General features: G+C 43.4%; 1 protein-coding gene across 1 annotated transcript; it reads right to left on the bottom strand.

Moving 5' to 3' along the window:
* Positions 1 to 24,195: 24,195 nt before the first annotated feature.
* Positions 24,196 to 70,628, bottom strand: metrn (meteorin, glial cell differentiation regulator). Its single transcript, XM_072559479.1, has 4 exons — positions 70,303 to 70,628; positions 66,812 to 67,260; positions 41,719 to 41,778; positions 24,196 to 26,883 (listed from the first exon to the last, which is right to left on the bottom strand). The coding sequence occupies exons 1-4, from the start codon at positions 70,401 to 70,403 to the stop codon at positions 26,567 to 26,569; spliced, it is 927 nt and encodes a 308-aa protein (XP_072415580.1). The 5' UTR covers positions 70,404 to 70,628; the 3' UTR covers positions 24,196 to 26,566.
* Positions 70,629 to 72,089: the final 1,461 nt, after the last annotated feature.

Raw genomic sequence — 72,089 nt, 5'->3', positions numbered from 1 at the left:
CATGCTAAATTGCCCGTAGTGTTAGGTGTATTAGTCAGAGGGAAGTGGGTCTAGGTGGGTTTCTCTTCGGAGGGTCAATGTGGACTGGTTGAGTCGAAGGGCCTGTTTCCACTCTGTAGGGAATCTAATAAAAGTCAGCTATTTGGCATCTCAGAGTTAGGCTGCAATATGTCTCTACATAAACCACCATATCTAATCATTTTCCATACCCTTTAACATTCCTTTACCCAACAACTGGCTAATTCCCTTTAAGAAGGATGCTTCAAGGGAAGGTTTTTGAATCTTCCCTTTCATTTATTTCCCCATCTTAGCACCAACAAGAAAAAGCACCAACACTGCTGACTTGATTGTTGTCTTAAAAACTTCCAGCATCGCCCAATTTTCTCAGTTTTAGCTTCTCTTGTCACCCTTCAGAAATGTAACCCTCCTAATCAATCTACACCTTTTCCATTTGCTTCATAAATTGTATAGTACTCTAACTGCACTTGGACTTGTACAAGTTCAATACTTCTTCCTCATTCTACTGCAGCCTCCGATCTACCTTCATTCATTCTCTCCTATCCTGTAAATCAGATAAAATTGCCTCTGAGCAAAATTGTAGGATCTAAAACAGAACAGGCTTTTAGTGAGTTGCTGACATATCAAAATTAGAGGCACTGAGAATAACACCTTGCACTGATTTAATCCATGGTCAATACTTTTATTCAAATTACATGGAAATTCTCTTGTCACGGTGTCAAAGGTCTAAGTTAAGTTCAAATGAGTGTATTTTTTTATTTCAAAAATATACTTTATTCATAAAATATTTTGATGATCTGTACAATTGGTCATGCCATACATACGTAAACATTCCATTTCTTTGCATACAGAGACAGAGTAATCATTCATATATACAGGTCTGTACGATTACCATCCACATATTTAGCTGGGGGGGTCAGCAGAGCCCCCTTACTGCGTTGGCCCCCTGTGCTTAGGCAGGCAGACGTTACACGGTGGTCTTTCCCCACCGCGCCTTGGCAGCAGCTGCCCCAAGCTTCAGCACGTCCCTCAACACGTAGCCCTGGACCTTGGAATGTGCCAGTCTGCAACACTCAGTCGGGGTCAGCTCCTTCAGCTGGAAGATCAACAGGTTTCAGACCGCCCAGAGAGTGTCCTTCACCGAGCTGATGATCCTCTAGGCACAGTTGATGTTGCAGTGGGGAACAGACCTTAGAGCATGGAGTCCCGTGTCACGGCGCTGCTCGGGACGAACCTCGACAAATACCACTGCATTCCTCTCCAGACTTCCTCTGCAAAGGCACATTCCAGAAGGAGGTGTGTGACAGTCTCCTCCCCACCGCAGCCGCTTCAAATAAGTGTATTTCTGATGAGAAAATGTTAGAATACTGAGCTTGAGTAAAAAAATTCCAGGCAGACACTCTAGTGCAGTAATGAGGGACTATGTCATGGTCAGACATGCTGTCTTTCAGATGAGGCATTAAACTGAGTACCCCCCCCCTCCCCACCCTCCCCCCCCCCCCTCTCTGTCCAGGTGGATGCTATTTCAGAAAAGCGTTGGGGAGCTAACCTGTTCAATATTCTTCCTTTAAACAACATTCCTAAAAAAGATTATCTGATCATTATCACATTGCTGTTTGCATGAATTTGCTATTGGCGAATTGGCTGCCAGGCTTTCTATGTGATAACACTGCTCTGGTGCTTCACTGGTGGAAGTAGAGTGTTTTATCCATTCTTAAGTTGTCTCTTTGTTTTTATTTCTCCCCAGGGTAATAGGGTCTTTATTTTTCATTTAACACAGTCAAGGAAGCTTTATTTTCTATTTTGAAAGAATAGAGTGGGCTCTACACTATATTTCACCCAGTGCTGTCTCTATCCCAGCAGTGTTTGATGGGGGCAGTATCAGGGATCTTGACTTTACTGTTTACACCTTTTGTTTAAAAGAGTAGCGTATCACCCCCTTCCAACTCCATTTTGAATTTGTTCCCTCCCTCTCTCCCTCCCCTTTGATGGTCTGCATTGCCATTAAAGATTAAATAAACCAAGTGACAGATTTACTGGTGGTGGTTAATAGATTTTAAAAATAACACAGGTGATTTAGTGATGGGAAAAAGAATGATTCAGTTTTGTGTAAGAGCACTTCTCAATATTAAAAAAAACAAACGAGAAAGTGCTTTGCTGGCTGTTTCTTTCTCTGTTTCTCTCACTCACTCGTTTGCTTTGGCTTGGTTTTCAGTCTCTCTTGCCTCTGAGGCCACAATTTCCACCTTTTCAGACTGATTATTGGCGAGCATGATGCCCCCACCACTCACTGGACTGTTTGCCTGTTCACAGGTGACCTTTTGTGAACTTCTCGGCGAATTGTAGACTTCAGCAGCGAAGTCCCAACTGAGCCATCGGTTTCGGGGCCCCATCACCGAGGCCACCTCTTCAAGGAATCCAGCAGCAAGAATGTAGGTTTGTCTTCCTTTTGCCTCTTGCCTGTGTAGAGGCAGCTGGCCAGAAGCAGTGGAGGTGCAGCCTGTCGAAGGATCCCACCTTGCCCACTCTCCCAGTGCCTCCGATTCTACCCCTGATCAGCACAGATGGATGCTCCCCCCCACATCTGGTATGTAGGTTGCCTTGGATACCCAGGCAGGTAACCCAACCACATTTCGGATTCTCCTGCTCCTCGGATGCTGCCTGAACTGCTGCGCTTTTCCAGCACCACACTTTTCAACTCTGATCCCCAGCATCTGCAGTCCTCACTTTCTCCTCAAAACCTCCAACCCTGGCAATATCTTTGTAAATCTTTTCTGAACTCTTCCAAGTTTCAAAACATCCTTCCAATAGTGGGAAGACTGGAATCGCACACAACATTCCAAAAGCAGCCTTGGAGACCAAAGACTAATTAAATTTAAATCTGATGGTGTTGACAACCTGAAACCAAGAATTTGATGTGTCATAGGGTGATATATAACAGAGGGGCAACTGGACAAAAAGGGAAGAGCCAACTGTCATCTGAAGAAAGAGCAAACCCACCGTCTGAGAAATAAATACCAGGCTCTCACAAGAAACCTCCATGCTCTCTAAAAAGCACTGTCTACCTATAAAGGTACACGCCACGTGTAATGAATATTCTTGACTCCAGAAAACAACTGAGAAGGCATTTCAGACAGAGGAAGATGATGGAAGAATATACAAAAAGTTCAGGAGGTTCCATTCTGTGTGAACTCAGAGAAACTAAGTTTTAATTTATTGTTTTCTTATTATTTGGATTTATATGAGTGAGTTGAAAAGTGTGGTGCTGGAAAAGCGCAGCAAGCCAGGCATCATCTGAGGAGCAGGAGAATTGACGTTTCAGGCATAAGCCCTTTTTCAACTCTTCAAGCACTTTTCAGTTCTGGTCTGCAGCATCTGCAGTCCTCACTTTCTCCTCCTTTATATGAGTAAGACCTGTGTTATTGAAACAGCTACAAATAGAATTTGATTCAGTTAGAGTGTAATTGTTCAGTTGGTTAGGAGTTCTGTTAATTTGTTCACTGTTGGAGTTAGATAAATACAGTTACTTATTAATTGTAGAGCTAGTGAAAGGATTTCATTTTGTTTAGCACTCCTTTATAACAGGTTGTGAGGGTGAGCGGTAGATTTTATTCTTTGTCACCCTTGTTTATCAGATTACAAGGCAAGAAGCTCCTCTCTGGGTGTTTGGTTTTAATTATCAGAGAGATATAGACCTTTGTGTCGTAACATAGGTAGCCAGGGAGGTAGTGAGTTGAGAACCTTAAGTAACCTTTAATTGATCACTTAATGAGCTTAGGGTAAGTAAAACAAAAAGTCCCCAAATAGTGTCTCACGTAGCACTTAATTTGTGAGGCATTGAGATTGTTTCCACTTCCCCAGCCTGATGAAAGATTCCGACCTGAAATGTTGACTCCCCTGCTCCTCTGATGCTGCTTGACCTGCTGTGCTTTTTCCAGCTCCACACTTAATCGACTTGGACATAAAAATCCAGGCCGACACTATGGAGCAGCACCAAAGTAATACTACTTTGTCAGTAGTGCTGATTTTTTTTCTGATGTTACATCCAACTAGAGACCTAACTTCTCCTCTGAGGACTGTAGGAAAATCACAGGCATGTTTCCCCCAGTGCCCTTGTCATAAATTATCTGCTGTGTTTCCTACATTTCAACAATGACTACATTTTGAAAAGGGCTTAACTGGCTGTAAAGAGCTTTGGGACATCTTGAGTTTATTTCAGGACCTTATGTTGTCGTCACTTTCAAAGTGCTTCCTACAATGGATTGATTTACTGGTGTCCAGTGACTGTCGCTATATAAGTTCCAGTAATTTTAATACGGTTACTTCAAACATGGTATTCTCCAACCTAACAATCGTTAAGCAAAAATAAATGATAAAACCCTATTGATTAAATCTAGTTATGTGACATCCTGATAAAATAAATGCAGAAGGAAGAACTGCTCCAGTAACTTCTGAAGTGTATTTGGAAATGTCCCTTGCCTATGCCTGATTGCTCAACATTAACAAAAGCCATTCATTTCAAATCCTAATTGGTTCAGAGCTTCACATTTGTATCTATGGGAATCTGGCAGCTCCAATTCAAATCCTCGTGAAAAAAGGCATGCAGGGACAATGTTGTCACAGTCTAATTTATTTTTGTTTGCCTGATTTCAAACTAGAAAAACCTTTTCTGTTTGTAATTGGCTTATCTGATTGGGAGAGCCAAACTCGTCCACTGCACACAGCTGGGGCTCAAAGTTGAGAACTGGGATTGCCAAGTGCCAATATTGTAAACAAATGTCTGGCACGCCAAACTTTACCTGGCAGGGGCAACATTAAAGTAAAAAAAAAACAGTTTGAATCAATTGACGATTAATTTATGTGCATTGGAAGAGATGCTAGAGGTTGGCATCATGCCATCTTGAATAGAAATTCTCAATTACTGCAGACTTTCCATAAGCTAAAAGTTTGAATAGTAGAATTGTTTCCAAATCTAAAAAATTTTAGATTTTTTTTTCACCCCAACAAAGTCCGCCAAGGCAGGGGAGAAGCTGGTAAAAAGCAATGGCTGCCCTGTGCCCTCTATGCCCCACACCGCCTCTCCCTTCCACAACCGGCCCTACCCCACCATGTTATAATGGCTAGGTAAGGTGTCAGGCAACTGTTATGCCTTTGGGCCTGTTGTTTGGCCAATTTAAGGTTTCATTTCACCTCTGCCACTATCATACAGTTGATATGGGTAGAAGGAGACATGGCTGGCAGATTGGCAACTTCCAGCACATCAGCAGCTGAACAGTTGCAAGAGGAGCTACCTCCTTTGGGGGCTGACCTTTCTGCCCATTGGAGCCAATCCCTGACACTAGGTTACATCCTTACTTTCAATCTCCCATCTCAAAAACTCCCTCTCACTCACTCGCTGGGCCATCTGAGACCTGACCTCCATAAAAATCTCTGGACTTATCTGACGTCCAGGTTTCTTCAGGGAATGCCTGCAGTGCCAGCAGTGGCTATTCCTCTGACTTGGTGCCACAGAGGCTACAGATGTGCCAACTAAACAGATTGGCCAATGCCCTCGAAGGCAGGAAATTGTTTGCAGGATAGGTGTCCAGGTTACCCATTTCATTCAAGTGTATTGTCTCAGTGGGAAGGCAGATATCTTGTCAATGTGATGTTGATAGACTTTTCTTTCCAGGTTGGAATGAGAACCCTGCTATCTATAAAATCCACCTCCTAGATCAACGATTCCTCAAATGTCCCACCAAAGCAAGAGCTGGGCAATATCCAGGCTTGTACCAAGAAGCAACATTCATGCCACACAAATGCCAGGCAATTACCATCTCAAAAATCACAGGATCCACATAGCTCCTTGACATTGAATGGCATGATCACTGCTGAATCCTCCACTCTCAACATCCTAGGGGTTGGGAATGACATCAAGTCCTTCCTGACAAGGTAGCCTAATTGATTGACATCACATCCACAAACCTCCACTCATAGCTTCATAGAACCATGGAATCTCTACAGTGCAGAAAGATGCCATTTGGCCTTTTGAGTCTGCACTGGCCCTCTGAAGAGCATCCCATCCAGACCCAGCACGCCACACCCCAAAGCCTCCACGGCTAACATTAGCAGCAGTGAGTACAATCTACAGGATGCAGAAATTCAGCAAGGCTCCTTAGGTGGCAAAATGATTAAATACTTTGAAGGCAAAAGGAGATAGATTCTTGATTACCAAGGGGATGGAAGCTTATCAGGCGCATGCAAGAATGTAGAGTTGGCATGAAAATCAGATCAGCCTTGATTGCACTGAAAGTCAGATGCAGTGGCTGTAACAAGGTCAGCTAGGTAGACCTAGCTGATAGAATACTCATAGAATATGTGTTCCCTGACTGGGGCTGTAAACCTGGTCCAGTCAGGGAGCCCTGGCTGACAGATATAACCAGGAGCCTCAGAGAGTCTGGTCACTCTGACAGCTGGCTCTGAGGAAGCTGGAGCAGAGTCAAATACATTGCATATGGTAACTTGGTGCTGGCTTACCAGCCTCTATGGTGTTATTTCAGCAGAGGCCCACCCTTGTTCCTTATATGTTTTTTCATAAGGAAAGCATTTACCATGGCAAGAAAAGTGTTATAGAGTAGTGTCATGCTGCATGGGGAAGCTCAATGATTTTCCTTCAACATTCTCCGAATCACACTCACCCTGACATTCGAGAGGTTGCCCAGTGGGACCAGCCAGCTCATTGTCTGGGAATTCCCAACGGACAGAAGGCACAAATGTGTACATCGCACATTACTGTAAAACGTGATGGAATTGTGAGTTTGTCACATCTCAAAAATCTCAAATTGCGTCTGCTTTCATTTTGCTAGAGGATCCATCAAATATAATTCTTTTCTTTGTTACAGCAAGTTCACCAGTTTCAGGAACTAACTCCAGAAAGGGAAGATTTCTTTAAATCAGCAGCTGAGCTGACATTTTTTATTCTGCAACAGATTTGGACATTAGTGCTGCATAACCGGAATTTCACAGCCAGCCCATGCAGAGTCATATTCGAGAAGAGTCAAAACATACAACAATTTTTTCTGATGCAGTACACTTTTCAATTAAATCACTGCATTCGCTATGGTTCTCATGCTGTGTTACCAGGTGTTATATTTCAGCAACAGTAAGGCTTTCTAAAACTTATTACCATGCTGGCACATTAGTTATGCTCCCTTTTGCTCTCTCACACACATGCACACACTCACACAAACACAGACACGCACGCACACATAAACACACAGAAACGCACACATGCATACATGCAAGACACACAACGCACACACACACATATGCATGCAGACATACATCCACACAGAGTTGCATGTGCACACTCACACTGACGCACACCGATGCACACACACAAAGATACACGCACACGCATACACGTCAGAGACGTACATGCACACACACGCAGAGTCGTGTGCGAACACACACTCAGACACACATACCAGAGACACACAAAAGAGATATGTACACATATACACAAGCACCCACACACAAGCACCCACACGCACATATATACACACACACATGCATAAACAGACATGCATGTACATACACAAACACACACAAATGTACATGCATACCTAGAGAGCTCCAGTACCTTGAATTGAAAAGGACTGCAAACAGTAGATGGGGAAAACAGAGGAGAAGAATAGCCAGAAGAGAATCAGGGGAGGAGGAGGTGTAGGGAATAAAATTGAAGAAGATGGCTGGAGCAAAGACTGGAATGGGAAGATCGAAAAGAGGGAAGGCGAGAGGAAAGGGTAAGCAAATCTATTGACGAGGGAAGAGGATTGGTAGCACTGCGCCAGGTGATTTTCTTTGCAGTCAATGAGGGTCAGAAAATGAGGATCAAAGCAAAATACTCCCACTGAAAGGGAGCTTGATTACTTTGCATTTAATAAAGGGGGCCAATTCTCTCTCAATCATGCTTTAATTTACATTCATTTTACATCTTATTTTTCTTCACCATTTAACAATCCCTTTGTTTTTCGCACTGGGCCTCCTCCTTTCAAAAGAATGAAGAAACAATTTTCCAACTCCTTCCAGTTCTGGAGAAGAGTCATACTGGACCCAAGGTATCAGTTCTATTTCTGTCTCCACAGATGCTGCCAGACTTGCTGAGTTTCTCCAGCACTTTCCGTGTTTGTATCAGAGAGTTAGGGAGTTGAGGGTTGACCTCTTGGTCTCAGTAAGGAAGGAGAAGAAGATTGAGGTGTTGTTCAACTAGGGCAAGCTGCAGAAAGTACCAGAACAGCCCCTTTGACAAGGCAAGTTCAGAAGCAGAAATACTTGCAATTTCGAATAGCATCTCTGCAATGTGGCTACTTGGCCCATCAAGTCCATACCAATCCTCCAAAGACCATCCCACCCAAACCCCTCACCTATAACCCTGCATTTCCAATGCCTAATTCACCTAGCCCGCACGCCCCTGGGCAATTTAGCATGGCCATTCCACTAATCCTGCCCATCTTTGAACTGTGGGAGGAAACCGGAGCAACCCGGCACAGACAGGGGGAGAATGTGCAAACTTCACACAGACAGTCACCTAAGGCTGGAAACAGACCCATTTCCCTGGTGCTGTGAGGCAATGGTGCTAACCACCTGAGTCACCATGCTGCTCATCTGCAGAGGGGTTAAAATCATGTCACACAAGGGGGTAGGAATGTGCCATAGAGAGGTAAAATTTAACATAGATACGTGTGTGGGGGCGCACAAATGGGCAAACATGAATTATTTCTGTGTTACATTTGATTGGATGGTGCCCATCATCCCATGAGAAGGGGCATTGATTGATGTTTGCCTTAACTTCATGGTTCAGGTCAGGGGGATCTTCCTCTACCAGTTCCACCATGAGTATAGACATCAAACCATTCCGGTTTTAAATCACTTTACAGCGATCCCATTCCTCTCAGTAAGTTTGTGATTCATCGGCCCTGACTCTCAGTCATTCCAGCAGTAATTCCGAATTTTAACTTGCAGCCAGAGGTGAGTCATGCCCCAAAGCCATCAAAAACCAATTGGAACAATGTACAAAAACAGGTGCGTGTCAAATTCAAACCCTTTCCGTGTTTGAACTCAAATTATTTTAAAACTGGAAAGTCTGCTTGGCAGGATTCAGACTCCAGCCTTTGACTGGAGTATTTTTACTTCACATAAAAGGCATTTTTGAGAGAGGTGGAAAATTGAAAGCCCCACTTTTGAAGTACAAAGTACTTTAGAATAAAATGCCGCAACTTTAAGGCTGAGGTAAGAAGCATTTTTTCTCTCTCTCTCAGTGAGCTGTGAGTCTTTGGAACTCCTTGCTTCAGACATCTGTGGGGGCAGGGTGTACATTTAAGACTGAGAAAGAGAGATTCTTGATCAGTGAATAAATCATGGAAGATAGGGAAAAAGGCAGGGATGTGGACGTGAGGAATGTTGGATCAGTCATGATCCTATTCCATCCTCGGCTCAAGGGGCTTAATGATCTACTCATGTTCCTATCTCTGATGATCTTACAATGCAACATGGTCACACTGTAGCTCAGCGGATTTATCCAGTGGTAGACTATCCCTTCAACCTGTGCTGTGTTAGCTGCTCTAAGACAGAGGGCCATTGGAGCATTCCGAACGGTGTCATCACCTGTCGCAACAGACAGGAGAATACCAACATGACCTACTGCTTCCAAGGGTGAACTAATTAATCCCTAATCCCTGTTGAATAAAGGGCACTATGGAGCTATGAGGGAGGAGCTGGCCAACGTTCAATGGTGCAATACCTTAGCAGGGATGACAGTGGAGGAACAATGGCAGATATTTCTGGGTATAATGCAGAAGATGCAGGATCAGTTCATTCCAAAAAGAAAGAAAGATCCCAGGAGGAGGAATGGGTGGCCGTGGCTGACGAGGGAAGCTAAGAAACATATAAAGTTAAAAGAGAAAAAGTATAACATAGCAAAGATAAGTAGGAAAACGGAGGACTGGGAAGCTTTTAAAGAACAACAGAGGATTCCTAAGAAGGAAATACGCAGAGAAAAAATGAGATGTGACGGTAAACTGGCCAATAATATAAAGGAGGATAGTAAAAGTTTTTTTAGGAATGTGAAAGGCAAAAAATGGTTAAGACTAAAATTGGGCCCTTGAAGACAGAAACAGGGGAATATATTATGGGGAACAAAGAAATGGCAGAAGAATTGAATTGGTACTTCAGATCTGTGTTCACTGGGGAAGACACAAGCAATCTCCCTGAGGTAACAGTGGCTGAAGGACCTAAACTTAAGGTAATTTATATTTGCCAGGATTTGGTGTTGGAGAGACTGTTAGGTCTGAAGGTTGATAAGTCCCCAGGGCCTGATGGTCTACATCCCAGGGTAGTGAAGGAAGTGGCTCGAGAAATCATGGATGCGTTGGTGATTATTTTCCAGAGTTTGATAGATTCGGGATCAGTTCCTGCAGATTGGAGGGTGGCTAATGTTGTACCACTTTTTAAGAAAGGTGGGAGAGAGAAAGCAGGAAATTATAGACCAGTTAGTCTGACCTCAGTGGTGGGAAAGATGCTGGAGTCTATTATAAAGGATGAAATTACGACATATCTGGATAGTAGTAACAGGATTGGTCAGAGTCAGCATAGATTTATGAAGGGGAAATCATGCTTGACTAATCTTCTGGAATTTTTTGAGGATGTAACTCTGAAGATGGACAAGGGAGATCCAGTAGGTGTAGTGTACCTGGACTTTCAGAAAGCTTTTGATAAAGTCCCACACAGGAGGTTAGTGAGCAAAATTAGGGTGCATGGTATTGGGGGCAAAGTACTAACTTGGATTGCAAGTTGGTTGGCTGATAGGAAACAAAGAGTAGTGATAAACGGCTCCATTTCAGAATGGCAGGCAGTGACCACTGGGGTACCGCAGGGATCAGTACTGGGACCGCAGCTTTTTACAATGTATATTAATGATATAGAAGATGGTATTAGTAATAACATTAGCAAATTTGCTGATGATACTAAGCTCGGTGGCAGGGTGAAATGTGATGAGGATGTTAGGAGATTACAGGGTGACCTGGACAAGTAAGGTGAGTGGTCAGATGCATGGCAGATGCAGTTTAATGTGCATAAATGTACGGTTATCCACTTTGGTGGCAAGAACAGGAAGGCAGATTACTATCTAAATGGAATCAATTTAGGTAAAGGGGCAGTACAGAGAGATCTGGATGTTCTTGTACACCACTCAATGAAGGTAAGCATGCAGGTACAGCAGGTAGTGAAGAAGGCCAATAGCATGCTGGCCTTCATAACAAGAGGGATTGAGTATAGAAGCAAAGAGGTTCTTCTGCAGCTGTACAGGGCCCTGCTGAGACCACACCTGGAGTACTGTGTGCAGTTCTGGTCTCCAAATTTGAGGAAAGACATTCTGGCTATTGAGGGAGTGCAGTGTAGGTTCATGAGGTCAATTCCTGGAATGGCGGGATTACCTTACACTGAAAGACTGGAGCGACTGGGCTTGTATACCCTTGAGTTTAGAAGACTGAGAGGGGACCTGATTGAGACATATAAGATTATTAAAGGATTGGACACTCTGGAGGCAGGAAACATGTTTCCGCTGATGGGTGAGTGCCGAACCAGAGGACACAGCTTAAAAATATGGGGTAGACCATTTAGGACAGAGATGAGGAGAAACTTCTTCACTCAGAGAGTGGTGGCTGTGTGGAATGCTCTGCCCCAGAGGGCATTGGAGGCCCAGTCTCTGGATTCATTTAAGAAAGAGTTGGATAGAGCTCTCAAGGATTGTGGAATCAAGGATTATGGAGATAAGGCAGGACCAGGATACTGATTAAGGATGATCAGCCATGATCATATTGAATGGTGGTGCAGGCTCGAAGGGCAGAATGGCCTACTCCTGCACCTATTGTCTATTGTCTATTGTCTATCTGTCCAAAAAGAGAGAGATGATGGGACAAAATTGGACAATCTCACATCACCAACTCTGTGGTGCCCTATCATGTCAATAGTAACCTTGGTGGTAGCTGGGTGCATTTATCAGCAGAAGATCTGAAATTGCTTTGTATCTCAGGCTGTAGGCAAAGTGAATATTCTGTCCCTTCTGGTATGATTAGCTGAGATCCTAAACAATGAAATATAGCTCGTGGTGACACAAAATCGCTGTGAGAGAGGGGCCAGATATTTCACATTGCCTCTCAATCTTGTCTATGATGTGATGCTAGTATTCTCTTTCCTCTCCTATGTCCTTTTCCTTTTTCCCTTCATTTAATCTTTCCTTCTCTCTTCTTTATCCTCATCCACTTGCCCCATCAATTCCATCCATTGTTGCTACCATTGTCCACCATGTATCTCTGACCTGACTCTGGTTGTTGATGGATTGAGCAAAACCCTGTCACTTGATTAGCAGGAGCTCCGGTTTTCAGAAGAGGTCGCTCTTATGTAGAGAGTGTCAGGATCCTCCAACCATAGCAGGGTCTCCCATTGAGGAGAGAGGGACAATAAACTGGTCCCTTGGCAGTCAGATGTGGGGAGTCTCTGGGGAGTCTTGTGTGTGGTAATATTTGTGTTAAAAGTTGATAAGGGATTGTATGGGGACAGGTTGCATTGAAGCACTACTATTTATTGAGCAACTGTCTCAAGGAAAGGCTTTCTTTGTACAAGACACCTTGATAGAAACAGCTCCTTGTAGTCATGTGATCTTACATCGCTGATGATCTAAACTAATCTATTTGTATATTTAACATTAACCCTTTACAGTCAGGGAGAAGGAGATTGAAAAGGGCACAAAACAAAGGAGGGGTAGTGGCAATTCAAGTAACTCTAACAATTGGTTTGCGAGTAAATATACAAATACAGAAACAATGCCTTTTAATGAAAAGCAGAATTTTATAATATGCTAATTAATTAGCTGTATATTCGAGCAGTTAATTTAGAATTACCAAATAAATTAGACATCTGGAAATGTACACTTCCAGAAATATATTTATCAATGTGGGTAGATATATGCGAGATATCCTATAAGTTTGCTCAGCTCAAGTTGGTGACTGTTTTTATAGTCTGTGTTTACCGATGTGGCAGGGTCATGGATGATGTTGCTCTCTTGATAAACAGACATAAACTAATGATATACTAGACTGATTTGGGCAAGAAGGCACTCAGTTGAGGGTTAATCGTAAAACGTCGCCCCCACCCCGAGCTGATCAACATCCATTCTGCATGGCTGGATTTTGAATGTTTGGGCTACTAGCTGCCAAAGTTCCAAAATACTTTTGCTTGAATTTGCAACGTGGAAGAAGCCCAGGAGAAAGTGAGCACTGCAGATGCTGGAGATCAGAGTCAAAGAGTGTGGTGCTGGAAAAGCACAGCTGGTCAGGCAGCATCTGAGGAGCAGGAGAGTCGAGCTTTCAGGCATGAGCTCTTCATCAGGAACAAGGGGGTGCCCAGGGGGGCTGTGAGAGAAATGGGAGGGGAGTGGTGCTGGGGGGGAAGGTAGCTTGGAATGTGATAGGTAGGTGGAGGTGGGGAGAAGATGATAGGTCGGAGAGGAGGGTGAAGGAGATAGATGGGAAGGAAGATAGACCGGTAGGGCAGTTCGAGAGGGCGGTGCCAAGTTGGAAGGTTGGATCTGGGATAAGGTGGGGGGAGGGGAAATGAGGAAACTGGTGAAATCCACATTGATCCCGTGTGGTTGGAGGATCCCAAGGTGGAAGATGAGGTGTTCTTCCTCCAGACATCAGGTGGCTAGAGTTTGATGGTGGAAGAGGCCCAGGACTGGCATGTCCTTGGCAAGTGGGAGGGGGAGTTAAAGTGTTTGGCCACAGGTCGGTGGGGTTGTTTAGTGCATGTGTCCCAGAGATGTTCTCTGAAATGTTCTGCAAGTTGGAGTCCTGTCTCGCCAATGTATAGGAGACCACATCAAGAACAACGGACACAGTAGATGACATGTGTGGAAGTACAGATTTGGACAAGATTGAATTTCATCATCACTGGCAGGAGGCTCCCAAGGTACAAGATTTGATCCACATTGTCCAGTGACTCCCCATGGGTCAATATTGCAGGATGGGATTGGATTGGTAGAGGACCATTACCTTCAGGATGTTTTGGTCTAAACTCTGTTCTTTCATAAATCCCTCCCCCTCATGCGAATTCATCAACAATAATTAAGAACCCAGCCTCCATGTATGAGCACATCAATGTATCTTCCACTTACTACAGCTTGATGACAGAGGTTAGGGTGATCTTGGTTCTGGACTGGAGGAGATGGAGATTGAACAGTTCTCCACTCATCCCATCCTCTTCAGCAGGAAGCTCCATGGAGATGAAGTGGAGTGTCGTGGCCTCTGCTATGGAGAAGTGCATGTATGCGGTGATTCGACCTCGTTCAGCAGCTGACAGAAATCGCCAGGGAAACTCAGCAGGTCTGGCAGCATCTATGGAGAGAAAGCACTCTGCTTTCAAGTGTTGTCAGACCGGTTAAGCTTCTCCAGCAATTCCTGCGTTTGTATCAGATCTCCAGCATCCATGGTTCTGTTTTATTACATCTCTGTCTGACCCCAGTTTGTACATTGAGTCTTGGTGATGATTACATGTCATTGTACAATGGCATTTCTACAGGCAGCCACATTTGAGAAAGACACTCCTCACAAATAAACCATGACAAAGTAATGTTGAGTTAAAAACAAACATGGATATTGCAACTTAAGAAGCACATGTTTTTGTCGATCAACAAATTAATGGTTAAGAGTAAACCTGTACCAAAGTGTCTGAATTAACCAAGTAAAAGAGAACAATGAAATTCATGGCTTTTGGAGCAGGATAAGAAAGCATTGATTTATCTGAGTGTGATTGGAATATGTGTGAATTTTAACACCTCAACTTGAGGGGGCATTCTCCCTAATCAAAGTGAGATGCAAAACTCGTTCCTCTCCCAATGATAGGTACACGTGCTAAAAAAGAAACAGGAGCGGTTTATAATGGGCACCACTGTGATCCAACAGTTTGTACATTTCCCCTCACGTCCCTTCTTCTGCTTCACAGTGTTGGGTCCTGGAAAGAACTGCAAATGTCAAACTTGAGAGAATGCCTCAGCGAAGACATCTGGGATTGGATGGGGAGACGGAGTTCAGGGGAAAGAGGTAAAATTAACGGTGACGATCCATTGTGTCAATGTCGATGTTTGCTCAGTGTCTGAACAAACAGTGCTGTCAGTGCCATGACATTTACCAAGTCACAGCCGTTCTTTTTTAACAGAACAATATGGTAAATGTTACAAATGATACAAAACAGATACTTTGACAGAGTGAAAGTTTGGGCCAGCAATTCTGGAAAGCATTCCCCCTCTCTGTCTACTGTGATTGAGAAGCTGCATTAATCAAGCAGCTACTGAAGAACAAATGCCAGCAGGCTCAATGGACTTCTGGCTGCTGCAACATTGTTTTTGTAAATGTTACAATGAGGTAATACTGTGCCTGCATTTCCATTGGGATCAAACATAAAGGGCTGATTTATGGTGGATTCATGAAAACCCTGTACCTTATCCAAAATGGCAGTGGGACCCTGACTGGCAGCCCAAATCCCATTTCCAATAGACCCCATTATCACCATTTGGAGAAAGAGAGTGGAATATGACTTACACATGGGGAAATCTCAAATCTAGCAGAGCCACTTGAACCGAGTAATTCTTACTGGAGAAATCACTATTCCCCACATTATGCTTTTTAAAGATAGATGTGAATGTGTGTAGTAGGCAAGGCTTTGTGTTGAGAAAATATGGTGCTTACCATTTCAACAGCTGTTTGTTGACATACCCCTAAGTTGGTAGTATTATTACTGCTTTAGCAGATAACATTAATAGTCAGTGCTTACCATTTCAATAGCTGTTTGTTGATGTGACCCGAAGCATTATTACTGCTTTCACAGTCTGTGATTACAACAGTGGGTGGAGATGAGAAGAGGGAGGGGAAAGAGGTGAGGGTGAGACAGCTGTTAGTTCAGTTTTATTAAAGGTTATTAAAGGATTAGTTGTCTTTAATGTAAGCTTGCTAATAACTGTTTTTGATGAACCAGCAACCCTGTGCCTCTTGCAAATCAATCTGATAAAGTCTGACTGAGTAACTGTGTTCTGGTCAAACAAGAATCATCTTAACTGATCCCGTGAAGAGAGAACTGCTTTCTCGGCTTTCCCTCCATTCATTCTTACTTTTCCTCATGTGTACATGAGTGTGTGTGAGAAGGGATAGTTCATAACAGATTAAAATTTTAATAAATGGAGTTATAGGCCAAAGTTTCATAATTTTTTACCTGCAGCTACAGTCCAATTAATTATTATTTAAGTAATCTGATCCATGCCCTTTATCAGCTTGAAATTAAGAAGACAAGCAAGTTGAGGAATCCTGCATACTTTTAAAAATCTTTAACTTTTACAATGACTCCGGGAATAATGGGGTTTTAATTCTGGTGAGCTACCCCAGTGAGGTCACAGAGTCCTACAGCACGGAGACAGGCCCTTCAGCCCAAACTGGTCTATGCTGACCCAAATGTCCGTCCACACTAATCCCATTTCCCTACACTTGGCCCATATCCTTCTAAACCTTTCCTATCCATGTATTTGTCCAAATGCCTTTTAAATGTTAATGTACCCACCTCAACCACTTCTGCTGGCAGCTCATTCTATATGTATACCACCCTCTGTGTAAAAAAGTTGCCCTTCAGGTTCCCTTTTACTCTTTCACTTAAAACCCTAAACTGATGCCCTCTAGTCCTTGATTCCCAACCCTGGGAAAAAGACTGAGTGCATTCACCCTATCCTTGCCTCTCACGACTTATAAGATTCCCCCTCAGTTTTCTACGCCCTAAAGAAAAAAGTCCTTGCTTGTCCAGCCCCCTGTTATAACTCAGAACCTTGAGCCCTGGCAACATCCTTATAAATTCCTACTGCACTCTTTCCAGTTTAATAACATCCTTCTTATAGCAAGATGACCTAAACTGAACACAATACTCCAAGTGTTGCCTCACCAACATCCTGTACAACTGCAACATAACTTCTCAACTTCTACACTTAATGCCCTGACTGATGAAGGCCAGTGTGCCAAAAGCCTTCTTCATTGCCCTGTATGACAAAGTTTGGGGGCTCTTGGCCAGGAGTGACAGATTGAAAGAGGCAACAAGGGTTTGAGTAGAGTAGAGAGTAAATTTTTATTTGTCATTTCTACCATGTACAAGTGATACGGTTAAAAAACGAGACAGTGTACTCCAGGACCAAGGTGCTACATGGACAGCACAAACTACACAATCATGCAAAGGGTGGCATAAAGTGTATAAGAAGTGCAAAACATGTAAATTACAGTGGAATAAAACAATGATCATTAATAGACATTATTCTAGCAGCAATTCAAAGTCGTGTAAAGAATATCAGATGGAAAGAGTCTGATCAGACAGTGTCAAGGAGCCTGATGGCTTGGGGGAAGAAGCTGTTGCATGGTCTGGCTGTGAGAGACCGAACGCTCCATTATCTTCTGCCGGATGGCAGGAGGGAGAAGAGTTTGAGTGAGGGGTGTGTGGGGTCTTCCACAATGCTCTTAACCTTTTGGATGCAGCGTGTGGTGTAAATATCTGAAACGGAGGGAAAAGAGACCCCGATGATCCTCTCAGCTGTCCTCACTATCTATTGTACAGTCTTACGATCCAAGACGGTGCAATTCCCGAACCAGGCAGTGATACAGCAGCTCAGGGTACTCTCAATGAACCTCTGTAGGATGTGGTGAGGATGGGGTGGTGGCAGATGGGCTTTCCTCAGTCTGCACAGAAAGTAGTGATGCTGCTGGGCTTTCTTGGCTATGGAGTAAGTGTTGAGAGTCCAGGTGAGATCCTCCACCAGGGGGTCGACACCAGGAAATTTGGTGCTTTTCACGATCTCCACGGGGGGAGCCGTCAATATCCAGCAGAGAGTGGTTGCTCAATGACCACTTCTTTCATTTTGTCCACATTTAGAGACTTTTTTATTTCAAAAATATACTTTATTCATAAAATATTTTGATGATCTGTATAATTGGTCATGCCATACATACGTAAACATTCCACTTCTTTGCATACAGTGACCGAGTACTCATTCAAATATACAGGTCTGGACGTTTACCACCCATATGTTTAGCTGAGGCATCAGTGGAGCCCACTTACTGCATCGGTCCCCTGTTCTTAGGCAGGCAGACGTTACACGGTGGTCTTTCCCCACCGCGCCTTGGCAGCAGCTGCCCCAAGCTTCAACGTGTCCCTCAGCACGTAGTCCTGGACCTTGGAATGCGCCAGTCCGCAACACTCAGTCAGGATCAGCTCCTTCAGCTGGAAGATCAACAGGTTTCGGACCGCCCAGAGAGTGTCCTTCACCGAGCTGATGATCCTCCAGGCACAGTTGATGTTAATCTCGGTGTGCGGCCCGGGGAACAGACCATAGAGCATGGAGTCATTCAGAGACAGATTGTTGGCTCTGCACCAGCCCATTAGCCGCTGCACCTCCTCTCTGTAGGCTGACTCATTGTTCCTGCTGATGAGACCTATTACTGTCGTATCATTAGCGAACTTGATGATGTGATTCAACCTGTGCATCACTGCACAGTCATGCGTCAGCAGGATGAACAGCAGTGGACTGGGCGCACAGCTCCTTGGGGAGCCTCCGTGCTCAGTGTGATATTGTTGGAGATGCTGTTCCCAATCCTGACTGACTGAGGTGTCCCAGTCAGGAAGTCCAGGATCCAGTTACAGAGGGAGGTGTTTATGCCCAGCAGGCTCAGCTTTCCAATCAGGTGCTGAGGAATGATAGTGTTAAATGCAGAACTGAAGTCTATGAATAGTAATCTGACATAGTAAGTTCAGGTGGGTGAGGGCTGGATGGAGGGTGGTGGAAGTGTAATATTAATAATAAAACAGATGAAGGAGAAGCACCAGGCCTTCTGCTGAGTTTTAGGGCATGACATGGAAAATGGTGAAGTATTTTCTTTGAGTGGTGGTCTTGTCCCTCGCAGTCTTAAGAGAAACTTCAAAGGCTGTGTTGATTGACTTGGCAGGTAAACTTTAAGTTATTTTAAGGACTCACGTTGAGAGCCAAAGGATTGCAACTGTTGGACAGACAACAATTAACAGCTGATGATAATGAGGTAATCCATAAATTTAGATTTTAAGATTAAAATTCCATCATCCTGAAAAATTCAAAAGGGATAGAAATTGGGAGAGTGAAGGAAAGCAAGTAGTCAGGATAAGGAATGGAGAGCTGGGAATGCCCCAAGGTTACCTCCACAGATCAGGAGGGAATGTACTGAGGGTGGAGGTGAGAATTAGAAGCCGAAAGGTCTCCTTCACAATAAAGTGGGACACATTCATTCCGTATAAATACATAACGGGGTACTCCAACAATGGAGGAAGTAAGGACTGGAAATCAGAGTCGGGAGTGTGGTACTGGAAAAGAACAGCAGTCAGGCAGCACTCGAGGAGCAAGAGAGTCGACATTTTGGACATTCCCAATGAAGGGCTTCTGCCTGAAACGTCAATTCCTGTGGTCCTTGGATGCTGCCTGTCCCACTGTGCTTTTCCAGTGCTACACTTTTCAACTCCAACAATGGTCCACTGAAAATATTTGCTAAAGTGGATCATCTCCATTGTGGGCCAACTTTGTTAATACAAAGTATAAGACTTTGGTACAAAGGCTGTTTTGGTACAAACCCACCCAAAATAATCCATTGGAACAACAACACACTGGAACCAGTATTTCAAAGGAGGTTCCTTGAGCATCTTAGCACAAGAAATACAAACTGCTATCTCCTTTTTTGTTTCTCTGGAGAAGTTGGTCCTCAGTTTCCACAGAAAATGCAAGAATCTGAGAATCAAAATCTCAGCAGTGTTTACTACAGCTGACTGCACCTAAGAAACCAGCTAATCAACATTGGTGTCAGGTTAAAACCTTAAATGCCTAAAAGGCAAATATATATATTCTGTTAAAATTCCTTTGCATTGGAGGCTTCTCCCCCTGAGTGTGCGTATGTTCATGCGGGGGCTCCAGTGACTGTCGAAGGGATATATACTTGATACTGCATTTTCAAATTCACACTCTCTGCTGTGAGCAGTCAGGATCCAATGGAGAAGGTTTTCTTGAGTTACAAGCAGTTAACTGCATTCGTAATGGAGAGAGGGATAGCCTTGCATAAAAAGCAACTTCAAACTTTGATGTACCCAGCTGAGAAGCTTGAACAGATGGGATCTAGCTCACCCCTTCTCAATGTTTGTAATGAGTTACATGAACTATTTCATAATTATTACTTCCTTGTCTTATATCACAATGTCCAGACCATCAAACCATTAGCTAAGATGGCAGCAGTGGAGTAGGCAGCATCCAGGCTCTTGTCCATTCTGTGCTTTCCTTTATTTCTCTCTCCTTTTCTTGTTTTTCTTCTCTCTTTTAGTTTTTTACTTACCTCCTGGAGAGGGCTGGGTCACAAATGTAGCAGCAGCAACAGAGTGTATCTGTGGTGTTCAGTGGAACCGACAGAACAAGAAAGGGTTAAATCGGACTTAATCGGATCAGGGAAAACATAATAGGACTTGATGAGTCAGGGATGGATTCTTAGCAGATACTTAGAGCGCAAAGGGTAGCAGTTTTGCATTGCTAAAACAAAGTGGGACTTGATTAGGTCAGGACTGTAGATGCTGGAGATCAGAATTGAAGAGAGTGGTGCTGGAAAAGCACAGCTGGTCAGGCAGCATCTGAGGAGCAGGAGAGTCAACGGTTTGAGCTAAGCATCAGGAAGAGCTTATCTCAAAATGTCGACTCTCCTGCTCCTCGGATGCTGTCTGACCGGCGTCGATTAAAGCATGAACAGTGGTTTTGTAATGCTAAATGGGGAACTGGTTACAGAAGAAATGCATGACTGTCAAAGTGGTTGAAGCACTTAGGCAAACAGCAGAGGGTAACCGCAGTAATAAGGCACAAGTGCCATTGTTATAGAAATTAACAAATACAGTTACACCAAACTAGAAAACATAAGGGCATAAGAATGTGAGCTGTGATCGGAGAGGGAGAACTGCCTTATAACATTTGTGCAGCTAACACCTAAAAACAAAGGTGGCCTTTGTGTGGAGCCACAGAAAATGGGGGAGATACTAAATGAATATTTTGCATCAGTATTTACTATGGAAAAGGATATGGAAGATATAAGCTGTAGGGAAATAGATGGTGACATTTGCAAAATGTCCAGATTACAGAGGAGGAAGTGCTGGATGTCTTGAAACAGTTAAAGATGGATAAATCCCCAGGACCTGATCAGGTGTACCTGAGAACTCTGTGGGAAGCTAGAGAAGTGATGCTGGGCCTCTTGCTGAGATATTTGTATCATCGATAGTCACAGGTGAGGTGCCAGAAGACTGGACGTTGGCAAACGTGGTGCCACTGTTTAAGAAGGGTGGTAAAGACAAGCCAAGGAACTATAGACGGTGAGCCTGACCTCGGTGGTGGGCAAGTTGTTGGAGAGAATCCTGAGGGACAGGATGTACATGTATTTGGAAAGGCAAGGACTGACTCGGGATAGTCAACATGGCTTTGTGCATGGGAAATCATGTCTCACAAGCTTGATTGAGTTTTCTGAAGAAGTAACAAAGAGGATTGATGAGGGCAGAGCAGTAGATGTGATCTATATGGACTTCAGTAAGGTGTTCGACAAGGTTCCCCATGGGAGACTGATTAGCAAGCTTCAATATCATGGAATACAGGGAGAACTAGCCATTTGGATACAGAACTGGCTCAAAAGTAGAAGACAGAGGGTGGTGGTGGAGGGTTGTTTTTCAGACCGGAGGCCTGTGACCAGTGGAGTGTCACAAGGATCGGTGCTGGGCCCTCTACTTTTTGTAATTTACATAAATGATTTGGATGCGAGCATAAGAGGTACAGTTAGTAAGTTTGCAGATGACACCAAAATTGGAGGTGTAGTGGACAGCGAAGAGGGTTACCTGAGATTACAGCAGGATCTAGATCAGATGGGCCAATGGGCTGAGAAGTGGCAGATGGAGTTTAATTCAGATAAATGCGAGGTGCTGCATTTTGGGAAAGCAAATCTTAGCAGGACTTATACACTTAATGGTAAGGTCCTAGGGAGTGTTGCTGAAAAAGAGACCTTGGAGTGCAGGTTCATAGCTCCTTGAAAGTGGAGTCGCAGGTAGATAGGATAGCGTTTGGTATGCTTTCCTTTATTGGTCAGAGTATTGAGTACAGGAGTTGGGAGGTCATGTTGCGGCTGTACAGGACATTGGTCAGGCCACTGTTGGAACATTGCGTGCAATTCTGGTCTCCTTCCTATCAGAAAGATGTTGTGAAACTTGAAAGGGTTCAGAAAAGATTTACAAGGATGTTGCCAGGGTTGGAGGATTTCAGCTATAGGGAGAGGCTGAACAGGTTGGGGCTGTTTTCCCTGGAGCATCGGAGGCTGAGGGGTGACCTTATAGAGGTTTACAAAATTATGAGGGGCATGGATAGGATAAATAGACAAGGTTTTTTCCCTGGGGTCGGGGAGTCCAGAACTAGAGGGCATAGGTTTAGGGTGAAAGGGGAAAGATATAAAAGAGACCGAAGGGGCAACATTTTCACGCAGAGAGGGTGGTACGTGTATGGAATGAGCTGCCAGAGGATGGGGTGAAGGCTCGTACAATTGCAACATTTAAGAGGCATTTGGATGGGTATATGAATAGGAAGGGTTTAGAGGGATATGGGCTGGGTGCCGGCAGGTGGGATTAGATTAGGTTGGGATATCTGGTCGGCATGGACAGGTTGGACTGAAGGGTCTGTTTCCATGCTGTATATCTGTATGGCTACCTTCTACCATCTATGAAGCTTTCATATCGTTGCAGAAGTTGTACCATCTATGTGCCTGCCACACTTATGCAATAAAGACGTGGGCGGGACCCAGCCAGTGTAGGGGGAGCGCGAGCCCTGGTGGGGAAAGCCCAGTATGGAGCGACTGCAGGCCTAAGGCTTAAGAAAGGAGTGTCAAGAGCACACCAACCACCCCCTCCGTGCCCCCCCAAAATATATTAAGGGGATAGTCCTGACCTCAACTTGTTATTTCATTTAAAGGCAAATGTAAGTTAGTCCAGCTATGATTCGATTGGCCCACACTAGATTTTAAGCAAAACACACTGAGAGTCAGAGATGTAGGCGGCATGGTGGCACAGTGGTTAGCACTGTTGCCTCACAGCACCAGAGACCCGGGTTCAATTCCCGCCTCAGGCGACTGACTGTGTGGAGTTTGCACATTCTCCCCGTGTCTGCGTGGGTTTCCTCCAGGTTCTCCGGTTTCCTCCCACAGTCCAAAGATGTGCAGGTCAGGTGAATTGGCCATGCTAAATTGCCCATAGTGTTAGGTAAGGGGTAGATGTAGGGGTATGGGTGGGTTGCGCTTCGGCGGGGCGGTGTGGACTTGTTGGGCCGAAGGGCCTGTTTCTACACTGTAAGTAATCTAATCTAATCTAATGTACAGTGAGGAAAAAGACCCTTCAGTCCAACTCGTCTATGCTGACTAGCTATCCGTAATTAGTCCAGTCCCATTTGCCAACACTTGGCCCATATAATCTCTAAGGAGAAAGTGAGGACTGCAGATTCTGGAGATTAGAGTCTAAGAGTGTGGTGCTGGAAAAGCACAGCCAGTCAGCAGCATCGGAGGAGCAGGAGAGTCAGGAATGAAGAGCTTACACTTGAAACGTCAATTCGCCTTTTCCTTGGATGCTGCCTGACCAGTTGTGCTTTTCCAGCACCTCACTTTTCGACCCATAGCCCCCCAAACCCGTCCTGTTCATATACCCATCCAGATGCCTTTTAAATGGTGTAATTGTACCAGCCTCCACCACGCCCTCTGGCAGCTCATTCCATACATGTACCACCCTCTGAGTGAAGAAGTTGCTCGTTAGGTCCCTTTTAACTTCATTTCTTTATTTTTTGACTTTATACTAAGAAGAACTGTAGTGGTGGACTTTTTAAAACCTACTTCTTTATTTTTCTATTTTTTCACCTACAATTTTGTACTTTCGAACTGAATGGTGACATTGCAAAAATTCACTCTACATGTGACAGTAAAACCTAAATCTAAATGAAGCACAGGAAGTGATCAGTCTACTGTGATATGATATAAACAATTCACATGGACACTATTGTGAATGGCAACTTGTTTCAGGTTTAATAAACTTTTCAAATGTGAAAACTTTTTTTTTAAAAAAAAGAGGTACATTCTTAAAGAACAAACTATAGCCGTATTTATACACAGAGACTCAGAAGGTCTCAATTGTTCCATCCACTGAATTCAGGATTGTTTTTAAGCATAAATATTTACACCATGTACACCCTAGTTAGCTGCAGACACACAAACACAAAGAAGAACATAGAAAATAACATTACTGTAAATATTTTACATGAATGTGCAGTTGACAGCACCATGTTGCTTCAGTACAATGTTTGGAAAGCCTAAGAAAATTCTAATCTTTAACAAATGCGCAGTAAAAGTATCAGTCAATTTTATCACTGGTTCCAGGTTTAATTCAGGATTGGATAAACGTACAAACTTGAAGTGCCTTTAAATTAAACTGTTCAATTTTAAGAGTTGCTAAAGTCTTTGAATATCGCGGATTGGTTTTCTGTTCAGTGGTAGGCATTTTGTAAACTTCAGAAATTCACTAGTCTGTGCCACATTTTCCACTTCAAATCAGAATACAGGTCCCAGTCATAGTCAAACAGCACGGAAACAGACCCTTTGGTTTAACTAGTCCACATCGACCATGTTCTCAAACTAAACTAGTGCCACCTGCCTGCGTTAGCCCGTATCTCTCCAAACCTTTCTTAATCGTGTACCTGTCCAAATGTCTTTTAAATGTTGCAACTATATCTGCATCCACCACTTCTTGCAGTTCATTCCATACATGAAACACTACGTAACAATCTTTCCCCTAGTGTTCTTTTTACATCTTTCTCCTCTCACCTTAAAACCATGCCCCCCAATTTTGAACTCCATCACCCTAGGGAAAAGACTCTTGCTATTTACCCTATCTAGGCCTCTCATGATTGTATAAATCTCTAAGGTCACCCCTCAACCTCCAACGCTCCAATGAAAGAAATCCAAGCCTGTGCAGCTTCTATTCATAACTCAAACCCTTCACCCCTGGTAAATGTCTTCTGAACCCTCTCCAATTTCATCGTATCCTTTTCTTTAACAGGGCAACCAGAACTCTGCACAGTATTCCAGAAGAGGCCTCACCAATATCCTGTACAACCTCAACATGTCACAACTCCTGTACCCAAAGGACTGAGCAACGAAGGCAGGTACGCTAAAAGCCTTCTCAACCACCATATCCATATGTGATGCAAACAAAGAACTGTGTTCTACAATATTATCCAGAGCCCTACCATTAATTGTATAAGTCCTGCCCTTAGCCTTTCCTTGCTTAAAGACATGCACCCACCCCATTCCAAATTCCCAAATCCCAAACACTCCTAGTTCTTCAGGTTTACTGAGAACATGAGTTTGTCAATGTTGTAAGTGTTTGGTGCAATATTTACTACTTTATTCACAAAAGAGAATGTGAGGACAAGAGCTCAGCTTTCTGTTAGGGATCATAAAAAGAAAAGAGGCAATAAACTCCACAGCCTTGAACGAGATGAATGGGGATCCTATAGTTTGAGAGGCAGGATCATGTGGTGCAAAAGGGAATGCGTGAATAGATGTCGGGGATCCATAAGAGATAAAACGATCGATATTGCAGAACTCAATTTCTTGTTACCAATACTTATGTGTTCAGTATTTGAACGGTTATATCGGACTTAGCGTATCCAATCTTGTCGATTGCAGTTCTCGCCTGTTAACTCTGCATCAAATAAAAATTATAAATAACAAAAATATACAAAGTAAACATTCTCTTCTTGAATCACGGAAGGTTTGATCAGGCTGTCCTTCAGGCACACAATTAGAAATGCACTGGTCACATGCAAAAACTGCCGTCATTGACAGGTCAACATTTTCTATGTTACTGGCTAATTCGTTTAGGTTAAGGGATCTTTAATTATGCAACTGCAGCCTGTATACTTTATACATGGAAAGTTCTATCAGGATGCAAAACCGTTTGTTTTCAAGCCATGGAGTGTTCCACAAGTGTTTGAACATGAAACTATTTTGTTAATTTAATCTTCGACCAGAGTCGACTCCCTCACAAAGCCTGGCTGATTGCACATTTTCAACTGTTTGCCTTGGACAATGAATCGTCTCTCCCATCCTCTCCGAGGGACATACGGGGTTGGGCTGTGCAATAACAATTGTTCCCATCGGGCAATAAATCAACCCCACACAGTGTCCTTTGCACAGTGAGAGGTTACCAGCACAGTCACAGTCACTCTCGCTAAACAATGAAGCAACCATCTCCAAAGCCTTCTCTTCAGGGATTCTCTTCACAGTGCGATTCTCAATGGACCATGGTGGCATATGTTTGACACCCCTTTCCTGCCGGTTTAAACTTCGGCATCATGACTTAAGCAGCATCAGTCTGACTCAATCTCGCATTGATTCTCGTGTGCTTCCTTGGCCACTTCGGAGATCCTCTTGAAATCTTTGTAGCGAGGTGCACACCCAAGCCATGCCTCCCCAAAGTGGACATGACCTGTGAAAATGAAGGTCCCGACTCCTTGCTTCACCCCACACTTCAAAAATGTCCTGACTTCTCCAAACGATTTTCCGTATTTTCCTATCGGGTGAAAGAGGGTATACTTCTGTCTATAAATTTTGGTGGTGCTCACGCTAACGATGGACTCCTGTCGCTCTGCATCATGGAACACCGATCGAATGTGACCCCGCACCACTGGGAAAGAAAACAGAGAGAAAAGATCTTAGCGTCTTGTGAGTACTGCATGATAATATCTTAAAGACACCAGCAAACCATTTCTTTGATCCAGCAAAGTGGATCTTTGACTTTGAGAGAATGCATACTCAGCAAACAAGTCAGTGGCCTGTTCAACGTTTCATAGAATGCCGACAGTGTGGAAGCAGCCCATCGAGTCCCCCAACCATATCGGCAATTTAGCATGGCCAATCCACCTAATCTTTGGATTGTGGGAAGAAATCGGAGCACCCGGAGGAAACCCACACAGACCTAGGGAGAATGTGCAAACTGTGCACAGACATTCGCCCGAGGGTGCCTCTGTGAGGCAGCAGTGCCAACCACTGAGCCACCGTGACACCTTTAATTCCATTAGTCAATGGAAATAAAAATAGTTTCATTCTGTCTCACTACATCAAGACCCACTCTGTCCCAGTATCATCCTGGTAAAACTTTTCTGTACCCTCTCCAATTTAAGATCCTTCCTACAGCAGGGGACCAGAACTGTACAAAATACTCCAAAGGTGACCAAACCAACATCTTGTACAACCTCTGTGTAATTCCAACATTTGTGACTGAAGGAAACTTCATGCAAATTTCAAGTATTAAGTGACAGTCTAATATGTTACAACAGTACCAGTCTTTTCAAATTATAATTGTGCTGTTTGGTGAAAGTTACATCTGCAAGTTAAACTGTCAAAGTTGTGTCTGTAATGAGAGCACAGAAAAATACACAAGATGCACCATTAAAATTCAAGAATTTTCATCCCAATTGTGAGAAGTGATTCTACCTTGTGATGGTCTTATTCTGTACAGATGGTCTTATCATTCCATCTAATATCCAAATACGGAACACATCTGTATAATGTAGAACAGGAGCAGTGAGCCCGTCCCAATCAATAGCAGAAAGAGACCTCAAAATATGCTGCCCTTGAAGGGAGACCCAGTTATAACTCATTGGAAAACCACCAGAGTAGTCCAAAATTTGGCATACCGGCTACCTGGCCCTAAGTGGGAATCTCCAGTCACTTTTTGCAGTTTGGCAGACAGACAAAGGTTTGCCTCCACCTCCTCCCTATCCCAACCAAGTGCATCAATATGGAGAGGATGCATCCTCAACTCATTGAGGACCTTCTGTACAGTTAATGATCACACCCAACTGAGACAAGATACAGCAGGTTTGAACAGGAGAACAAATGGGGCATTAGCAAGAGGGTAGAGGTTGCCAATGAGATTCCCAAACCATACAGTAAAACCACTTTCCTACCATTTCAGTCGACCCCTGACACAAGGGACAGCTTTGGCTGTGGTCTCCCATTTGCTAATAAAGTCCAGGCAAGTCCCTGGGTTCCATCCTTTGCGTAAGTTGATTTGTACCCAAGCCGGGGCACAGTGCAGCATAACAGAAAGTGGCTGTTCAGAAACAGGAAATGCTTGTATGCCGGATCTTTAAAATTAGGTCAAAATCCTGGAATTTCCTCCCTGATGGCATTGTGGGTCAAGCCACAGCAGCAGCAACCCACAACACATGGACTGCAGCAGTTGAAAAAAGGCAGCTGACCACCATCTTCTAAAGGGGCAACTAGGAACGGGCAATAAATGCTGGCCCAGTCAGCGATGCCCACAATAAATGCTAGCCCAGTCAGCGATGCCCACATCACACAAACGAATAACTGAGAAAAGAATTACACTCCTGTGTGGGATTGCAGGCTTGTGGAGGTAGGGCTGGAGACTGGGACTAGCTGGGTAGCTCTTTCAGGAGCTGGTACAGACACAATGGGTTGAACTGCCTCCTTCTGTGCTGTAAAATTCAATGATTCTTAAGCACGAGCAATCGTAAAGTGGATGCTTGTGAAAATCGGGGACCATCTATACTTCACAAGGGTTTCCTATTTTGCATCCACATATCTACGACATTTCTCAGAGGCTTGCATGGTTATGTCCCAGTACCACCAAAAACAGTGCTTCACTACATCAGGACACAGCAGGTTTGACAGGGTCACCAGTGAAAACAATACTCCAGTATCGTAGATTTTAAAAATCAGTATTGCGTGCAATTAAAATAAAAACTAAAAAGAAGAAATTTTAAAAATTAAATTGCACTAAAAATGCATACAAGGCAACAATGATATCTGGCTCAGAGCTTCTCTAACCTCTCCCAATGTAAAAAGTCACATTGACTCCCCTCAGTTGAAACTTACAGAACGTTATATTAGAGATTGTACTCAAGTATGAAATTAATCAACTCCTAAAAGTATTAACGTGTGGCATCATATAATTCCACATTTACATTTAATCCATTGACTGACAAATGCTTTAAATTGTATACTTGTGAACCAAGATTTTTGGAAATGGAATTCAATTATCCCAAGCTGCAGAGGAACCAAATGCTTGCAAACATTGGAAACCAGGAATTTCAGTCATTTTGTATATGCCTGTTGACATGGATGAGGCAATTAACCATCGACATTTTTGAAAGCTGCTTGAAAAAAAAAATCACATTAAATAAGAATACAGAAGAAAAAACATGATAAGAAGTGCTAGTAAACTCTGACAAAGCCGGTCTTGAATTGATTTTGTGAGCATGGACAAGATTAAAATTATGGTTTATGCTGAGCCTTTTGCCCCACCTTTATCTGTCAGGTTAACCCTAGACCACACAACCTCAGATTAATGATAATTCTCTGCAGTGCTAAGGCATTTAAGCAGGATATTTATTCTAGATAAAGACCGTTGTGTGCTCATGCCTCCAATAAAAACTAAATAAATCATTACTCATTACGCAAGCTACAATATTCTGTACTGCAAAACGGTGTTAAAATGAATGGAAATTCATTCATTCTGTAGAGGATCTTACCATTGTACAGCCAACATTCTATGGAATTTCAAACTCAGATTCCTCGGTGTTTCAGTTATCTCCCCCAAAGCTCTCCCCCACCCCCATCAGCCCCCAATTTCCTACTTCATTCCTCTCCTTTTCCAATGTAAGAGTGGCTATTATATTGTTACTTTGGTACCAATGACTCTTTGTGTCTATCTCATTAAAGGCATGAATCGAGTCAGTGTACATGAACTTGGTCACTTATAATATCACTGACACACACACGTACACACGTACACACGTACACACGTACACACGTACACACGTACACACGTACACACGTACACACGTACACACGTACACACGTACACACACACACACACTTTCTCAACTTAATCATTCGCAGGAACCTTGACCAATTTCCTCCCTAGCTTCAGATGCTATCATACTCCTCACTACCATCATCTAGCAGAACAGGAATTAAGTTTGGGGTCTCCGAATTCACAGTTTAGAGATCATCGGGTCCATGAACTCACTGAATAATGAGGAAAAGCCACATTACTTTATTAATTTAAAATAAAAGGAAGTACTAACAGAATTTACTGAAACATTTCAAAAATCTTTCTTCAATCAAATGGGACAATTGTCAGAGAAATGTTCACATCACAATGTGATCAATAAATGGAGCAGGACACAATATAGATGGAAGATAAGGGCTGAAGGCACCTTTTCACGTGTAAAAACATTTTATGTTTTCAACAAATCAAATGTAGATCCATATTTTTCAGCAAATCTGCAGACATATCATAACTGGTGCATACATAACTGTATAAATGAGACAAAATAGTTCATCTTATGAACCTGATAAAGTAAAAATACAGGTCCTTCTGCTATAACACACGTTTCGTCAATGTGAATTCACTGTAACGCAATTGACGAATTAGGGGAATGTTGTTTCCACAGCATGAACGATTTTAAAAAAAGTGTATTGGCTGTAATGTGATTACATCGCCAACACTTTAAGCGCCATTTCTTAAGCGTGATTTTTCTATAACATGGGTTGTACAAGAACGCAACCATCGCGTTATAAAAGAACCGACGTTACGTGCCAATTTACAAGACATTAACAGCCATGCGCTTCCATCAATATATTTATAATATGTCACTGTAAATATGCCAACAAAATTGAGTTTTGATGTCTTTAAGATTCATTAAGTAGATGATTTACAGATTAGATCTTTGATAGAATTCAGACTAATTGACATGTCATCCAAAATCCCAACTACTAACAAGGTGAAGTGAGCCAATTAACCAATCCAAATGTCATCTCACAAAACTCTAAAGTAGCATTTTCCCATTAAATCCACAGCCTCTGCCAATGACTGAAGGCGGCAGTGATGGCTGCAAAGACAAGCAGTGGAACATACCCCAGGAGGAGGCTGACCTAAACTCTAGGCCAGGGCTAGGCTCGGGGAGATAAGATTTTAAAAATCTGGACTTCTTCCTTTCCTTTGGATAAGGATTTTAAGATCTGGAAATTTTTCTTTTACTTTTGGCTCAGTTTCTTTTATTTCTGTTTTTTTTTAAAAGCCCAGTTTTGTCTTTTGTACAATGGATAATGGCGACTTTGTACACTTTTCACTGTACTCCTGTTCCTGAGTCCATGTGACAATAAAATCTAATACAAAAGGAGAATCCAAATTTCCTCACGGATTACTTACAGGATTAATCAGTTTCCAAATCAATATCTTCACAACAAACTGAGATGCTTTAAGACCGGGTGGAGAAACCATGGCAGTGAGCCCCCTTATTGTGTTTATTTGGAAGACCATAAGCTACTGCTCATGAACATGAAGTGCATCAGCAGTTTTTTTAAAAGTTCATCTCTCTGCAAAGAGTTGGCATCTATTTTCTAACATGCTTAGCAAAATTACAGCTAATCTATTGTCAAGATGATGTGATGCAATTTTGTTTCTTGTTTGACGGTTCCAGGAACTGGCAAACTACCACATTCGCACAGAGTGTTCAGAGAGAGAGAGGGAAGGCCAATCGGAAAGGCTGGGAGAGGTGGGGACAGTGGGACAGTGTGGGGTTTGTTAGCAGGGTGCGGTCGACATGTCCCCTTTAACCTGACATATATTTAAACTCGCAAATCAGGGCTTCATTCGAGCAAGGCAGCGTAAATTACTCACTGGCCATTTACTTTCAGTAGACCGTAAGAGCAGCAGAAGTTTGAGATCACTAATTATAGTTAGTGCTCCCAGTGTGTGTGCAACCTATCATTAACCCACCCACTGCCAGCAGCCTATTTTCAGTTACACCCCAACACTGTGCAAATGTGCTATTTCCAATTTCTTTTTCTCACAGGTTTATTTTTCATCCTTATTTATTTCCTGGGACATGGGCAGTATTGGCTGGGCCAGCATTTATTGCCTGTTCCTAGTTGCCCTTGGGAAGGTGGTGATGAGCTGCCTTCTTGAACCACTGCAGTCTGCGTGCTGTGGGTAGACCCACAATACAGTTAGAGAGGGAATTCCAGGATTTTGTTCCAGTGAAGGACTGGTGATACATTTCCAAATCAGGACGATTGGAGGGGAACTTGCAGATGGTGGCCCCAGGTATCTACTGCTCTCATTCTTCTGGATGGAAGTGGTTGTGGGGATTCAGAAGGAGCTGCTGGAGGAGCCTTGGTGAGTACATCTTTTACATGATACACATTGCAGCTCTTGAGTATTGGCAAAAGAGGGAGTGAATGATGAAGGTGGTGCCAATCATGTGGGCTGTTTTGTCCTGAATAGTGTTAGTTTCTTGCACGCCGTTTGAACTATATGCCTCCAGGCAAGTTTGGAGCATTCCTGACATGTGGTTCCAAGGAGAAAGCGAGGGCTGCAAATATTGGAGAATCGGAGTTGAAAAGCATGGTGCTGGGAAAGCACAGCAAGTCAGGCAGTATCCAAGGAGCAGGAGAATCGACGTTACAGGCATAAGCCCTTCATCAGGAATGTGGCGGGGGGGGGGGGGGGGGGGCATGGGGGGGAAAACACAGAGATAAATTTTGGGGTGGGTGTGGGCCTGAGGGGAAGGTAGCTGGGAAGGCAATAGGTGGATGCAGGTGGGGGGATAATTGTGATAGGTTGGTGTGGACGTGCAGATAGGTGGGAAGGAAGGTGGACATGTGGGACAGGTTAAAAGGGCAGTGCCAAGGTGGTAGATTGAATCTGGGATGAGGTGGGGGTGGGGTGGGGGGCGCGGGGGAAGGGAAATTTGGAAACTGGTGAAGTCAATGTTGATGCCATGTGGTTGTAGTGTCCTGAGGTAGAAGATGAGGTGTTCTTCCTCCAGTTGGCGGATGGTTTTGAGTGGGCAGTGGAGGAGACCCAGGACCTGCATATCCTTGGGGGAGTGGGAAGGGGAGTTAAAGTAGTCGGCCATAGGGTGGTGAAGTTGTTTGGTGAGTGCCTCCCAGAGATGTTCGTGAAACGCTCTGCAAGTTGGCGTCCAGTCTCCCCAATGTAGAGGAGACCACGTGGAGAGCAATGGACACAGTAGATGAGGTAGGTGGATGTGCAGGAAATGAAATGATCCATTAGATTAGATTAAATTAAATTGCTTACAATGTGGAAATAGGCCCTTTGGCCCAACAAGTTCACACCGATCCTCCGAAGAGCAACCCACCCAGACCCATTCTCCTACATTTACCCCTTCACCTAACACTACAGGCAATTTTAGCATGGCCAATTTACCTGACCTGCATATTTTTGGACTGTGGGAGGAAACCGGAGCATCCGGAGGAAACCCACGCAGACATGGGGAGAATGTCTGTGTGGAGTTTGCACAGTTGCCAGAGGCAGGAATTGAACCCAGGTCTCTGGCGCTGTGAGGCAGCAGTGCTAGCCACTGTGCCACCATGCTGCCCATCAGGGTCTTGGACGGAGGTGAAGAAGGCAGGGGAGGTGTGAGCTGATGTGATTAACCAATGCTGCATTTTCTTGGATATCAGATGCGGTTAATGAATACTGAATGCCTTAGAATGTGGAAGTACCTCTGACACTGCAGCACTCTTGCAGCAGCACACAGTATCCTTATATACAGATAAGGAAGGACTCCACTTTGATTAGATTAGATTACTTACAGTGTGGAAACAGGCCCTTCGGCCCAACAAGTCCACACCGCCCCGCCGAAGCACAACCCACCCATACCCCTACATATACCCCTTACCTAACACTACGGGCAATTTAGCATGGCCAATTCACCTGACCTGTACATCTTTGGACTGTGGGAGGAAACTGGAGCACCCGGAGGAAACCCACGCAGACACGTGGAGAATGTGCAAACTCCACACAGACAGTCACCTGAGGTGGGAATTGAACCCAGGTCTCTGGCGCTGTGAGGCAGCAGTGCTAACCACTGTGCCACCGTGCCGCCCACTTCAACTAGGACAACACATCCACCTTAGGACAAGCCAAACAGAGACACACGAAAATTCCTAGAAGCATGGCATTCCAACCGGAACTCTATCAACAAACACATTGACGTGGATCCCATTTATCACCCCCGATAAAAAGAATGGGAAATGACGTCACCACAGGAAATAACATCACCCACCCAAGGAAACCGAACAAATAGAAAGCGGGCCATGCCAGCAGTGATTCATCTGGAGGCTCAATGATGTTATCTAGTATGATGACGAAACATCTGAAAACAAACCTTCCAGCTCAGCAAGCAAACCTACATCCAGAACCTCAACCTGAGCTACAAATCATCGCAAATTCGCTAACTGAATAGTATTCTGAGAAGGTGCCCTCTGCAAAAATAATCCAACTGAGAGATAAACTACTCTACAAACAGCTGACTGCACCTGTTACTGGACCTGAACCAATGAGTTAAGATTGCAAAACTCAAACAAAGTCTCCGTGCCATGAGATGGTCGGCAAAGATCCAGAAGGTGCCTCTCCTTCTAGGGATCCAAAGATGAGCTGAGAAGCTGTGCCATCGAAGACAATGACCTGCTCATCAACATTGCCTCACCGATGAATGTGGCTGTTAGCAGCAGGATGTGGTGTGAAAGGGAATTTCACGTAGTTCATGTAATCGGAAGCAGTTGTTGACACTAACAAGTTGTTAAAGTCTTTTGTAAAATTGTGTCCAGATTAAAATCCAGCTCCAATAAAGTCACTGAGAAGACACGTTGTTAATGTTCTCCTTTCTTTCCACCACTGCTTCATAGAGACTCAGTTACACGGAAAAGAGAAATTGGCTGGAGAGTGTGGAGATTATATGGAATTAGCTGCCAGAGGAAGTGGTGGAGGCTGGTACAAATGCTAATTACAGCATTTAAAAGGCATCGGATGGGTATATGATTAGGAAGGATTTAGAAGGATATGGGCCAGGTGCTGGCAAATGTGACTAGGTCAGATTGGGAAGTCTGATCGGCATGGACATGTTGGACCAAAAGGTTTGTTTCTGTCCCATGTGATTCTAAGACCCCTCAAACCCACTCTGCCATTCAATACGATCATGGCTGATCCCACTCTTCTCCATATCCCATGATCCCTTTAGACACAACAGCTCCATTTATTTCCTTCTTTAAAAACACGTTTTGACCTTGACCATGTTCTGTGGTGGTGAACTCCACAGGTTCGTCACTCTCAGGGTGAAGAAATTTCTCCTAATCTCAGTGCTAAAGGGTTTATTCCTTATCCTTAAGGAATGACGCCTGTGTTCTGTACTCCTCACCATTGAGAACATCTTTCCTGCATCTAACCTGTGTAGTTCTGTTACAATTTTCTAGGTTTTCTATAAGAAACCCCTCATTCTTCTCAACTCCAGTGATTATAATCCTAACCAACTCAATCCCGCCTCATATCAGTATGGCCATCTCAGGAATCATTGGAATTCCTCCTAAAGGCACTGGTTGCTTCCCAGCATCACCTTCAGGGACACGAAGTCCTTTGGGCCTCATTTATATCTCCCTGCATGAGAATTGACAGAGAATGGTGCCAACCTATTCCACGTGTTGGTCACCACCATGACTAGTTAACTGCTAGATTCACCCAATTTCCAGCCTCTAATTTCCACGCAGGGTCATTCTATCACAGTCAAAAGATGAGAGCATTAAACAATGCTCTCCTGTGTCATTGAGAGGCAATGTGACCAATGATATAACTGTCAGAAACCAGCCAAGTGGAGAATTTGACCAAGGAACAACGGGGTGTAGTCTGGTTTCTTTAGGTGCAGCACTTTTTAAACAGTTTCCTAGCGTGAATATGTAGCCAGCCCAACCAATCTATGCCAGTATTCATGACTCAAACAAGTCACCTTGCACCTTGCTTCATCACACACTATTAATACACGCTTTCATTCTCTCTACTGGAGATATCCAGCTCCCTCTCAACGACACCTCATGCTATTTGGTGAGGCTAATACCTGGAGACATCTGAACAGGTTCGATGGATTGGCCATGCTAAATTGCTCATTGGTTTTCAGGGATGTGTAGGTTAGCCACCAGAAATGCAGGGTTACAGGGATAGAGTGAGGGGGGTGGTGGTTTGGGTGGGATACTCTGAGGGTCAGTGTAGACTTGGGCTGAATGGCTTTTTTCCACACTGTGGGGATTCTATGATACTGCCAACATTCCTAATTCTTAATGAGTGGAAGTCCTGACTGGTTCCCACTACAGCTGCCCGGAGCCCCTTATGGTGGTTCTGTTATGTATCACCATGACTGGAACTTCAGCTTAGCTCACAGATTAACACCTCCTCGTTCATTACCTTGTCCAATACCACTCACCTCAATGTGGCACATCCCAGATTTTGAGTGAACCAAAATTCATTTTGTGAAGTTAGACGTGACTAGCAGAAAACCTTACTAATCTTCTCCATCACAGCCTTACAATTGACTTTGTACAAGCCGGAGTGACAAAAAGAAGGCACCTTCGTTGAAGGGTATGCTGGACTGAATGGCCTCGGAAAGTTGAAATCTGGCTGAGCTAAGGTTGTTAACAGGAACTAAAATTTCAAGGTTTGTTTGAAACAAGTCTAATTAAGTACAGGTTTCTCCTTTATCTGAAATCAACACCTTTCAAATCTCAGATCCAAACATTTCAGCCGATACCCAGCCTTGTAGAAGGGCTTCTCCGCCCCAGCCAATCAGGGGCTGACAGCTGTACTGACCAGCAGTGCCAATGGGAAGGCAGCGTCTGGTTGGGGTAGGCTTGAAGGGAGGGTACAGGGGCATGGAGTGATGGGCAGGTGACATTGGCAGGAGGTGCAGAGGCTGGGTCTTGATGCCAAGTCCCTCTCCATGGCAGTGGGTTCTTCAGGTGAAGGTACCCATCCACAATGCCCTAGGTAACTGCAGGGAATCCCTCCAGGATTGTGCTCCCTGCATCATGAGGACCTCCCAGCTCTGCCCACCAACCACTGGGATAAATCTAAAATATAAAATGGTGGGAGGAGGCCACAATTGCCCTGGCTCCAAGGGCCGAATGACCTCTCTCCACACTAAGGATTCTATGAATTTTCTGGCCTTCCTTCAAAGTTGGAGATGAGAAGGGGGTCCCTCTACACTTGCCTCCTTTCCTGATTAAATGCTCTCTCTGCCAACAACCTCACTGCCAGGGAGGATGTTAAATTCCATCCATAGTATCAGTATTTGAGTTGCTGCTTTAGATGACAGTGTCGCTGGTTCATGGCTTTATTCTCCCCCTCTTGGGTCCTCCCCCACTACTTGACCAGTTGGCAGTTCATTAGTGGGAGTACAATGAAGACATGGGGTTGGCGTTACCAGGATAGGAGCAGCAAGAGGGGCCAGCTTACATCAATCATAGCCTGGAAATCGGAGTGCCTGTATTGGCTGCTTCCATCTTCAGGTCACTGGTTCCAGCTAGCAACATCTCCGTCACTACAGGGACTTACCACTGATTAGCCCCATGGCATCCAAAGTTACTTGTTTAAAATTTGTTAATGGAGTGGGGGTTTTGCCAACTTGTGCCAGCATTTATTGTCCATCAAGAAGGTGATGGTGAGCTGTCTTCTTGAATCACTTGTACTGTACAAGAGATAGGAAGGTGTGCCAGTGGGGGGATGATGCCATTTGGTTCGGGGCTATGCTGGTCATACTGGAGTACATGTGAGAGATATGGGGTGGGGGGGTCACTGAGGCTTAAAACAGGAGGGGTACAGTGAAGCTCTGAATTTGAGGTACTAGTTGAGATTGTTACTGGGTAATTGATGGGGTCGATAGGCAGTGAATTGAACAGTTTCGCAGTCTTTGATCACGAGACATTGTTATGGACCAGACCAAACCCCCCAAAATAAATTAAGGAGAAAGCAGAAATCTTAACTTTTTATTTAATTTGAAGGCAAATGTAAGGCACTGTGTTCCAGGTGTGATTCGATTAGTCCGCCTCATGGCTTTAAGCAAAACATGCTTTATTAGCCATAAAGTTATGGAGCTGTACAGCACCGAAAAAAGACCTTTCGGTCTTCAACTTGTCCATGCCAATCAGATATACAACAATAATCTAGTCCCATTTGCCAGTATTTGGCCTGCATCCCTCCAAACCCTTGCTATTCATACAAACATCTAGATGCCTTTTGAAGATTTACAAAGATGTTGCGAGGGTTAGAGGATTTGAGCTATAGGGAGAGGCTGAATAGGCTGGGGCTGTTTTCCCTGGAGTGTCAGAGGCGGAGGAGTGACCTTAGAGGGTTATAAAATCATGTGGGGCATGGATAGGGTAAATAGATAAAGTATTTTCCCTGGAGTGGATGAGTCCAGAACGAGAGGGCATAGGTTTAGGGTGAGGGGAGAAAGATATAAAAGAGACTTAAGGGGCAACTTTTTCACACAGAGGGTGATGAGTGTATGGAATGAGCTGCCAGAGGAAGTGGTGGAGGCTCGTACAATTACAACATTTAACAGGCATCTGGATGGGTATATGAATAGGAAGGGATATGGGCCGGGTGCTTGCAAGTGGGACTAGATTGGGTTGGGATATCCTGTTGGCATGGACGAGTTGGATCAAAGGGGTCTGTTTCCGTGCTGTACATCTCCAGGACCCTACAAATCTCGTAATTGTGCCGGCCTCCACACCTCCATACATGCATCACCCTCTGCGTGAAAATATTGTCCCTTATGTCCCTTTTAAATCTTTTCCCCCCTCACCTTAAAAATATGCCCTCTAGTTCTGGACTCTCCCACTCCAGGGAAAAGATCTTGTCCGTTTATCCTATTCATGCCCCTCATGATTTTATAAACCTCTATAAAGTCACCCCTCAGCCTCTGGTGCTCCAGGGAAAACAGCCCCAGCCTATTCAGCCTCTCCCAATGGCTCAAACCATCGTCCTTATAGATCTTTTCTGAACCCTTTCAAATTTCACTTCATCTTTCCCATAGCAGGGAGATCAGAATTTAATGCAGTATTCCAAAAGTGGCCTAACCAGCGTGCTGGACAGCCACAACATGATCTTCCAACTCCAGTGACCAATATTCTTACAACATGGTTAAAATACAAACAAAAATTAAGAACTGGCATAACTTTAACTCTATTGAAATACCCAATAAAAAATTAACATGTTATTTAACTATTAATCATTAACTGTTTCAATGTAGCAGCATCCTGTAATTGCACCATTAGCAAAGGCAAATTCAGGTTTCCCTCGTGTGTGATCTCCTCCAGTTCAGGAGGTAGGAACACTGAAAGAAACGCTAGAGCAGCAGAGAGAGAACTCGAGCTTTTTGCTGCAGCAGGGACAGAGAGAGAGCTGTATCCAGCAGCTTCAAAACCCCAACTCCGAGCAAAACTAAAACCCTGCCTCTCTGGGAATTTGACTCCACCCACTCATGCTTCTTTTGTCTAACTTTTAAAAAAAAAACACTGAGGGAGCTCCAAGTTATTTATCCACTGGTTCTGAAGCAGATATTGCGATGCCACTGTAGCAGCACCTCTCTGCAACAGAAATAGCACAGAATAAATCCCTCTTAAAGGCTAAGTACCATCACAACATCTTGTACTGTACCCAGGTCCTTGAATTTTAAGTAGAAGAGGCATCTACCAGGGTGCCTATGCCAAATCTATCAGAAGAGTATCCAGTTCTTGTTGATATATAACCCTTGCTTTTAACCTCCTCCATTTAAGGTGCCAAATGCAGCATCAGAACCCCCGGAAAAACACTCATCCCTCCAGTGCAATAATGTACTTGCCTGCCTGTTCAAATTCAGTACCACAGATCATTCCAGATCTATTGCTGTAAGCATTGCAGGTTACTTTTAACTGGAACTAGCCTTGTATAAATCTGGGTAAAAACAATGACTGCAGATGCTGGAAACCAGAGTTTAGATTACAGCAGTGCTGGAAAAGCACAGCAGTTCAGGCAACATCCAAGGAGCACTAAAATCGACGTTTTGGGCAAAAGCCCTTCATCAGGAATACAGGCAGAGTGCCTGAAGGGTGGAGAGATAAATGAGAGGAGGGTGGGGGTGGGGAGAAAGTAGCATAGAATACAATAGGTGAGTGAGGGAGGGGATGAAGGTGATAGGTCAGGGAGGAGGGTGGAGTGAATAGGTGGAAAGGAGAATAGGTGGAAAGGAAGATAGGCAGGTAGGACAGGTCATGGGGACAGAGCTGAGCTGGAAGTTTGGAACTGGGATGAGGTGGGGGGAAAGGGGAAAATGAGGAAACTGGTGAAGTCTACATTGATGCCCTGGGGTTGAAGTGTTCCAAGACGGAAAATGAGGCGTTCTTCCTCCAGGTGTCTAGAGGTGAGGGAGCGGTGGTGAAGGAGGCCCAGGACCTGCATGTCCTCGGCTGAGTGGGAGGGGGAGTTGAAATATTGGGCGACGGGGTGGTGTGGTTGATTGGTGCGGGTGTCCTAAATCTGGGAGCACTGAGGAGGGAACCCCTCAATAGTCACCGCATGCTGAAATCTCGCAAATTAGAATCAGGGCAAAGTTACTGTTCTGCTTTGGAACCAATGTGCCTGAGATAATCATCCATTTGGTCCAGTTTCCATGTGGTTTGACTCTATGGCTTTATACCTGCACCTTTACTCAGTGGCTGCTGAGCGTTGTAAGTAGATTATTACAAAATGCAATCCTAAAATGATCCAAAACACTACCGGGGAGAAAAGAAAGATTGCATTTACATAGCACCTCTCACAGTCTAAGTGCAAGACAGTTGTTTTGAAGTGCAGTCAGTGTCATAATGCTGGAAGGGCAGCAGCTGATGTGAGCACAGCAAGATCCCACATACAGCATCAAGACAAATGACCATACAACCTATGTTGATGGTATTAACTGAGAAATAGATGTTGAAATGACACGTTTTTGCTTAAATGAGATAGAATTCCTACACAGCATGGAAACAGGCCATTCAGCCTATCCAGTCAACACCAACCCTCTGAAAGGCATCTCACCCAGACCCAATCTTCTATCTCAGCATCTCCCATGGCTAATTCACCTAGCCTACACATCCCTGGATACTATGAGCAATTTAGCAGTCCACCTAACCTGCACATCTTTGTACTATGGGTGGAAACAGGAACACCCAGAGGGAATCCATGCTGTCACAGGGAGAGTGTACAAACTCCACACAGCTACCTGCGCATGGAATCAAACCCAGGTCCCTAGCATTGTGAGGTAGCAGTGCTAACCACTGAGCCACTGTGTTGTCTCAGCTGCTTAGATTTTGATAGATGTCAAAAATGTTTTAATGGTAAATTGATGAATATATTTATTAATACCTATCATAGAAGAAATTCTCTCTCATTCAAGATAGAGCAATGATTGTTAGAAAGCAGAATTTATGAATTAATTTCCCTTCTGTTTGCTATAACCAGCTCATCTCCCAGCATCCCAGATGGACAGTCAACATAGCTTTAGACCTGTACACTATGTTTGAGAGTTTATTCAGTTACAGATGAAGAAAAATAAAAATTTGTGAAAATAGAAGTGAACAATGCAGGAACACAGTGAGAATAATTAAAAGCACTTACCAAAATCACTTGTGCACACAGCCATAAGGACCTCTGTGTCATTGCATGGTCTACATGCTCCTGCAGCCAAAAACAAACAAATAGATTTAATGTTTCTGGCAGCCTTCAATTATCACAAAAACAACTTATCTGCTAAGAAGGTGAAGCAAACTATGTCTTAATTGAACAAGAAATCAATTGGATGTCAGCAAAATTGCCACAGGTCCTCTGACGGGAATGTGAAAGTACAAAATGACTGTAGATTACAGTGTGGAAGCAGGCCATTCTGCCCATCAGGGCGATACCCTTGGGGTGGCATGGTGACTTAGTGGTTAGCACTGCTGCCTCACAGCACCAGGGAGGCCCAGGTTCGATTCCAAATGGGTGACTGTCTGTGTGGAGTTTGCATGTTCTCCCTGTGTCTGCGTGGGATTTCTCCAGGTGCTCCGGTTTCCTCCCACAGTCCAACGATGTGCAGGTTAGGTGGATTGGAAAAGCAATACTGAAGAGTCACAACAGACTTGGAATATTAACTCAATTGCTCTCCACAGATGCTGCCACACCTGCTGTGTTTTTCCAGCAATCTCTTGTGTTTGTTTGATTAAAAAAAAATCAGAAACCAAAATTGCTAGAATTATACATGGCAATAGTCAGAGCATAGCTGGTATTTTGTAAACTGCTTGGACCTTTTATCAAAGGGAAGATTTACTGGTATTGGAAGCAGTCCTGAGAAGGTTCACTAGGCTGGTAGCAGCGATGGAGGGACTGTCTTGTGAGGAGACATTGGCTTGTACTACTTTATTAAGGGGTGACTTTATTAAGAACGTCCAAGATTCTTAGGGGACTTAACAGGCTTGTTTCCCTTTGTGGGATCATCTGTGACCCTGGAATAAGGGGTCACTCACTTAAGTCAGAGATGAGGAGGAATTTCTTCTCTCAGAGGGGAATGAATCATTGAAATTCTTTACTGCAGAGGCTGTCGAGACTGAGCCATTCAAAGCTGAGACAGACAAGAGTTTTAATCAGGGAGGAGAAAGTGAGGACTGCAGATGCTGGAGATCAGAGCTGAAAATGTGTTGCTGGAAAAGCGCAGCAGGTCAGGCAGCATCAAAGGAACAGGAGAATCGACGTTTCGGGCATGAGCCCTTCAGGAATGAGGAAAGTGTGCCAAGCAGGCTCAGATAGAGAGCGTAGGGGAATGAAGGGGAGGCCTCTGCCGAGGACTGATCTTTCATCCCAGAGAGGGGGGTAGTTCTGGTGGGATGGTGAAAATGAGAGCGTAGGGGAATGAAGCCTGCTTGGCACACTTTCCTCATTCCTGAAGAAGGGCGCATGCCCGAAACGTCGATTCTCCTGCTCCTTGGATGCTGCCTGACCTGCTGCACTTTTCCAGCAAGTTTTAATCAGTCAAGGAATCGAGGGTTATGGGGCAAAATGGTCTATTTTTGCTCAACATTTTATGGTCTTTGCTTCTGGAAACCAAATTTCCACTAGGCAGGGGCTTAGGAAATAATTATAATTTTAAAATGTCATCGACTACAAAACAGGAGAGTTTTGAACATTTGGGTTTCAGGAATCAGGTGTCAATTCCACATCACTTATCTTTCACCCAATAATAAAGTTAAAATTATCTGCAAATATTCAATTAAGTTTTGTGGAAATGAAGTATTTAAAAAGTTTTAATTTGTCACATTTTTGGTTTCTGCAAAAAGTATTTTATTGAAAACATGTAATCTTCTTGTCAACTTAACGGGCTCATTTAATCATTTTTGGAGCAAAACATCACAGTTCCACAAAGGCCTATTCAAAAACCACGATTATTTCAACATGTGTGCCTATGCCAAATGGTACTTTTCTTCAATAAAGCCTCCCTTATTCTCAAATCAGTAAGCTGCAGCCAGAAGCTGTTCAATAACTAGAGTATCTGTATGCTGCTTCTTACTAAAATGGTTCTTACCCTTTTCGATTACACTGAGCTACGTTGTTGCATAACCACTGGCACAATAGCTAAGCCGAACAAGGGAATATTGCAGGGTAAACCCAGAATGTTGAAATACACTATAATAAGCAAACCACATCATCCCCAAGTGACTGGTAATGTCAAATCAAGGTCATATTGGAGTATGCTTTGCGATCAGACAGCATGTATCCTCTATTTATAGTATCAGGTTTCTGAGAAACTAGGACATAAGATTTTAAAAAAATAAAAAACCAAAAGAACTGCGGATGCTGTAAATCAGAAACAAAAACAGAAGTTGCTGGCAAAGCTCAGCAGGTCCAGCCATTTCTGTGAAGAGAAATCACAGTTAACATTTCAGGGTCACTGGCCATACCTTAGAACTCAGACCTGCTGACCTTTTCCAGCAACTTCTGTTTTTGTTAAAAAAAATGATGGCTTTAGTGTGTTGAATATTCACAGAATTTTGTCCACTTGACGCTATCACACATACATGTACCAGGGAGTAGCAGCATGGCAGCTCAGTGGTTAGCTCTGTTGCCTCACAGCACCAGGGACCCAGGTTCGATTCCAGCCTCGGGTGAGTGTGGAGTCTGCACATTCTCCCCGTACCTGCCTGGGCTCCCTCTGGGCACTCCGGTTTCCTCCCACAACCCAAGGATGTGCAGGTCAGGTGAATTGATCCACAGTGTGGAGGGATATGTAGGTTAGGTGCATTAGTCAGGGGTAATTGTAGGGTAATAGGGAATGGGTCTGGGTAGGGTACTCTCCAGAGGGTCAGTCTGGACTTGTAGGGCCAAATGGCCTGTTTCCATACTGTAGGGATTCTAAGATGAGTCTGCTAGTAAGATAAGAGACGATCCATGTTTAACAGCTCATGTAATTTAAATTCCAAATATTTCTGGCTGGAAGATATAACATTCTGTCCCAAGAATTTCATAGTGACCTTCAGACTCTCGCTTACATCCAGATGGAGCTGAATAACACTGGATTTAGAACTGGTAACTCTCTAGTACAATCAATTTTATTCAATTCATTCATGGGAGTTGGGTATCAGTGGCTGGGCCTAGCTCTAGTTGCTCTTGAGAAGGTGGTGATGAGCTTCCTTCTTGAACCATTGCAGTCCATGTGCTGTGGGTTGGCCCACAATGCCCTGAGGGCAGGGATTCCAGAATTTAGACCCAGCAACAGTGAAGCAATGGCGATATATTTCCACGCCACTGAAGGAACAGCAATATATTTCCCAGTCAGGATGGCGAGCGGCTTGCAGGGGAACTTGCAGGTGGTGGTGTTTCCTTGTATCTGCTGCGTGTTACTCTCGATGGAAGTGGTCGTGGGTTTGGGAGGTGCTGTCTAAGGATCTTTGGTAAATTTATGTGTGTGCTTATACATGTGCTAATGGAAAGGTTTGCCCCATTAGCAACAGTATAAGTTGTAGACATGATGTTCTCCACAATCTGTACCCCCAGGACAGACTTTCTGTAAAATGACAATGTCCCTCAGGTGTAACCACAGCCATTTAATACATCCGCTTTCCAGACACTACCCCCATCAAATTCGGATTTTAGTAAAGTCATATTCACCTTAATTTAATTTAGAATTTAAGTCGCACAGTTACAGGGGCCAAGGACTGCAATAAGCCTGATTATTTCCACCGTTTCGTACATTAGTAACAAGGGGTACAGATCTTGTCAAAGTCACAACCATAAGAATGGATTTCTCTCACCCAGAAATTACATGCTGGAGGAGCAGCAGTTAGGTCATAGGGGCATTTGAACCCGCCACAATGTCATGGCTGCCCTTTTACATCAATGAAGACAGTAGGAACAGGAGTAGGCCATTCAGCCCATTGCCTCAATATTCTCCATCTGGCTGATTAGCTCCTTCACTCCATTTTGCCCCACCACCTCCCTGTCCCTTTAGGTCACTAATTTCCATAAATCAATGTATTTGTGTCTTGAACCTTCTCGCTGACAGAGCTTCCATAGTCCTTTGGAGATGATGTATGATTCTGTTCCCTCATTCTCAAGACACCAGCCAAGAGAAACATTCCAACTAGAATCACCTTATCACACCCTATCAGAATTGAGAGAGTTTCAATGTATCACCTCTCTTTCTAGAATTCTCCTATCCTCGAATGTTCAAAGACCAAGCAATCAAATGCTGGAATAAACTGACTGGCAGAGCACTCCTAGCTCTCTGGGTTAGGGAATTGTTAATTCCCTATGAGACAAAATATTTCTCCTCATCTCAGTCCCAAATAGGAGATCCCTGATCCCAAGACTGTCACTCTTATTTCCTGACTCCCCAATCAGGGAAACATGCTCTCAGTATCTATCCTGCCAAATTCCCAAAACGGTGTCATTTTTTTCAACTAGTCTCCTAAACACCAAAGAACAAAAAACCCATTCCAACCAATCCATCTTCCCAAAACTGCCTGCTTATCACAGTACTCACTCTCGCGGCACCTCCTTCCACGCAAGTGTACCCTTCCTTAGGAGAGCTATTGTGGTACACAGCGATATTGACCCTGCCTGGAGACCAAAAGACCTGGATTCAAATCCCACCTGGTTTGAAAGTGATGGACTAAAAAAAAAGACAATTATTATTGTCGTTAGACTATTAATCCAGAGACTTAGATTTGAATCATGCCATGGTAGAATCAGAATCCCTACAGTGTGGAATCAGGCCATTCAGCCCATTACGTCCACACTGACCCTCCAAAGAGCACTTCACCCAGGCCTACAACCATTAACCTTACATCACCCATAGCTAATCCACCTAGACTGTATATCTCTGGACACCGTGGGCAATTTAGCATGGCCAATCCTCCTAACGTGACGTCATTGGACATGATGATAGGTGGACATGTCTGGAATTGACAGTCTAATGCGGATCATTAAACCATTGTCAATTCTCAGGAAAAACCCATCTGATTCTTTTAGGGAAGGAAACTGCCATCTTTACCTGGTCTGGCCTATATGTAACCCAGACCCAGTGCAATAGAGTTAACTCTTAACTGCCCTCTGGGCAATTAGTGATAATAATATATGCAAGCCCAGGCAGTAACACCACCATCCCAAGAATGATTGAAAAAAAAGCTTAAATAGGTTAATTGAAATATCAAATCAAACTGACAACTGTGTCAGGGTAACGATATGACCAAAATGGGGGGGGTGGTGGCGTTAAGGTAATAGCACTGGATTAGCAATCCAGAGGCAAAGTCTAATGTTTGTGGGGCACTGGTTCCAGTCCCACCATAACAGCTGGGAAAATTTAGATTCAATTCATAAACATGGAATTGTAAGCTAATCTCAGTGATCGGTGACCATAAAATATCAAAACGCAGCTGGTGCACTAACATTCTTTCCGGAAGGAAATCTGTTGTCCTTGCCCGGTCAGGCCCAAAGGTGACCTGTGATAGTATGTTTGATTCCTAACTGCCCTCTGAAAAAGGCCAGCGAGCCTCTCAGTTCAAGGGCAATTAGGAATGGGTAACAAAAACATGCGCACTCCATCTCTACCCCACCAGTTCTAATGGTGGTCTGATTGTGGTGAACAAAAATACAACGTAGGTACTGTTGCTGTGACCCAGCCAGGGAGAGTAGTTTCTATCTCATAACAGCAGTAAAGAGACGAAAGATAAAGATAGATAGTGGCATCAATCTTCAGACTCAGAGGCTGGACTACTGACAATGAAATCACACTAATCAGGGTCACCACATCACTGAGGGAATGCTGCATAGTTGGAGATACTAAAACAACAAAAACTTCATTTACTTCTGATGGAACGGTATAGAAACACTAATGATTGATGCTTCAGCATTAGGAGATACTGGGGGAAAAAAAACAGGTTCATAAAGAGGAAGTAGATTTTTTTTTAAAAATGAGAGTTTTTGAAAGTCAACTTGGATTTAGACAATTCCAGTTAAAACTGGATTGTCCAGTCCAGAACCAGATGGGTAACAAAACTGGGTGCAGTTATGCTTCAAAAGATAACTCACATGAGGAGAAAGCCAAAAAAGAAAGAATTAAATCAATGAGAAGTATGCTCTTTTGGTTCAGTTGATTTGTCTTTTTTTTAAGAATTAGAATTCGATTTTGTCGTCATGTGTACTCAAGTACAGGAATAGAGGAGTACAGTGGAAAGTGTGCAAGGTCACCAATTCTGGTGCCATCTTAGGTATAAAGATATCGCGTACAAAGTAGAAAAATAAAGAAAGAAGTTGAAAGTTCAATATTACAGCCCTTCCTAGCATAGAGCAGAAAAGGAAGAAATAAAGTTGAATGTTTTTCTGTCAGAAATCTGATATAAACACTTTTACACTGGTTGTGGGACATTTGGTACCAATTTACTACTGTTCAGAATATCTTTCTCATTCCTGTGGTAGAGTCGGGGGTGATTAAATAAAACTGTAAAGAAATGGAAAGTTATTACATTGTGGTGTGAATGCAGTAACACGGTTCTGTCCAAACCGAACTAAACAAGTGCAGATTAAAAAGCGACGTGAGAAGCAAACTTAAATGAGTGTTGCACAATTTAAGGACTTCCTTCAAACCAGCTTTGGTATCTTCGTTAACACTTAACAAATGTAATGCGGAGAGAAATTCCAACCGCTGAACAAAATTACTCTGTCACTCTTTCACTTTAGAATTAAACAAAGATTTTGCTCTCCGCAGCTTAACAGCCTCACAAACATGGAGGGATGTGTAAACAGTTTCAGGAGGCAGACACCTCCAGCTGTAGTTTATGACCTCAACTCAACTCCTTTCAACCTGCTGTTTGATGGATGGCGAACCTTCAGGGGTCACTTAACCTTCAGTCTGGGTATGTCTTTACAGTGACATTCTTTCCCAAATTCCAGCACATGAACATTAAAAGGTGTCAAGCTGTAGGTATTCACCTTACAAACTCTGATAAGGGATCAGGTAACCTTGCAAAAGTTATAGATGCCTTGGTTCCTTATTAAATCAGATTTAAACTATTCATAATTCTGACCTCAAAATCAAAGAGAAAAGTTGAATTAAATCTCTAGCTTTTAGATGAAGTAGTCAAGGAGGCAACTTTCTTGGCAGGAGCGTCTATACAACGAATTCTAAATGGCAACGTTCACTGAAGGGTTTCAAATTTCCAGTTACTATTGAATGTAATAAATGTTTAAATGTTTAAGTTTGGGGAATGCTTTCACCCTCATTAAAATGTAGTTGATTTCTGAACTAGCTTTCGACAATCTTGCCACAAGTTTGCGTGTTTAAATGTTTTTCTTTAAGAAAATATTGCAATGGGTGTTAAAATATAAACTATGTGAAGAAATACGAACCGGACATGTTCTTTAAATGTTACAACCACTATAAAAAGTATTTATACCAGAATTGATGACAGATTAAAAAAAGACAAACCAACTGAACCGAAAACACGTACCTTTCATTGATTTGATTTTTTGTTGCCTTTCTCGTGTTCTTTCCCATGGCGAATCCACCAAACCTGCACATCCCTGAATACTACGGGTCAATTTCAAATGGCCAATCCACTTAACCTACACATTTTGGACTGTGGGAGGAAACCAGAGCACCCAGTGGAAATCCATGGAGACATGGGGAGAATATGCAAGCTCCACATAGGCAGTCACCTGAGGGTGGAATCAAACCCAGGTCCCTGGCACTTTGTGACAGCAGTGCTGGGACTGACTTGGGACTTGAACCCAGGTCTCCTGGCTCAAAGACTCATAGACACCATCACAAGAGCCCTTAATAAAGGTGATCCAATGCCCCATTTGAATTCTGATGTTCAAAAGTTACCCATTACTGTACTAAATATCTTTCATTTGATTGTTGGATAAGTTATTAAATAGCCAACTGCCCAATATTTGTGCTCACAAATCTTTGGTCTAGGATCCAATCTTAATTGTGTAAGTGAATAGGTCTTGTGTGAGTACAAATCTCACTCTTACACTTTAAAGACACGGACAAAAGCATGACACATTTATAATAGGTTACATTTGGGTTGCTTAAATGGGTTTGAGTGTAACACCTGCATTGGTTAGACAAGTGGGTTAGTGAGCAATCAGCAGATTAGCAGAATAGCAAGATTTGGGAGGTGGCCAAACTGCTGTCATTACAAAACTTAAAGAATATTTTTGCATAAGCAACTCTAGGCATTGTAATTCTTATTCATTTAAGAAAAGTTCACAGTGCTGTATTAGCAAGAGAAGAACACACTAGAGTCCAAAGCAATTCCAGTCAGAGTGAATATTTTATTAAATTAAAAACTTTACATTCCCCAGTTAGAGTGGCGTGTCAATAAACCAAGTGTTAACTCAGCCCTTAGGAGAGGTTTGCTTTATGTTCCGGTAATGCCTTGGCCGAGAATGACCCCAATTCCATTTACGCTGATAATTACATTGTCAATCACGCTCATGGGGACTCAAGCCCCAATGCAAGCTCAGCACCTATGCCTGGATGTAAAAAGCCAGTGAAGAACAACTGAAGATGCTGCAGCATTAATCATAGCATCAGTGTAAACACTGTATGCTATCTTTCAGTATCTGCCTTACAGACCTTTCCCTCTGTTACTTCACTATCATCACTGCTATTTAGAATAGAGGTAACTTTTCAGGAAAGCCACTTCAGCAACACATTCATTCATTACATCTGCCCAAGAGAGGAAAGGTATCTGAAGCTGGATTGCAGTTCTGTCTTACAAGATATTTTTTAAATCAGACATATTTAATATCAATGCCCTTAAGTCTCAAGTTCTGCAGGATTGTGCTGCTAAGCATTTGTATTTAGTGTTGGTGCATGACCTCTGCACTATACCAAAGGCAACATTTGTGCTTTTTTGATTGTTAGTGTTTCAGAAGAGCTAGCTTCACTCCACTAGTGCGTCACATTGCCTCTGTTTTAATTGTGACCGACTCAGTGCTAACATGTTCAACTTTACACTTCTCACCAACCATTCTGCAGCCTTCTTCCTATCATTACAAATGTTGTCATGGAATTCCACTTACACATAGAAGCTGCAGCTAAGCATCAACTGTTTTCTGAAAAGCTTTGCATATTTAGGACAGTATTTCTGGTGCATTACATATCAATATATCATATGCATATATTAGATCTGATCTTTCTCTGCACCTCCTCTTTAGCTGTAACACTATATTTTGCATTCTGTTCTATTACCCTGATGTAAGGTATCATTTGCCTGGATAGCACTCAAAACAATACCTCACTGTATCTCAGTACACGTAACAATAATAAATCAAATCAAGTCATTTAATTTCTTTCAGTCTTTAAGTAACAATGAGGTATGATCAAGCTGAGTGTTTGAATGTTCTCCAATCCTTATTTTTGACTCCATAAATTCAACTCAGCAAACCTTGCCCAGTATATGGATCACTATCACCTCCAGGGAGTGTCTGGTACTTCTGGCCAGACAAGTTAGTGAAAAGAAACATTAGTGCAGTATCTCAGCAATTTGCAAAGTCCCTTATCTCCTCACCAATCTACACACTCCATGTGTTGTTAATTTTTGCAGTGTTCCACATACTCTGCATGTGACATGGGTCATATGTTGAGGATGGTTTCCAGCTGCACTGAAACTCAACTCCGCCAAGTAACACAATATGCAGGTGGTTCAGAGTTTAACCCTTTTGTCCTGGGGTCGATGCCATTTCTTTCCAAATGTACACCTCAGCCTCACAAACCCAATGCAGCACTGTCTTTACAAAGATCCACAGAGGTGCCCTTTCCTCACTGAACATTAAGTCCTTAACTAACACTACAAAGAAAATACAATGAGCAATTTGTTAACTTTAAGAGTTTTGTGAACTGAATTTGGCAATCGCATACTTCCAAAGTAAGCTCTGAGTAAAAAAAAAAAAATGCATCAACACTTCCAAATGTTATCTGGCTTCAGTCATCTCCCAAATATGTTGAAATCACCATGGACTGTGTGGTGGGTTTAAGTAAAAGCAAACGTTGGCTTCTTTTGACTTGTTCTAGCATTTACAAAATCAGACTGTACCATAATGACTGGAAAGAAGTCTATTCTTGTGATAACAATTGTGGCAAGTTAAATGTTTATATCCAAACTGGGTTTGCACTCCTCAAAGAGAGTGGCATCTGTACATCAGATCCTTCAGAAACAAGACAACAAGTCATTGCAGCTTGATTATTGTCTGAACACAGGCTGCGTCGTAGTCCTTCTGCAGTTTAACATTTTCAGTAATTGGCAATGTCCTCAGAAATTGTTATTCTCCTTTTTACATTGAAGAAGAATTTGTAACATTTGCAGTATTAATGCAGCTCAGCTGTTGGGGATTTTGTTTGAAACAAGAGGAATTTGACGTGGGAATACATACATAAAGATAAATGTACCAGGCACGAAAGGTTAACCATGCCCCCACCACTCTAGCAAAATGGATTATTCAGGTCGTTCTGTTATAATGCACATTTCATCAGCGCAAATTGGCTATATTGCGATTGACGAACTGCGGACGTTGTTCGGAGAATGTAAACTTTCTACTGAACGGGTATGGTGATTTTCTATTAACGATCTTCTACAGCATGACTTCCAATTGCGGTTTTCCACAGTGCAATTTTCTATAGCACGAGCTTACAGAAGAACACAACTGTGCATTATAGCAGAATGACCCATACACAAAAGGGTGGAGATACCTACTGAGATCTATGCTCCAGAAAGCAGAAGTTTTGAATGCAACAATACTCAAAATAAACTACTTTTGGGAAAAGGAGGGAAAATTAATTGCAAGAACAGAGTGTTAAAGCTTCATCATTTGAACATAACTACAATTTCTTGAAGGCTTTTCTTCTTTAGGAGGCCATCTGCCACCAATTCCTAACTGCCCTTAAACTGATTGGCTTGCTGAGCCATTTCAGAGGGCAGTTAAGAGTCAACCACATTGTTGTGGGTCAGGAGTCACATGTCGGCCAGAGGATTTCCTTCACTAAAGGATATAGATGAACCAGATGGGTTTCATAACAACTGATAGCAGTTTCATCCTCATCATTAGATTAATAATTCATTCGAATTTAAATTTCACCAGATATCATGGTTGGATTTGAACTCATGGCCCAAGAAATCCAAGCCCTCTACACCTCCATCCGCCATGACCAGGGCCTCCCAGCCCTCCGCTTCTTCCTCTCCCGAGGTCCCCAACAGTACCCTTCCACCGACACGCTCATTCATCTGGCTGAACTGGTCCTCACCCTTAACAATTTCTCCTTTGAATCCTCCCACTTCCTCTATACCAAAGGGGTAGCCATGGGCACACAAATGGGCCCCAGCTATGCCTGTCTCTTTGTCGGCTACGTAGAACAGTCCATCTTCCGTTATTACACCGGCACCACTCCCCACCTCTTCCTCCACTACATTGATGACTGCATTGGTGCCACCTCGTGCTCCCGCAAGGAGGTTGAGCAATTTATCAACTTCACCAACACATTCCATCCTGACCTTAAATTTACCTGGACCATCTCTGACACCTCCCTCCCCTTCCTGGACCTCTCCATCTCCATTAATGACAACCGACATGACACTGACATTTTTTTTTTTTACAAACCCACTTCTTCCCACCCTACCTCCTGCAAAAATGCCATCCCGTATTCCCAATTCCTCCGCTGTATCTGCTCCCAGGAGGACCAGTTCCACCACAGAACACACCAGATGGCCTCCTTCTTTAGAGACAGCAATTTCCCTTCCCACGTGGTTAAAGATGCCCTCCAACACATCTCATCCACATCCCGCACCTCCGCCCTCAGACCCCAACCCTCCAACCATAACAAGGACAGAACGCCCCTGGTGCTCACCTTCTACCCTACCAACCACTGCATAAACCAAATCATCCGCCGACATTTCCGCCACCTCCAAACGGACCCCATCACCAGAGATATATTTCCCTCCCCACCCCTTTCTGCCTTCCGCAAAGACTGTTCCCTCCGTGACTACCTGGTCAGGTCCACGCCCCCTACAACCCACCTTCCCATCCTGGCACCTTCCCCTGCCACCGCAGGAATTGCAAAGCCTGTGCCCACACCTCTTCCCTCACCTCCATCCAAGGCCCTAAAGGAGCCTTCCACATCCAAAGTTTTACCTGCACATCCACCAATATCATTTATTGTATCCGTTGCTCCCGATCCGGTCTCCTCTACATTGGGGAGACTGGACACCTCCTAGCAGAGCACTTTAGGAAACTTCCCTGGGACTCCCACACCAATCAACCACACCGCTCTATGGCCCAACATTTCAACTCCCCCTCCCACTCTGTTAAGAACATGGAGGTCCTGGGACTCCTTCACTGCCGCTCCCTCACCACCAGACGCCTGGAGGAAGAACGCCTCATCTTCTGCCTAGGAACACTTCAACCCCAGGGCATCAATGTGGACTTCAACAGTTTCCTCATTTCCCCTTCCCCCACCTCACCCCAGTTCCAAACTTCCAGCTCAGCACCGTCCCCATGACTTGTCCTACCTGCCTATCTTTTCCATCAATCCACTCCACCCGCCCCCCGCCCCCGACCTATCACCTTCATCCCCTCCCCCACTCACCTATTGTACTCTATGCTACTTTCTCCCCACCCCCACCCTCTCATTTATCTCTCCACTCTTCACGCTCTCTGCCTGTATTCCTGATGAAGAGCTTTTGCCCGAAACGTTGATTTACTGCTCCTCGGATGCTGCCTGAACTGTTGTTTTTCCAGCACCACTCTAATCTAGACTCTGGTTTCCAGCATCTGCAGTCATTGTTTTTACCACAGAATTCAGTCTGAGCCTCTGTATTACTAGTCTAGTGATGAAGGGCTTATGCCCAAAACGTTGACTCTCCTGCTCCTCGGATCCTGCCTGACCTGTCCAGTGCCACACTTCGACTCCGATCTCCAGTATTTGCAGTCCTCACTTTCTCCTAGTCTACTGACATTACCAATATCTACTCCTTTTGTGCTCGGTTACTGGAATCAGCTCTCATTCTATTCCACAAATATCAGTTCTCCAAAGGAGAGCGCGCCACCATAACTGGAATCAATTTTCTTCTATCCAACTTGGAGGAGATTGGCACCAGTTCAAATGGACAGAGTGGTTTGGGAACCTACGTTTCTGACAACTGCCAATTACTGATGCGAGTGTTCCTTTCACAAAAGTGTAATGTCCACTTTCATTGGCAAGAGACATGAATATAGGGGAATTGCCAAAATGAAATAAGTGCTTTCTTAATTTCGCTTACCCACAAATGTAAACCAGGATTGTAATAAAATGCATCATGTCTTAAGTGCCAGAGTTCCATTTTTATGTGCAGATAGAAAGATTTGCCAAAGTCTTTTTTTTTTAAAAAAAGGCCCTTATGATATTGAACACATATGCTGTGAAAATATTAAGCACTACATTGGAGTCCCTGGTCCGTGTGGATATCCTGGGGGTCCACCTGATTTCAACCTATAGATCATCAGATGATTAAATTTGTCCATAAGTGTTGACCATCAGTGGCCAATTTGTTTTAGCCTGTATTAATTAACAAAAAGACAAAATATTGTCTATAATGCTGGAATTATTTTTCTTTGGGTACCTGGCAATCTTTGGGCCATTTGTACCATGATCCTATGTGTGTCAATAATTGTCAAGGATTCCAACACTGGAAAGGTTAAATAACAGCTCAACAATGCAAAACAGCTTCAGAAATGAGGATGCAAACTCGGAGCTGGAGCAGGCCAATCAACTCCTCCCCTTGAGCCTGCACTGGCATTCATTAAGATAATGGCTAATTTGCAGCCTGCACCAAGGCTCAGGTCAAGGGGGTCTTTCAACCAGGGATCAAAGGCGCCTACTGTACTCAGGTTGAGGATTGGGGTTCTGGGTCAGGAGTATCACTAGGAACTATGATCTCAATGCCTGCCCTCAATTCCACTCTCCTGCTCCCCCTCCGACACTCAGATTCCTGTTATTCATTCTACTACAACCTACAGACATGCTCAAAAAACCTAACATATCATTGCTGAACTAACAGTAAAAATAGCAGAATTGGCCTGGTAACAATTACTGTTGCCTGTGTTCGCTTCCAATTGTGACAAATGACAATTAGTTAAAATTAATTGAGTTCATGCATTGAAGATACAACTGCAGTGGTTTTGGGGCAGTTATTTCATGAAGTTTAATAATTCACTGTTTCACAGTGGACAGGATTATGTTCAAATCAGATGACAATAGGCTTCCTGGTGTATGAAGCCAGTCATCCAGCTTTATCACAACAGATAGAAAAAGAAGGACTGAAGTGTGATAATGTCATAATGAAGGGAGTTTATGTTGTCTTTGATGACAGGTCTCTTCTGTTTCATTAACTGACCAGACGTGACCTGGCAATGTGAACTGATAGGTAACACCGAGTCAAGTCAGATAATCTCCTGCCTACATCAGAGTGTTGTGTTTAAGTAATATTCACCTCAGCACAGGTATGTGGAAAACAGAAACCAAATCAAATGTTTCTCAACCAAACTAGTCGCGCACAAAAATCTCTTGTCAAATAGTTTTCAGGTGCAGGGCTTACCACAAATGTTCTCTCATTTCTGCTGCTGGTTTCAATTCAGTGCAAAGTAACAACATAAACATCTCTTTTCTGTGCTGTCTATGCAGTGGGATTACACAAAACGTGGCACTTACAGTACGTGCTAAAGACTTAACATCCATATCTGTGTACAGGCTATTTATAAACATACATACACACAGTCACACTTAGAGTTGTTCCAGAACAGAAGAAACCATTTGGTCCATCAACTTAAAGCTATCATGTTGCAACTAACTGTTTCACCCTGTTGTTATTTTCCTCCACTATGATTCTATAAAGTCTTTGTTAAGTGGTGGATGTGGACACAATCAAAACATTGAAAACACATTTGGATAAGTACATGAATAGAAAAGGTTTGGAGGACAATGGGCCAGGAGCAGGCAGGTGGGATTAGTTTAGTTTGGGATTATGTTCGGCATAGACTGGTTGGACCAAAGAGCCTGTTTCCATGCTGTATGACTCTATGATTGTGGTAATGCCAAAGCCAGTGTTGCTATTAAATAATTCTTATTGTAGGGCTTTCCCTTGTATTAACATCAAAGCACCATAACAAACTAACATAGATTAGTCAGCCCAAGACAGGTGGGTAAGATGGTGAAAGTGAGGACTGCAGATGCTGAAGAATAGAATCCAAGTGTGGTGTTGGAAAAGCGCAGCAGTTCAGGCAGCATCTGAGAAGCAGGAGAATTGATGTTTCGGGCATAAGCTCTTTATCAGGTGGGTAAGATGGGCAAGGTACAAATTAGATCACAGAGAGCAGAGCGTCGAATGGCATTGAGTCAGTGAAAGGTACAATGTGGGAAACTGGTCAGGTATATGTTGGAATAATTAAGTTTAGCAGTACACCAAGAAAAGACATGGATTCAGTTTCAGCAGCAAAGAAGATGAAAGCAGGCCAGAATATTTGGTCATGTTCCTCATGGTTTTGGACACCTTGATCAAATCTCCTTCAACTTTCTGCTCTGAGGAAGACAGTCCCAACTTTTCTAATGCAAGATGGCACAGATTTAGCATAAGAAAGAAAAGCAATGAAGTCTAAATTAAGGTTACTGTGTAACTATGTGACTGATTTACTGCTTTACTTTAGCATCTTAAAGAAACAAAAAGTGTTTGGCAGTAGCTGAAGTTCAAAATGAACAGGGGAGCACCTGGCAAACCACAAATATAGTTCAGGAAAAGCTAGGTCATCATTTTATTGTGGTTGTATTTCTGGTGAACGCACCTGCCTTCATGTTGGTTACTGAACCAGAGCAAACTTGTCAAATGGTATTGGTCAAATGCTATTGATTGATTGATATAACACAGGATAATAGCAAATGGAACTACATTCCTACTGTCATGAAAATCAATTGCAAGATGAAACAGCAGAGCAATGTGGCTCATTTAAATATTTAATTACATCTACACCCAAGAAATGTTCAGAGATTAAGCACTTTCTTTTTTGAGAGATTAAAAGACTCAGAGGCCTTCTAATCTAATTAGGCTTTATGATGTTAGTTTTTCAATGTATGATAAAGAAAACTAAATCCACATGTGGCTAACGACCAGTTATATCTGCAACGTAACCAGCCAAGTTAATTCCAGGGCCCTGTGCAGAGGTTTAAATGAAGCCTGAAAGATATGCTTTACAAGGACACAAGAATAACTTAGGCAAGATCCTTTTCCAAATTGTGCATCCCAGATGTGCAGGGTCACCATAATGTTGGAGATTGGAGCTAAAATGGATATCTATTCACGATACTAAAGTGTCCGAAACTGGCACACAGTCTTCCAAAATCCTCATATGTAAACCCTAGACACCAGAAATAAAAGTATAAGGGGCCTATCAGTCTCAGGTTCTTCTGCTGTAGAAATTGCCTGGCATTTTTGATCAGGAAAAGAAAAGATTGCACCTAGTGTTTTTCCCATCAGAACCCATTTTCCAGTTATTACCGGATGGGATTGTTTCACAAGACTTTGGGGGTAATGCCATACCAGGATTGGAAGCTCATTGAAGCCAGAAGTGCAGCACATAGTAGCCAGTGTGGGCTAATATTTGGCAATGGAGAGAGAATTCCTAAGTGGTGGTTGCACACTGTTTTTATTTTAGAAACTGCCATGGACCAAAGCCCAATACATTTAATCGAGACAAAAATTTACTTGGATAACTTGTCTCACTGACTGACTTCTTACTGACTGGAAAAGCTGCTGGAACAAATCAGTGGAATCTGCTTCAAGCTGGAGCTTTGCAGTGTCTGAGAGATTGCACCATTGCACAGTGAACAACAGATGTGGCCTAACACAACAAAAACAGAGAAACTAGGAGCAGGAGTAGGCCCTTCAAGCCTGCTCCACCATTCAATACGATCATGGCTGATCATCCAACTCAGTAACCTGTTTGCACTTTCTCCCCATACCCTTTGATCTTTTTAACCTTAAAAACTGTATCTAATTCCTTCTTGAAAACATTCAATGTTTCGTCCTCAACCACTTTCCATGGCAGACAATCCCATAGACTCCCCACTATCTGGGTGAAGAAATCCCTTCTCATTTCAGTCCTAAATGGCCTACCCCATATCCTTAGATAGTCACTGTTAGTTCTAGCCTCCGCAGTCATTGGGAACACCCAACCTGTGTTTACCTCATTAGAATTTTACAGGTTTCTATGGGATACCTCCTCATTCTTCTCTACTCCACTGAATATAGTCCCATCTATTTCAGTCTGTTTTTGTACATCAGCACTGCCACCTCAGTAATCAGTCTGGCAACACCACCAATCGTAGTGTTTGTTACACTATTATAAGGATAGGTTGGCCATGGGGAGTGCAGCATAGATTCACGAGATATATACAAGATTTGAGGATTAAGCTATGAGGAGAGATTACACAAAATAGGCCTGAATGTCCTAGAAATATAGACGGTTCAAATGCCACTTGACCAAAGTAAACAAGATATGAAGGGAAATATTATTTCTACTTGTTCAGGAATCTCGGATTCGAGGGCATATCCTAAGGTGATTTCCCCCAAAGTTTTCCTTACTGTGATCCCATTTTGAGGTTTGAAAATTGTCATGACAGGTCAGTGATAACCAAGAGGGTTGAAAGGAAAATTTATGAGAACAGGGGATGGTGGAGAGAAGGCCTGTGAAAGAGGACAGCAATGAGAATGACCACAGCTACCGTGGAACTCATATCTCCTGGAACAGGAGAGAGAGACCTCTCAGGCATTTGACAGGGAAACACAGAAATATAGAAGTTTGGGATCTTTGCTACGAACAGCAACAGATGTCAGACCAGCCTGCTAATTGGAAAATTGAAATTTTGCTCACCAACTGTGTTAAAAACCATAGGGCAAAGGCAGATGCAAGTTATTGGGGAGGTGGCAGATTAGTGGTATTATCACTGGACTAGGTAAAAACAAAGACTGCAGATTCTGAAAATCAAATACTGGATTAGTGGTGCTGGAAGAGCACAGCAGTTCAGGCAGCATCCAACGAGCAGCGAAATCAACGTTTCGGGCAAAAGCCCTTCATCAGGAATAAAGGCAGTGAGCCTGAAGCATGGAGAGATAAGCTAGAGGAGGGTGGGGGTGGGGAGAGAGTAGCATAGAGTACAATGGGTGAGTGGGGGAGGGGATGAAGGTGATAGGTCAGGGAGGAGAGTGGAGTTGATAGGTGGAAAAGAAGATAGGCAGGTCGGACAAGTCAAGGAGACAGTAACTGAGCTGGAAGTTTGAAACTAGGATGAGGTGGGGGAAGGGGAAATGAGGAAGCTGTTGAAGTCCACATTGATGCCCTGGGGTTGAAGTGTTCCGAGGCGGAAGATGAGGCGTTCTTCCTCCAGGCGTCTGGTGGTGAGGGAGCGGCGGTGAAGGAGGCCCAGGACCTCAATGTCCTCGGCAGAGTGGGAGGGGGAGTTGAAATGTTGGGCCACGGGGCGGTTTGGTTGATTGGTGCGGGTGTCTCGGAGATGTTCCCTAAAGCGCTCTGCTAGGAGGCGCCCAGTCTCCCCAATGTAGAGGAGACCACATCGGGAGCAACGGATACAATAAATGATATTGGTGGATGTGCAGGTGAAACTTTGATGGATGTGGAAGGCTCCTTTAGGGCCTTGGATAGAGGTGAGGGAGGAGGTGTGGGCACAGGTTTTACAGTTCCTGCGGTGGCAGGGGAAAGTGCCAGAATGGGAGGGTGGGTCGTAGGGGGGTGTGGACCTGACCAGGTAGTCACGGAGGGAACGATCTTTGCGGAAGGTGGAAAGGGGTGGGGAGGGAAATATATCCCTGGTGGTGGGGTCTTTTTGGAGGTGGCGGAAATGTCGGTGGATGATTTGGTTGATGCGAAGGTTTGTAGGGTGGAAGGTGAACACCAGGGGCGTTCTGTCCTTGTTACGGTTGGAGGGGTGGGGTCTGAGGGCGGAGGTGCGGGATGTGGACGAGATGTGTTGGAGGGCATCTTTAACCACATGGGAAGGGAAATTGCGGTCTCTAAAGAAGGAGGCCATCTAGTGTGTCCTATGGTGGAACTGGTCCTCCTGGGAGCAGATACGGCGGAGGCGGAGAAATTGGGAATACGGGATGGCATTTTTGCAAGAGATAGGGTGTGACTGTTGATCCAGACACTCAGGAAATGTTCGGGGTACCCAGGTTCAAATCCTGCTGTGGCAGATGGTGGAATTTGAATTCAATAAAAATATGGAATTAAGAGTCTAATGATGACCATGAATCCATTGTTAGGAAAAACCCATCTGGTTCACTAATGTTCTTTAGGGGAAAAAACTGCTGTCCTTACCTGGTCTGGCCTACATAGGACTCCCGACCCACAGCAATGTGGTTGACTCTTGGTAAGCAATATGGTTACCCTCTGGGCAATAAATGCTGACCAAACCAGTGATACCCTGATCCTATGAATGAATTTAAAAAAGGCTGGTGATCAACCATAATCACTGTGAATGGGATAACAGCATATAGGAACCAAATGGCCTCCTCCTGTTCTTATGTCTCCCAAATGCAGTTAGTTCTGAATGGACAGGTATGGTGCAATGGCAGGATTAAAGCAATTCTGTGAAACATGGGACAAAAGATGCCCCTGAACGCACATGGCCTCAAATCAAGCACATGTGCTCACTGGAGTACAGTCTGCTTTTATACACTGACATTAGTTCTAGCTCAGAAAGCCTTCTCAACCAACTACTGCAGCATTTAAGAAAAAGAAGTGCTTAGTTGCTGAAGGGGGAACAGAGAATGAAAAAGGTCAATGATCAGTACAGTATGCCCACTTTAGAATTCACCAGTTAGTTTATAAAGAATTAATAACCATTACTTTCAGTGTGGATATCAGAAACAGAGGTTGACAAAAAGACCATTTAAAAATGACCATTTATACACAGTACAAGTCGAGCACCCTGCTTGTGTATCAAGGAGAATAATATTCCAATTCTCTGAATTTCAATTGTTATTCATTTGGGGAATTAAAAGTGTGAGCTGGTTTTTTTTCCCTGGTTCTTTGACTATTAACTTTTATTTCAATTCTCCAATAAACTGGGAGATCATGGGGATGATAAGAGTCATTATTTAAGGAAAGTTGTTTCTGTAAAATTGTCAAGGTAGATTCAGCAAGACATCAAGCATTGATCGAGGAATATTGGGGAATGATTTCCTTGGTACATTACGTATAATAAATGCGCTGTGACACCTCAAAATAATTTCCCATTTGGTTTATAAACTTCAACTATTGTTTGTTGTGCTGTTAAAAAGGAAATCTTATTCAATATATTTTAAATACAATTTGTCACACAGAATTTATACTTCCCTCATATTGATGTAGTGTTACTTCAAGGTCCAAGGCAAATAGGAATTGCAGTTATGCTGAATGAATATATCTGAGAACATTAAACTACTTAGAGGAGAGTTTCCAATAGAATGTTCCTTAAATTTTAATTCTACCTCTGACCAAAAAAAATCCAAAGGCATACTAATTGCACACCAAAAAAAAACATGAAATACTTTACAATCACCATGACAACTATACTAATCCTTAATCTTTCATGCAACCGAATAAAAGGCAGAGTTTTGTCTTGGGTCCTACACACTGGGCTTTTGTTGTTTCCACCACAAGGGTGCTATTGGGGTTACAAAGAGCATTCCTGACCCTCATACTGCACTTATTCTCAGACAGAACTTTCCTCCCTTTTCCTATGATCCATGGGAAGTAAACCTGGAGTGGGATTAAAGCTTTCGAATGACCCATTGAGGTCCAGACACACCTGGCTCGACTAAGCAGGTTTCTGTGAATGAACTGTGGAAGGCTTTCACTGCGCTTCTGAATTGTGCACCAAAGTGGAAATTGGAAAGAACTGCTGACTGTGCAAAAATCTCTGCACAAACTAGCATTTCATGGCTCAGTCAGCTCACTAAAATAATTTTACATCCGAAACTGTATTAAAAACTCTACGCTTGAAAACTAGAAATATTTTTCTGTAGTGCCACATTCAAAACAGACAACAGAGCTACAAACATTTGCCATTCTTCTCTATAATAGGAGGAAGTAGATTAACTTCTGAAGTGTTCCTAATGACCACAGCTTGGCAACTAGTTCCAGAAATCACTGTCCGTTTGGGATTTGAAGTTTACTTTCCTACTTCGACAACTTGACAATCGAATAAAGAGTGAGAATCATTCCCTCAGTCTATCATCGCTCAAGAATCTTCCACAATTGTCGGACAGTAGGTAATGAAAGAATTTCAGTTTGAATTGAAAGTCATGAGTAGAACACCCTTAAACTTTGGAAGGACTTGAAATAATTCAAAAACAAAACTACGTAGAATTATTGTACTTAATGAATTGTGACCAAATGAATTTCTATTGAATTCACAATGTTATTTGCTCTGTGGTCTTTGTTTCCACTGAGAACAATAGTTAGGATTTAGCTTGTTGACTACAGAAATCTTCAGCATAAAGGGATTTGAGAGCCCTTATCCACAAATCACAAAATACTAACACCAAAGTCAGCAGGTAATAGGGAAGGCAAATGGAGCGTTGGCTTTTATTTCAAAGGGTAAAAATAGGATGCTCTTGCTAAAACTATACAAGGCACTCGATAGACCACACTGGAAATACTGTGAACAGTTTTGGGCCCCTTACCCAAGAAAAGATGTATTGGAATTGGAGGCAGTCCATGGAAGGTTCACTCAGCTGATACCCCACATATAGAGGGATTGTCTTAGGAGGAGGTTGAGTCTGTACTCATTGAAATTTAGAAAAATTGGAGGTGGCCTTATTGAAATACAAGATTCTTAGGGAACTTGACAGGATAGATGTGGAAAGGATATCTCCCCTTGTGGGAAAGTCTAGGACCAGAGGGCATTCTCTCAAATTAAAGGAATCGCACTTTTAAGACTGAGATTCTCTCAGAGTGTAGTGAATCTGCAGAACTCTTTACCACAGAGGCCTGTCAATCTTAGATCCTTAAGCTGAGATATGATTCGGAGATGTTGGTGTTGGACTGGGGTGTACAAAGTTAAAAATCACAACACCAGGTTATAGTCCAACAGGTTTAATTGGAAGCACACTAGCTTTCGGAGCGACGCTCCTTCATCAGGTGATTAGAAATCTGTCTGTCTCAGCTTAATCAGCAAGGGAATCAAGGGGTCTGGATCAAAGGTTGGAAAATGGAACTGAGGATGATCGAATCAGCCATGATCATATTGAATGGCACAGCAGGCTCAATGGGCTGAACGGCCTCTTCCTTTTCCAATATCTCATGGTTTACGGTGATATTCCCAAATTTTGAGAATTACAAAGTGATCTTCCAAACAGGTGCTGGTACTAGTATAATCTTTGACCACAATCAATGTTAATTTCACAAAAATTTGGCTGTCGGTTTCAGAAAGTCAGATCACAACAATCTGAAGTATTGCCCTTCTGGATTTTACTTTGCCAGAATGGCTTACAGAAAGAGACATCTCGTTGTTTGTATTTTATTGCCAAGAAAGAATGCTTTTATTTCCCCCATTTGTTGTTCCTTTTGTCGAGGTAAACTGACTGACTTGTGGAGTTGGGAAATTTCACCCAATAGGTCATCTGGTTCATAAAAACCTTAATGAACTCCAGATAACTTTAAAAAGAATCCATGTGAAATGTGAAATCAAACTAACTTCACTGATTAATCCCACCAGGTGGGGCAAAGTCTGGGGAGGTGTCAGAACTGGTGTTTCCTCTTGGCGCAGGTTGCTGTATGGAATGTGACAAGCACCTTCCTTTTTAAAAAGGTGGTTTGCTTTACAATAGAGTCAAGAGTGTGGTGCTGGAAAAGCACAGCAGGTCAGGCAGCATCTGAGGTGCAGGGGAAAAAAATAAATCAACGTTTCAGGCAAAAGCCCTTCTTCATTTGCTTTACATATTCATACATTCAGCAAATATTAGGATAGGTGTCATTAAAATTGCAAACTTTCCCCTGTGGAACCCTTGAGTTTTGAAACTAAATGCAACAAGTTCTGGATAGGGCAGAGGGTGATTGGGATGGTAAACTTGCCTTTGGTCAAGTTATTGTTACTCCAAATATACCCAATTGGTTTAGGGTTGGTACATTTAGAGTAACTAGTCTACATATTCAGAGCTTACATTGAGGATAGTGAGAAGTCCTTTCCTTCTGCTCTACAGAGGCAATTGTAAAAAGAGTTTGGTGGTGGTGGGGTGGGGGGAATTTGGTGAAATGAAGAGCAGCTAGTAGATAAGTGCTGCAGGCCAAAAGAGCCGCTCATTATTTGTCAAGTGTTGGCTAACGCAAGGACGTCACATTTGCTCAGGGACAGCTCCATCTACAGGACAGAGTGATAATGGGAGCATAGTCCCAAGAGTGAACTCCTGCTCTTGCTGAGCAAGTTGGTTGTACTCAGATTTTGGAAGTGTTCTTGTTAAAAATGCAAACACATCAAGTGCTGTATATTTCTGATCTAGTCTTTTATTTTTACATCTTACTCTACCTAATGAGTGTTCCTTATTTATTAGGTGTATCTTTTTCTGCAGTGAATTGCAAGCAGCATCTTTTGTGGCTGTATTTTAATCCTCCTCCTACTTTCAACAATATTTGTACAGTTTTTAAAACAAAACCTTCACTCCTAATGTTTTGACTGGACATTTGTCGAGGCACCTCAAATTCTGATTTGCACACAGTCACACAAGTGCATACACACACAATTCCAGCTCACCCCTGAAGTCAAACTGGAAAAAGAGCCAGTGTGGACCACTCAACTGGCATTTCCTCTGGGGCCAGTATAGCCAATAATACCAGCAGTGTGACAGTCACTTCCTCTGGGATATGACTGGAGGAATGGTCAGTCTTTCTAGGACTTCCGACCAGCACCAGTTCAGTACAGGTCTTCAATTCCCAGTTCAGGTTTGGATGCATTAGTCCCAGTTTTAATGAATCTCTGGATTGTGGGCTTTATCCTCGTTGGTAGATCCATTACAGCAGAGACTGCATTTCAAAATGAGGTTTATTCACCTTCTGAATTCATGTATGGTGCTATCTGAACACAAGTCTCTGTTTTCCATTGTGTTAAAGACTAAGGGGCTGAGCAATTCTATTAATGAAAGTGAATTAATAAGCAACCTTCCTTTCAAGGAAGGAAAAGGAGCTCAGTCTAGAAAGACTAGAGACATCTCATTCAATTTGAGAGACAATTGGTTATACGTAGCTTATGGGTAACCACTTGGGATAAGAGAGTCATACAGTAAGGAAACAGACCATTCAAGTCCAACTGATCCATACCAACCAGATATCCTAAACTGATCTAGACCATTTACCAACATTTGGCTCCCATTTCTATAAACCCTTTCTATCTGTGTATCGATTCAGATGCCTTTTAAAATGTTGTAATTGTAACAGCCTCCACCCACAGCTTCTCACGCAATTCACTCCATACATGCACCACCCTCTGCAAGAAAACGTGGCCTCTCAGGTTGCCCCCTCACCTTATACCTATGCCCTACTCTGGGCTATACTCTCTCCATGTGCCCCAGGATTTCGTAAGCCTCCACAACCCAGTAGCATTCTATGCTCCAGGGAAAATAGCCCTAGCCTGTTCAGCCTCTCCTTGTAACTCAAATCCTCCAATCCCAATAATATCCATGTATATCTTTTCTGAACCCCTTCCAAGTTTAACAACATCTATCCTATAACAGGAAGACCAAAATTGAACACCATATTCCAAAAGTGGCCCAATGTGTTGTCCAGCAGCAAGATGACCTCCCAACTCAGAGGGCATGAACCACCACCGCTGGTTACAGGGATTAATCCAATACTTTTGGCTTTATTCTGCACACACTGATCAACTAAAGAAACTGATCCATCTAGAAGGCATCATGTCCATTCTCCCCCATCGTCTCCCAACAAATGGAATCTCTGCATCAATGCCTGTATTATATTGACAGTCCTGAGATCACCTCCAGAGACTGATTCGTTGGATTTGCTCATTCCCTGTGACTGAGCAGTTGGAGGTGGTTGTTAATTCGGGGTGGTCTGCGGGCTCTAGTTAATAAGTCAGCATTAGCACGAACTGTAAGCGGGGGGTGCGCAGTGCGAGATATCTACTTTATTGTTGGCTCCTTACTTTCAATCTGCTGAGGGAGCAGCACTCCCGAGCCCCAGTCTCCCCGGAGTTCATACTTAAAGGCAGCAATCCTGCGGCTGATGTCTCGGTGCAGGGTGGACTGGATAAACAGCGCCACCTTCTCACCGGCCGAGCGGCTGAAACAATGGACTTTGGGCTCGATAGCCCCATCTTCCTCCTCCTCCTCCTCCTGTTGATCCCGCACCAGCAGCTGCAGCTCGCCGTCCCGCTCCAGGTAGATCTGAGCCCCCCGGAAGCTCTCCGCTGGCTTGATGCAGGCCGTGACACGGGCCCCCCTGCTCCCCGGGGTGGCCGGGCTAGCTGGCCAGGGAGGCAGCCGGGGAGACAGGCTGAGGTGCAGCGCTCCCACCGGGTACAGCCACTCCACGTCCCCCTCGGCACAGTGCAGGAAGATCTGCTCCACGCTCCCAGGCTCCTGGGACAAGCCACTGGGGAAAAGGAGCACAAGAAATGATTATATATTATTTGGAGCGGCGCTCCGAAAGCTAGTGTGCTTCAAATTAAACCTGTTGGACTATAACCTGGTGTTGTCTGATTTTTATCATTTTATATATACGCTGCACATGGACTTCCTTTGAACAGAGACTGCACCGTCACCCCAAAAACATCTGCCTGAATCAACCTGTGAGCTCCACTCAAAAGAAATATTTTGGTTTGAAGAACATGCAGTCAATACAAAATAGGGGGCACAATTTGAAAACAATTTAAGCAAGTTGTAAGGGGAGCACAGATCATTGGAAGTGATTGGACAACTGGAGAATGCAGTTAAAGCAACTAATATCCTCGGTTTTATTAACAGGGGCAGAGTGTAGAAGAGCTGGGAGGTTATGGTGAATTTGTGCAAGGTACTTGTGTAAGAGCTCAGCTGGAGTTTTGTGCATAGTTGTGGCACCCACCTTATGGGGGGAGGGAATGAATGCATTGGAAAGTGCAGAAGAAATGATCTGAAAGTACCAGAAATGCAGAAAGTACAAGAACTGTTTCAGGAGAGTCGTGTTAGGAGAGGTTGGAACAGTTTTCCATGGAGAAGGCAGCTAAGAGTTCAGAATGTAAAACCATGAAGAGGTCAGATAAAATAGAAAGAAACTCTTCTTGCTCATAATCAGGTTGAGAACCAAAAGGCCCAGACTTACAGGGGAGTAAAACAGGTTTACACTAGAAATAGGGTATAGAATGGAAAGGTGGTGGATGCAAGTTCAACTCAGGTATTTGAGAGGGCATTGGGTGGTTATTTCAGTTAAAACCTGTGTACAGGCATGGAGCAAAGGAATAGCACTGGATTGCATTTCTATTTGTTCATGGGATGTGGATCTTAGTCTAACATTTATGAATCATCCCTCATAATCCAGGGGGGGGGCAGTTAAAAGATAACTGCTTTGCTGTGGGTCTGCAGTCATACATAAGCCAGACTGGGTCAGGATGACAGCTTCTCCAAGACAGATAGTAGATGTCATCATTAGCTGAGCCAGTTTTCAACTCCAAACAGTGCTAATTCAACTGGGGCATTTAGTTCAAAGGCAATTCAGGGTAGCTGTCATGGTGGGATTTGAAGCTGTGGTCTCAGAGCAATAGCCTCTGTGTCAGAATGGTTAAGCTAGTGACTTTACCACTGAACCAGCAGTTCCCCCTTATTAACGGAAACATAAAATCACACCAGACATCAACTCACACACACGCACTCTCCATTTGCACCATCGATCAGGCAGTGGTGTAGTAGCACAGTATAAGTAATTCAGAATCCCAGGCCACAATATTTTAGGGACATGAGCTTGAATCCCCTGGCAGATACTAAAATGTCAATTCAGTACAGAGATGGTTTAATGACAACCATGAACCATACACTGTTGGTTGTTGTAAAAACTAATTAGTTTCCTAATGCTCTTTTGGAAAGAAATCTGCCACTCTTATCTGGTCTCCATGGGACTCCAGATCCATGATGTCTCAGAAATAAGTGACACTCATATTCCATGAACTTAAGAAAAAAAACTGTTCTTTTCTCACTTTCTCACCTACCACTCTTTCCAACCGGTTTAGCATGGTGAGCACATTTATTAAATTTCCCTGAACCTTGTCTGATCTAAAGGAGAGTCTGATCCTAAGTTCCACCTTATAGAAACCTTGAGCGAGTTGAAACTTAAATGCCCAAACATGTCTTGAAAGCAGGAAGTAATGAAAGCAGATCCACCTGTTTGGAACTGTTCAGAAAGGGCAGTTTGCTTTTTCATTTAAAAAATTGCCCCAAGCTACTGTTGCCCATGAAGGAGACATGTATGGCCAAGTGGACTGAAGTTTAGATCAGGGACTTAAAGTGAACACTGATTATAACAGCTTCAGATTTCCGCCTGTCAAATGATGTCTGTGCATCCTCTAAGTGACCAGATCACACTTAAAACCAATGAAACTGAGTAAGCAGCAGCAGAACTCCGCAGAAAGTGCCTTACCAGCATCTAAACTTCTCACCCCAGTTAAAGTGCTGTCCCACCACCCGCGTGATTAGAAGAAAAAGGCTATTTTCTCAGCAAATAGGAGCTCTCCAGCGAATGAAGTGAGGGCTCAGTCCCACGCTCAGAGGGGATGCGACAGATTGCCCGGGGTCCCGCTGGTGTCAAGCGCATCGCTGCACTTTAAGGGGCAGACTACTGGAACAATAGGAATGCGCGCCAAATATAACAAAAGGACTCGCATTTTAATAAAATGCCGGATCCGAGGCCGCAATTATGAAAGCAAACCTCCCAGCCTGCAAACAATAAGTAGAAAGTGACAAGCCTTGAAAGTTAAAAACAAAACAAGACCCTGGCTGCAGCAATCCAGTAATGTACAAGATAGGACTCAAAATAACCTTAAGCACGGTCAGAAATACACAAATGGGAATTTCATAGAATTGTCCAAATGGGTGTTCAAATATCCTTCATAACAAATGCTAGCTGTGATCATTTAATCCTTTTTGGTGATGTTTTCGTGTGCAATGTGAGAATTAAACATTTTTTTGGGGTGGGGGGGAAAAACAATACAATGATAGAACCCAAACAAACATACTCGTATTGCTCATCATGGGATGCTAATCTAGATTCATCCGGTTAAGTTTACCCTGAAAACATCTCCAAAAGACTTATATTAAGCTGAGTGAAGAATGCAAACCCGGTCGCTTATTTTTTTGGAATGCCACCAGGTTAACAAAGTGGGCTCAAGGAAAGATTCTCTCGTTTCTCGCCACATAACACCTTCCAAATCCCCCTAGCATCTGCACAGATATAAGGCTTGTTAATCATTTCTCCCGATAACAAAAAGCAAGTTTCTGAAAAGCTTTAAAGTAAGCTTCGATCAGAAGTGGCCAGGGGGCGCTGCTATCAGGGACCCTCAGTCCCTGTCCTGATGGGAGCACAGAGATCACCAAACAGGACAATAAAGTCAAGGATTTGAACTCGCGCATGCTCTGGCATTCACACACGTAATAAAACTGCCCTTCCTACCTTCCTTTCCAACTGCACAGGTCTACAGAGTAATTACAGCACACCGTCCTCAGCAGGGAAAGCAGACAAGGCCACAGTGCAACGGGAGTCAGTAGAAGCATCTTCAAGCGCACAGACACGATCCGGATTTAATCAAGCGGAGGCTTCCTATTAGAAGTGACATCCACAGAGAGACGGGGCTCCAGGCGCGGTCATATTGGTCAGTTCGGAGGACAGAGTGACACCGCCTCCCCCAACCCTTTCACTACTACCCTTTCATCCCTCACAGTAAGCTCCAGCCTCTGACAAACCGAGACTGACCAAAGAGCTCCTGTTCCTAAATATTTGTTAGTCCGGAGCTTGCAGACCAATCAATAGGCGCTTCGCCGAGAGCCAATCATGAGGGACAGCAAAGCCTGGGCGGAGACACGCCGTTCAATACTTTTAAAAGGGCAACAGTGTCCCTACAACGCTACACTCCAGTCCATCTTCATCCCACAGTTTATCCCCGTTTAAAACTAAAATAACTATTTCCTTAGCTGGACAAAACTGGGTATAAGGTGATCGAGTGGTGCCAAATGTACAATACTGTACGAAAATTGACTTCCCCATTTGTGAAAACTCTCCAAGTATTCGCTTTTGATAGCCACTGTCCGGGCCCCACATATCCCCCAAAAGAACTGCAGATAGAGTCATAGTCATAGAGATGTACAGCATGGAAACAGACCCTTCGGTCCAATCTGTCCTGCCCCTTAGGTCTCTTTTATATCTTTCCCCTCTCTCACCCTAAACCTTTGCCCTCTAGTTCTGGACTCCCCGACCCCAGGGTAGAGACTTTGCCTATTTATCCTATCCATGCCCCTCATGATTTTAGTTAAAAATCACACAACACCAGGTTATAGTCCGACAGGTTTAAATGGAAGCACTAGCTTTCGGAGTGACGCTCCTTCATCAGGTGATTGTCGCTCCAAGAGCTAGTGTGCTCCCAATTAAACCTGTTGGACTATAACCTGGTGTTGTGTGATTTTTAACACGATTGTAGCACTCTCAATATTTACAATATATACTCCATGTCAGGGAAGGCAATGGAATTCAATATGAAAATTACTGAAAATGCGATCAAATTTGAGTGTGCCCGTTATAGCGTGTTGCACCCCGAGTGTCTCAATGTCATTTCATCCTTCTTTGATATGCACAATTCCCATTCCATCTCAGATCATTTGATTGCCATTTTATCATCAGATTCTCACCTCCGATTACCAGGAAATCCCACCGGATTCTGGTGGATGCATTAAGATAAAACATTTCGGTCTAAAGACCGTTCTTTACTTCCCCCTCTGTAATATCCTATGAACAAGACAGGAGCTGAGTTTTACAACCCTCTATAATTGACCAGCTTTGAAGCATAGCTTAAGAAAATGGTTAAAATGCCACTTTCACAAATCGGATGTTTTCAGATTGGGGATTCCCCTTATTACTGGGTCACTGTTTAGTGAGATTTTAAATAGTTTTTTTGAGAAATCGGTTTCGTGACTATTTCCATTAATGCAGAAATCACCGAGGACCATCAGAAACTCTTAGTGTCAAACCCAATTCGGAATATGATGAACAGGATCAAATACAGAACGCAGTCGTTGAGGGGGGAGGGGGGGGGGGGTGGGAGTACTTTTACTGATAGCTGAATTAATGCAGAATACAAGACCATTGCATTGCTTTCCCCTCCAAGCCACTTTCCATCCTTTGGAGATGCCGGTGTTGGACTGGGGTGTACAAAGTTAAAAATCACACAACACCAGGTTATAGTCCAA

Source organism: Chiloscyllium punctatum, chromosome 40 (assembly GCF_047496795.1).
Source record: "Chiloscyllium punctatum isolate Juve2018m chromosome 40, sChiPun1.3, whole genome shotgun sequence".
Lineage (NCBI taxonomy): Eukaryota > Metazoa > Chordata > Chondrichthyes > Orectolobiformes > Hemiscylliidae > Chiloscyllium > Chiloscyllium punctatum.
The sequence above is the reverse complement of the archived record's forward strand: the minus strand, read 5'-3'. Positions and strand labels throughout refer to the sequence as shown.

Bases quoted from the DNA above. Each gene is read 5' to 3' on its own strand.
- metrn (XM_072559479.1), bottom strand. From the start codon at position 70,403: ATGCTTCTACTGACTCCCGTTGCACTGTGGCCTTGTCTGCTTTCCCTG. The intron at 41,779-66,811 runs GTAAGGAGCCAA...TTTTGGCTGCAG, and splicing joins GCTCCCTCAGCAGATTGAAA to GAGCATGTAGACCATGCAAT. The intron at 26,884-41,718 runs GTAAGTGCTTTT...TTTCTTTCCCAG, and splicing joins TGTGTGCACAAGTGATTTTG to TGGTGCGGGGTCACATTCGA.